At 38.2% G+C, this 72,089-nt stretch overlaps 1 pseudogene; it reads right to left on the reverse strand.

Moving 5' to 3' along the window:
- Positions 1–47,157: 47,157 nt before the first annotated feature.
- On the reverse strand, positions 47,158–50,326 carry LOC111897316 (pyruvate dehydrogenase E1 component subunit alpha-3, chloroplastic-like; annotated as a pseudogene).
- Between the last annotated feature and the right edge of the window lie 21,763 nt (positions 50,327–72,089).

Consider the following 72,089-nt stretch of genomic DNA (forward strand, 5'->3'; position numbering starts at 1 on the left):
CAAGTTGGAGATTCTCTTGTTGTCAAGTTGTGTGCTTTTTTGTGATACTTATTGTATGGTGAGTTTAGGTATTAGGACTATGTTCTTAGTAACGTGTTTTAAAATTATGAGATCAAAGTTGTTTTTTCTTTACTTAATTAGCTTAATGAGTTATGCAATTAAATTGGACAACTATAAATGATTGTTCCTTTTTTTACCTAACGTGGGCATGACTTGATGGATCGACTTGAATATTGTTAAAACTAATAAATATTGTGACTTTTTTTAGGAATGTAAGGGTAAAATGGTCATTAGTCACGTCAAAACAATTTGTTATCTAGAGGTAGAAATTTGTATTATTAGGTGTTGTTGATTGAATCTTTGTATGTTGGATATAGGATGGAGATTGAGGTTTATTACATAGGATTGTTCTTGATGGCTTCAGCTGGGTATGATCGGTGGGTCGCACCAAAGGTGTTTGAGAAGTTGGGTCAAGTTTCAGGTGATTCGTCATTGCGAGATTACCTTTCTACCCATCCATCTGGAAAGAGGAGAAAATTGCTATCTGAGGCAAGTGTAATGCACGAAGCAGTTGCCATATATCGAGAGGCCATGGCAGGTAGAGAGATTGATGGTTTTCCTATAACGTATAGATATTCTATTCAAACCATAAACCACTACTTATAAATTTGTAATAACAAATGTTGTAATTAATAGAAAAACTAATAGAAGCAAGAATAAATGGGAGGCTACTTTTTCCTGTTTATTGTTGGAGGAAAAAAACTCAATGAAATATGTAGTAGAGAAGAGAAAATGCTACTTGGCTAAATAACTTTACATAAATTATGTTATAACAGTTAAAACTTCGATTAAATTACATTTTTGGTAGCTTAGTTGATTTCTTTTGGGTTTTATTGCATAAGGGAATTAAGTTGTAGTTTTGGTCCCATGAAGTTTCATTATGATTTTGATTATTGTTCCATGTACATGATATGTACTAAATGTTTTGTGGACACTAAGCTTGCATTTTGGGGATTTCATGTTAAGTGAAACTCAACCTTGACCAGAGTATCAATATAATATCTTTACTATCATGTCTCAACAATGATAAACATGTAGCTTTGTTCCATAAAATACATGCTTCTAGTATGGTAGTATTGCAAAATTCATACATAGCAAACGCGAAGTCAAGACCAATTTATGGAATGGTGGAGTAGAGACATAGGTATGCGAAATGGAATGGTGGAGCAAATACAGAGGGGTGCGAAGGAATTCAATCGAAAAATGGAAAGGGAAAGGAGGAAATTAGTTGGATCATATGGATAGATTGAGTGATATTTGTTGGATAAATCGATGATTGGAACTGATCTAATGGGTCAATTGATTATATAAGATGGATGGATTAGACGAATCGTATGAGTTGGTAGGACAAACTGATGACTCATATTAATTTGTTAAGTCAAATAAATGGATCAAACAATGAGATGGTTGGGCGTATAGATAGATGAATAAATGGATGATGAGCTACATGGATAACTAGGTGGGTGGATCCATTAGATGGATATAATGAATGAATTAGAGGGATTTGATAACATAGAAAACTAGTATTGGGTCTTGACCATTGCCTTCATCCAAACTCTCAACTACTCTGGAATGACTTGTTGTCCGAAATGCAAAGAACATTCCAATCAGGAATGTGCATAACAGTTTGGAACAAACTCTAAAATGATGGCCTCACCATCCTTTATTTTTTAAATTAACTAACTTGGATGGCTCAATAGCCAACACGAAAGTCTGTTTGAGGCTTCTCTTACTATGTCGTGCAAACTTATGATTGGTGCTGATATTCTTGGTAAGCTACAACACCAACCTGTATGCGAGGTTTTTTTCGGGCATTGTTGCATTAGTTGGTGGCTTGATATTCCTGCTAGTGTGAAGGGGACCATTTTCTAATGCATTATATGTTTTTGCAAAGAAGTTGTTACAAACCCACAAATCGAAGCGATATCTTTTTTTATGAACTTAAATTTTGGATACTTATACAAGAATTTTGTTTTTCTCTTTATCAACCTATACATTTATTTTATACATTTTTTCTCACAAAGTTGCCAGAAGTCATAATGTATAATCTCGTAGTCATGATCGACTCTCTTTATCCAAAAATGCACGAATTTTTTCCATGTCTACTATCCATATTTTCTTGTCTTCAATGACTCATAGCTTATCATGCATTTGTTGCCCCAATACCTTAGATTTCACATCCAGTTTTTTGAACTAGTGTTTAGAATTAATTTTAACTAGTTGGAAGACATTTTCAATGAATGATGTACTGACTTTTGCTATGAAATACGTTGTAAATGATTGTACTGTGAATTATATTAGTATCCAAACTGGTTGAAATAAATTATAAATTATATTAGAAACAGATTAACTGTTTATCGCTGGGGTTTTATTAAGACGGGTAAAAGTAAGTGGTTTTTGGATGGATTAGTGATTTTTAGTAGTTTGACCTATGTTCTTAATTCTTATAGTTCTTAGTAAGGTTAGTTGTTTGTTATATCAAAGTAAGTTGTTTATGTACTAACCAGGGTTATAAATATCATTTTTATAGAATTGCTTTACCAACAAAAAAGATACTTTCAATTATGTAATGGTTTATTACAGTACAAACGACCACAAAGGCTGATCTTAAATTTATGCAAATAATATATATATATATATATATATATATATATATATATATATATATAAAAGATGAGTTCAATACAGAACAATCATTAACAATGAATCAAGGAACCTATCGTGAATGTTGAAATTTAAAATGATCAACGTCCAAAGGAATGGATGTACACTTGTACATTTGATGTACATACACCGGATTATACAATAAAACTCTCCTCTTTTACCAAAAAAAACGTACATCTTCTTTTTTGTTTAAATTTTTTTAAACCATGTTTTTTATCGAGAAAAAAAAGCCGATTACACCGTTGTTTACGGTTAAAAAAGATTTGATTCCTTGTCTCTATAGGAGAAAAAGGCATGGAATATTTGCTTGCCTCTGGGCAAGCATATAATTGTGTGCCTGCAGGAGATTTTATCAACAATACATTTTCCACAAAAACATAATCGTTGGATTGTATTAAGTATGCAGAAGGAAGAAAAAAAATTTCGAACCGGATGTTGGGGAAGAACGTTTGTGGAAGGGTTATATTTATTAGTAGAAAAATCGCAAAAATGGTCCCTTTTGGAAAAGGGATAATGATTTGAAAGAGTAATGAACTTTTGACTTTTGTCACATTTAGTCAGTAAACTTTTTTTTCGTTATCTATTTGCCATTGAACTATTGAAACTGTTCACATTTTACCCTTATGACCGGCTATTACCAGTCATAAGGGTAAAATGTGAACAGTTTCAATAGTTTAGTGGCAAATAGATAACGAAAAAAAGTTTAGTGACTAAATGTGAACAAAATCGAAAGTTTGTTTCCCTCTAAAAAGTTCAATGACTAAATGTGAACAAACTTCCTATTGTATTATGTTTTATCAAAATTATTTATTTTTGTTTAATTGTAGCAACATTTGTTGATGAAGAAATCTATGAAATAAAAAAACAAAATGTAACATCCGGATTTCTAGGTATCATAATTTAAGTATTTTTCTTTTGAGTTAAGAAGAGAGACTCGACGAGTTGACGCCTCAACTCATCGAGTAAGGTCACGACTGATTACTCGGATTAATGAATGGACTCGACGAGTCCGCGCTGTTGGCAGAAACCCTATATAGTTACTTTCATCTTACACATAGATATGAAGTATTTTATATAATTACGTGCTATGTGTGCATATTATTTGAATACTTGCTGTCTATGCTGGATGAACGATTTTATACATGCATTAAAAGATTTAAACGGTATATTTATTTTATATCTAAAAATATGTTGCAGATGAAACATGGGTAGATGAAATAGTTGGTGTGTGATCAAATAAAATGATGAGAGATAAGTGATGATAGAAAGGTGACGATAATTAGGTAAATAGATGATGATGAATATGTGATGTAAGATGAAAGGAGATACCATAACCTTAACCAGCAATGTGGCGATGTAGTCATCTACCAGAGTATAGATGGCGACCACGGACTATTCTAGACAACCTAGTGGAAACACCAGCAAGCCCATAACTTGTAGGTGATGAATTACGAGTTCAGGCGATGTTGTAACCACGTATTCATGCGATGATACTCTAACCCCTTACTATGAATTACGAGTTCAGATGTTGTAACTACATATTCATGGGATGTCACAAATTTCGCATGCCAAACCAATGGTCATAATTCATATCAGTAAGAATGATTCATTTTTTTGTAAAACCAAAATCAGATTGGAAATTTTGATTTTTTATTTTGGAAAATGTCAAACCATTGATTTTTTATTTCGATTTTGGTTTTTTGTTCTTTTTAAATTTTTTTTTTTTTTTTTTTTCTCCATAGATTTCTTCATCAACAAATGTTGCTACAATTAAACAAAACTAAATAATTTTGCTAAAACATAATACAATAGGAAGTTTGTTCACAATTAGTCATTGAACTTTTTAGAGGGAAACAAACTTTCGATTTTGTTCACATTTAGTCACTAAACTTTTTTTCGTTATCTATTTGCCATTAAACTATTGAAACTGTTCACATTTTACTCTTATGACCGGTAACAGCCGGTCATAAGGGTAAAATGTGAACAGTTCCAATAGTTCAATGGCAAATAGATAACGAAAAAAAGTTTAGTGACTAAATGTGACAAAAGTGGAAAGTTCGTTACTCTTTCAAGTCATTATCCCTTTGGAAAAAGACGTTTTTGGCCTCGTGTGTAAAACACGCGAGGGGTTTAACAGCCAGACCTATATGCAATACTAAAACTACTCAAGAAGACCAAACCCATAACATTCTAAAGGTTTCGATTATATATAATGTTACCATGTTCTTTTATGACATCAATATTTTTTATCAAAGATTTGAACATTCCTGTTATCAAAGATTTTTACTTTCTATCGGAACATGAGGGTATACGCCTAAGTTTGGTTATAAACTAAAAGGACTAGCTCTAAAAAAAACTTTATAATGAAGTGTTTTAGAATAAAATGATGTATATATTTTCTGTATTAGAAAATTCTAAGACATTTAATATATACAATTTCTATTTCCTGAGTGTGACTTGCGCAAGCAAATATTCCATGCCTTTTTCTCCTATAGAGACAAAGGAATCAAATCTTTTTTAAGTTTTAAAACAAAGTTTAAATATTGTTTTCACCAAAAGACATATAGGCATATATTATTATTGGTGTTAGCTTAATAATTCAAGATTATTATATAGATGATAAACGTCACAATATTTCCCCAATTGGACATTCGATTGAATTCAATTAGGATTCGACGGCCTTTTTAATTAAACTTTTCAATACCTGTTTTAATTTCTTCCAAACTGTAACTTAAAACCCTAAATATTTTTATACTAGGTGTGAGACCCATGTATTATATGGGTTTAATTAAAAAAAATAAATATAAAATTTTAACAATTTAAAAAATATTTGAATTTATAAGAAAATTTTAAATTATTAAAATTAATGAGACTTTAATGTATTGAATACATTACATATATAATCTTTTTCTAATAAATACTTTACATATATATTACCTTACATATTAAATGTGGAATTTTATTTTAATAAAATGAAAAATACAATAAAATTACAAGTAGAAAATAGAAAAATTAAAAACTTTAGAAAATGTCATGTGTCTAAATGAAGGAGAAGAAGACATATGATAAAAAAACATTCATTTATTATATAGATTAGTATTAGTATTAGACAATAATGGCATTATTTCCATAAATTACTTTTGGTGCAAAATTGCTATAATTTAGTGCCATTTCAATATAATAATCAATTTAGGGTACTATTAAACATATCTTTCGTATGACTTCTATAAAATATTTATAAGATGATTATATATATCATTCATTGCTAGTTATACCGTTTAATACGAATTCTATAATACCATTTTTTTTGCTTTGTTTTGTTCTTTTGTCTTTTCTATTTTCGTCTTTTGTGATCTATTATTATTATTATTATTATTATTATTATTATTATTACCAGCTTATAATTATTATTGTTATTATTTTTATTATTTAAAAGTTATTTATATAAAAAATGAAATACATAATATCATTAAAATATAAAGTTATATTTATTAATAACCATTTGAGAAAAGTAATGTAATAAGTCAATATTTAGTTCTCAAAAAATACCAATCAAAGTAATACAATAAAATAACGTAGTGGATAAAATAATATTCATAAATCAATGAACACTTTTGGGTCATGTTTGAATTTTATGCCAAACATACAACTATAACAAAAAGAAACTATTGCTCCTAAATGAAAATTTTCATCTCAACACATATCTTCGATGGGAATGATGCATAAATCGATTTGAATTATATAATAGTTGTAATAGTTTGAAGTATGAGTTATATAAAGCTTTATGAAAAAGTTGTCAATAGAGTCATGCGATATGAGTAAACTGAAATTTTATACATATAAAATCAACAACAACTAGCGACATTGTTCGTGAAAATATTCTTTCCTAACTATTTTACATAAATAGCTCCTAAATTTGCAAGTATTTTAAACAAATTGTTAATTTGTAAGTACCAGCGTTTTGAAAACAACCATCAAAATAAAAAATAGTTATAATGATCATTTTACAAACATTTGATCGATATAAATTTACATCAAAGACCACAAATGCAACTCTTTAAAATTATATGAACCAACAATTCAAAATATGAAAAGTTAAATGAAATATAGATAGATGTAAAAAATAATGATCAAATCTGTAATACATAATAATAATAATAATAATAATAATAATAATAATAATAACATTATTAATAATGTTATTATTATTATTATTATTATTATTATTATTATTATAGCAATAATAATCTAAAAATAATAATAATATCTTAATAATAAAATAGACAATAAAAGAAAAACTAAAAAAAAAGTTCAAAAAAAGTTGAAATAAATAATAGCGGCGCACAACATATAATTTTTTTAAGAAAATTTATATAATTGAATCGTAATTGATTAAATTTAAATTATGAATACAACTAAGAATGTGGATATGTATAGTAGCATAATTATACTTATAATTGTTGTTGATGTTGTTATTTTTGTTGCTGTTGTTGATTTAATGTTGATTTAATTTAAATTATGGGTACAACTAACAACGTGGATACTTAAAGTAGCATACTTATAATTATAATTGTTTTTGTTGTTGTTTGTCGTGTTGTTATGCAAAAGTGAAAAAATGGTCCATTTGGTTTGGATTTTTTGCCTCAATTTTGGTTAAAACCTTGAAAAAAAAAAGTAGAATAAATGAGCCATTTAAGCATCTTTCATTACGTATTCGCCCCTGAAAACTGAAAAAACTATTTTTACTTTTTTTATAATTATTATTCAAATTATTTATTTCATTTTAACTTATTATTATTATTTTTGGGAATGTAACCTAAAACCCCTACATCTCTCCCCTCTATCCTAACCTCATCCCCTTCTCTATTCTTCTTCTTCTTCTTGTCGATAGATTCAGGCTCTACCGTTACTCCGAATCTGACTAGAATTCAACACCCATCACAACTATTAGAAAATCTTGTCGTAAAACTAGTATCGTACCAAACTCGACACCATCATCACCTATCGATCAAACAACTAAAATGTTTGATCCAAACATTCTTGGTCGGTTCCTTAATCGGTCACGGTTATCGTCGTATGATGTTGCCCCTATCTCATTGGAGTTCACTTTCGGTCGACCACAAAGGAAACGAGATTGAGATAAAGGAAAGAATGGGGTGAGGCAATTAATACCTCGCTGCTACTGATGATGAATTTTGGTGGTATGCGGTGGCTATAGTGGGGCCAACGAAACCATGATCGGTATCACACCCGCAAACCAGAACGGCAGAAACGTTTGGGGGTGGATGACGTCATGTACAATATCACAACAATTGAATAATAGTAATCAAAGTATCATAGCCATCATATTGATAATGTATAGTTTTTACATCTGTGTTCAAATCATTGTATACTTGACACCAACAATATATAGCAAAAAGTAAAAGATGTGACTTTATGAAAATCCATTTTCTCAAAACCTGTGTGGATACCTGTCTACTAATTCCTTGAGAATACAAGTGGTTTTGAAAAGAGTATCAAAATTTAATTTGATGAGTTCATAAGCATTTTTGTATTAGAAATATGTCATTTGTTCCTTGAAAATGTAATTATTTTCCTCCAGAAAATCCTATATTTTCTGTTGTAAATGAATTGTAGTCTTAATACCCTAAGACCAAAATGTGTAAATGTAGTTGTACTATGAAAATAGTATAATGTAGTTTTAATTCATATAAAACCAATGAATGAATGTTTCCAGAAATGTAAGTTTCTCTGTGTTTAAAATAGTTTACTGTAATTGTACTTGTATAAAACACTGTGAATGTAAGTGCCTGGGTTCATCAACTGTAAAAATACTATATTGTAGTTTTATTATTAAATGAAACTCTTCGAAGTTATTTATGCATTCGTACACTAATCGTATTGTTAATACCAAATTGCGAGTTATTATAACATGTTTGATAACCTAAGATGGCCTGATACAACGTTCTTTAGGCGTCGGAATTCGCACAACATTTGTCACCCCAGGCCTACCGGCCTAACTGCAGCTAACAATTTAAGTGCGTGATTGTCAGTCCCGTATAGATCTATACACAAGTGTCACGCTCTCCCTCAAGGATACTCTGGTTATAAATTTAGGACTGTCGTTGGTACTTAGATAAGTACTTGAAGTGTGTCTCACAAAGCTATATTGTCGGTTACGTGTAGAATAATGAAAAGCCAATTTAAAATGAATAAAATGTATGTATGTCTCCTTTCTTAGTGTAAATAAATTTACCTTTATATAATTATTTTTGTATTGCATCTCGAATTTAGTAAAATGGTACGTATGTTCCAAAAACTATACCTATTATAGTTTAACGAGTATATTTTATTGAAATGATAACCTTTGTATTTTTGACAACTTTGAATGTGTATATTCGTAATTCTGAGATAAAGATATTTCGTGAAATTTAACATTTTGTACAAACCGTAATAAAATAAGTTGCGTAAATATTCTTTTTATTTAACGTGTTGAAATAATTTTTATATTTATATATGTAAGGCATATATAATTAAGATTGAAAAGACAGTCGAATGAATGATTCTACCCTAAGCCCACAACCAAACAAGGAATAGGAGTTAAGGCTAAATCATCAATTTTAAGCATGTAGAATCTTAATTATATATCATACATCATACATATTTATAAAGCTAGCATTTTTTCTTGAATCTCATGCATTTGAAACCCTATTTTTTAACTTCCTTTCACCACATTCATTTGAAACTCTCATGACTTTTCAATTTCTTTACAATAATATTATAAATAAGTTAAATAATGTTCTATAAACAAGAAAGGTGTTTTATTACAATGTCTTCATCCCACATTGATGGTGAGAGTAAACAAGAGAATGTATCATCTTCTATAAATAGGAAATGTTGTGAAATGCTTCAAAGGGACCAAACCATGAGAACTTCCTCATGCCTACCTTTGTAGGATTTTGAAGGTATTATTTGGTGAGATTGTGTATATTGGCAAGTGTCCGGTTAACTTTTAGAATTCCAAAATTGGTTTTGAATCGAATTTTTTAAGGTTTAAACCGTGTTTCAGTTAGAAAAAAATTATGTAGTTTGGTATATTGAGTTGAACCGGAGTTGGATTAATTTGGATCGATAAAGGAATCATTTTCCTTTCACAACAAACATTTGAAACTCCCATGATTTTTCAAATTATTTCTAATAGTATTATAAATAAGTTACATAATTTTATATCAATACAAAAAAGCATCTACCTAAACCTAAAATAATAACTGTTTGAAAAATCATTTTGATTCAAAAGCACGAAATATATACAAACTGGGTTTCACTAGATAAAAAAAAATATGTAGTTTGGTATATTTAGTTGAATCGGTCCGAGTTTGATCTACTTGGACCATAAAAGAAGCATTTTCCTTTCACTACATTCATTTGAAACTCCCATGATTTTTCAAATTGTTTCCAATGATATTTTAAAAAAGTTACATAATGTTATATAAATATAAAAAAACATCTACCTAAAAATAAAATTATAATTGTTTGAAAATTAAATTTGATCAAAAGCACGAAATATATACGCATATTATATTTTATAAATGAATTCTTTTTATAATGAACTTTTGAATCTTGAAAATACATATAAATAAGCTTTCTACATTAAGTACCTAACTGAATTTACGATTTTAGAATTGAACAAAAATTTAATCAATAAGAACTTACTTTTTTGGATAGTAACTTACGAGATTATAGAAAAATGGAACTATTGAACAATAAAGAAAGGGTAAACAAGAGAAAGAGTGTTTTACTAAATAAGTTGAATAATGTTTTATTAACAAGAAAGCGTGTTTTATTACAATGTCTACATCCCACATCGATGGTGAGAGTAAACAAGAGAACGTTTTGGGATGTTGAGGGTATTCTTTGGTGAGATTGTCATTATTGACAACTGTCCACTTTAGTTTTAGAATCTCGAAAATGGTTTTGAACAAGATTTTTTTAGGTTCAAACAGAGTTTCAGTTGAAAAACCGTTATGTAGTTTGGTATATTGAGTTGAATTGGTCTGAGTTTGATCAATTTGGACCGATAAATGAAGCATTTTCCTTTCAGCACATACATTTGAAACTCCCATGATTTTTCAAATTGTTTCTAATAATATTATAAATAAGTTACCTAAACATAAAATTATAATTGTTTGAAAAATAAATTTGATTCAAAAACACAAAATATATACAAACCGGGTTTCAATAGAAAAAATGTTATGTAGCTTGGTATATTAAGCTGAATCGGTCTGAGTTTGATCAATTTGGACCGATAAATGAAGCATTTTACTTTCACCACATACATTTGAAACTCCCATGATTATTCAAATTGTTTATAATAATATTATAAGTTACATAATGTTATATAAATATAAAAAAAATCTACCTAAACATAAAATTATAATTGTTTGAAAAATTACTTTGATTCAAAAGCACGAAATATATACTCGATTATATTTTATAAATGAATTCATTTTATAATGACATTTTGAATCATGAAAATACATATAAACACACTTTTTATATTAAGTACCTAACTGAATTTCTGATTTTAGGATTTAACAAAAAATTATTCAATAAAAACTTGATTTTTTATAGCAACTTACGAGATAACTGAAAAATGGAACTATTGAACAATAAATTTTCTGGATAACGTTTTATTTTTATTATTTAATATTTTATTTAACAAAATGAAATTATTGGCAAATAAAGAAATTAGTTTAATTAAAATGTCATCATTCCACATTGATCGTGAGAGTAAACACGAGAATGTATTCTCCTCTATAAATAGGAAAGATCGTGAAATATTTTAAAGGGACTAAGCCATGAGATCTTCCTTGCATCTAACTTTGTAGGACATTGAGTGTATTCATTGTTGAGATTGTCTTTGTCGATAAGTGACCAATTAAATTTTAGAATTTCAAAAATGATTTTGGACCGTATCTTTTAGATTTGGATCGAGTTTAATAAGGATCTGAGTGTCTTCAGGCTGAGTTAGGCAAACTCACTGCCATTGGAGGCAGAGTTTAAGTAACATGCCGAGTATTTGGTTGTGTTAGCCAAGTTTTACAACCCTGTATGTAATACAATTTAAAGTTTTAACCTTATAAAAGACGTTACTATTATCATATAATCTACATAATTATAATAATATTTATGATGTTAAACATTTTTTTTTTACTATTTAAGATAAAAAGTTGTCTCATTTATTATATGTTGTACACAATGATAAAATTTAAGATAGATAAAAAGATGTCTCTATTATCGTATTTTCTACATAGTGATAATATTTAATATAAACGTTTTATTTATTTTTAAAAATTAATTTTTTTTCTATTTAATTATATAACTTTGTATATGCAAAACAACTTCAAGTTTCAACCTTATCTCATATAATATAGTTCAACATAATAACAATACTAAAAATCATTTTTTATATTTTTTATGAAATTATTATTTAATTGTTAATAACAATGATTTAGTTATTTTTAATATAAAATATTTTTTTATATCTCACGCAACGCGCGGGCATTCGCCTAGTGTATATATATATATATATATATATATATATATATATATATATATATATATATATATATATATATATATATATATATATATATATATATATATATATATATATAGGGCTAGGTTATAATGCGGATGAAAAATTATTGTGCGGACGTGTGGACAATGTTATTGTACGAGAATTACTAAGAGAATAAGTTGTTTACAAATGCGAATATGTTCAACCTTACAAAAATATCGTCATTTTCATGCATTCTCACTAATTATTATTCATTGTTGTTCTCACACATCGTTTTTCAATCATTTTCATTCTAACAGAATACGAGTCAATAAATATTCTTACAATATTATAACATAATGAGAGTAATAATAAAAAGTCTATAATAACATTATAGACGATTTAATTAATGAGAATGTGTGATAATAACAATAGTTATGCAAGATTGAACGTATTCATATTATTAAACAACATATTTTATTTGTCATTCTCACAGAATAGCACTGTCCATACGTCCGTACAATAGACGTCAATCCACATTTGAACCTAGGTGTATATATATATATATATATATATATATATATATATATATATATATATATATATATATATATATATATATATTGGTAAAAACAACAGTTAAAGCAATTTTGAAATGGTTTAGATATTAACTCAAGATTCCTTGTGTTTTACTTTTATCCCCCCCCCCCCCCCCCCCCCCCAAACATGGAAAATAGTAAAAAGCGTAGGGGTATGAACTCACCTCGAGTGTGTGTTCTTGGTTGGGTACGATGTGGTAGTAACGTTCTTCGTGTTAGATTACACGAATTACTCGAAATCCTAATTGTATTTATACACGATATTGTATTTAAATTAGTGAAATAATTAATTTAAGTGTTAAATAACACTAGTTTACGTATAAATACTTACAAAAATTGTTGAGAGAAAAACTTTGAGACACACTTGAACAAACGTTAGAACAAGTATATATTGCGGAATAGTTAATCTCGAAGGATCTAAAAGCTCAACAATAATATTTAGAGTTAAATGGTTAGAGAGTTAGTTGCGGAAAAGTAAAGAAATGGAAATGAAAACAATTGTTATATCAAGTATACACATAAGTGAGATCAACCTTAGTGATTGTAATTGGTTAAGTGATATTAAACTTAGTGATTAAGTCACAAAATACTTGCTCCGAAGGAGAGATTGTAATTGGTTAAGTGAGAGTAAGCAGTATGAGTAAGAGAGATAGAAAGATAACTTTAGAAATGTATTCAGAATAATAGATGCATGGGTCATTTTTGAATACAAGGGAAAGAGCTCTATTTATAGAGACTCACAGAGTACACTAGATTACATCTCTAAGAGTAGCCATGCAAGGCATACTGGACAATACAGGGTATTACAATAAAAGATAAGTAAAGTAATCTAGTAAAGAGACTGCAGTGGGTAACGACTGTGGATGCGGTTTCTGATGAAAAAGCTTGACTGTGGGAGCTTGACTGTTGCGGTAGCTGAAGTTCAAGAGGGTCACTTTTTATGATTCAACAATTTCCCCCTCAGTGACCTCTTTAGCTTTTGTTCACCTATCAAGTTTAAGAAACTTGATCAGGATCCACCATAACTTCCTGATGTTTTCCAACCAGACGATTCTCCTTAATATTTCGAACTTGACTTCTGCAGTAGTGTGCTTCGATTTTTCAACTGCATTTCGGCAGATATGAATTTGCTTCCTGGTGAGGCGATGCATGGCAATCATAGGAATGAAGTATTTGACATTATCGATCTTCCTTTTGAAAATGACTCCAAGTTTAGGAAAGTTGGTTGCACCTAAGGATCTTTCTTCATAGCCTTCGGTAGGCATTGGTACAGGGTCGAATGGTGGCAAAGCGAATTTCTTGGCAATGGTGGGGTAGAGGTCTGCGTCTATTTTAGCAAAATTATAGATCGTTTCCTTCAAAAAGGTATTATCCCTTTCAAGTGAAATCTTCATCTTCGGGTGCTTCTATGACTTGTTCTGGAACACCTTTGCAATGACAAAGACTTCTTCCGGATTCATACAAGGGAAGTCTGCTTGGGTGCGGATATAGTCGTGTTCCCTTCTAGTGAGAGTATACTGGATGAAGTCAGCCTTCTTAAACTTCCGGATCTTGAAGTTCTTGACTGTGGATGGTCTATCGTTAGACCATATTTTCTCAATGGGAGAGGCATGCTTAGCATAGAAAAGACTAATTCTCTCAAATTCCATTGCCAGTCTTTTGGAGTCTGGAAGGCTGCGGTCGAATTGCTCAAATATTGTGAAGTATCTGGCATTTGGAGAGATTGGGACATCCCAGTAGCCATCCGAAGGGAGTTCCGCATATGTGAGGTGAGGAGTGTAATCATCATCAAGCAGTCTGCGGTGAGGATTGATCCAAGAATTTATCAAGACTCATCCATGATAGTATCAAAACCACATTCTCTCCATATGAGCTCAGCAAGTTTGGATGCCTTCCAATCTTTTTTCCTTTGGGTGGTGGCAGGTGAGTCATTTGAGCTCGGAGAAGACATGTGCTCCATAAGATTTTTGAAGTGAGGGGGAGTCTCTAGTTTTTCAGGAGTGATCTCCTCTTGCAGTGGAGTGTTATGAGGTGGAGTATGATGAGATGGTTGCGGTGAGGGAATTTTTTCTGTAATGATGAGGGGACTTTGTTATTGTGAGATGGAGTGATTGGAGTGATGGACTTCTTCTTCACTTCCCCCTCTTGAGGAATTCAACCCAGGAGCTTCCTCAAGCCATTGACGAAGGCCATCAACTTTGGCAAAAACTTCTTGAAATTGAGATTAGAGGGCATCTGCTAGTTGTTGATTGTTGGGGATGGTGGGTTTGAAGAGTAGCCGGTGAATTTCCTTGGTGAGTTGAAAGATTTCAGGGCCATGGAAATTTGTGGTCAATGATCGCTGCAGACGATTGATTGAAGCTTGAGGGACTGAGATTGTAGACTCATAGGCAACATGACTCTCATCAATCAGCTTTTGAGATTGGGAGGCTTGATCCGCAATGGCTGCTTGAAGGTCTTTCTTGATTACGGTCACCTCAGAGATGAGGCGTTCCATAGCAGCCATGAAGTCCTTGTGATCTGCTTGTCGACTATTGTCAAGGGACCGGATTCCCATTTCAACCTTGAGTGAGATACGCTCAGTAGCCAATATTTCACAAGTTTCTAGGCGTTCTATCCGTTCAATCAATGACTGTGGTCCGGGGGTGTCTTCTGGTTGCGGTTGAGTTGGCTTGACCACAACAAGGATTTGATCGACCTTTGCTTGTAAGCTTAAAAATTATTTCCGAGTGACTGCATTCTTCTTCTTTTTCTTCTTCTCTTTGGGCTTTGAAGTTGAATCGTGAGAGCCACTGGATTCTTTGTGTTCATCAAACATCATAAAATCATCATCAGAGGGAGAGGGTTTGTTTACCTCTTGTAGATCATCATCATCAAGATCGAAGCTGGGAGCAGAGCTCACTTCTATTTTGGGTCCTTTGTCTTGTGATTCTTGGACAGTGGGAGTGGGAGGAACTTTGGAAGCATTTTGATCAGCAGTTGCTTCCTGAGTCTTGTGGAGAATTTAAACCATTTCAGACATCCAGTCTTGAACTTTCATAATGGTGGCTACGATATTGGCATTATTAATTGTATCTGCCTAATACTTAGCCACAGTTTGGATTTCTTGTTCCTTCTGCTGATGTTACTTGATTTGTTGCACTTTGCGTGCATGGAATGCCCTACGGAAAGCGGCATATTTCTTGGCTTCAGCTTCGTTGGTGGGTTGATACTTACTCCATGAATCATTTGAGTCACTATCAGCAATTCCTTGAAAGCGCAATGAGATGTCCCTCGGGTTCACGGATCCTTGCATATTTATGCTCACCGTGCCTAAACCATCTATTACCGAGGTAAGAAGAGTAGGATTTCCTGAGCTTCCCCGGTCTCCTTGACCCGTAGTCAAGTTTGGCCTCGGCTCAGTTCTGGCATGGGCGGAAGAAGTGCCCTGCGGTTGGGAAGGTGTTTGAAGTGTTTGTGTTACATTCAAGAGGATCGAGTGCAACTCCTCAGTAGAAAACAAATACAGTCGGGAAGCCCTGGAGAGCTTAGGGCGAGAACCAGTATTATCCTCTTAGGATTGAACTGGGGGGGGGGGGGGAGTCTCCTCATTGCGGTGAATCAGACTCACTTTCTGAGTTTGAGTGGTAGAAGATGGTTGTTTCAAATAGATGTGCGGCCATCCCAAGGACTACCGGAGCCTGTTGAGAGGCTAAAGTATCAGTCCGGTCACGCATATGGCTAATGGGATCAGTTTCGCGTTTCTTGAGGATTGCAATGGGTTGATCATCCTCATCAGAGTCCCAGCTGGATACATGTCTGCTTGGTTCGACAATAGTGATTACTGGTGGAGTTTTCCTTTTCTTGGAGCGCTTGGAAGGCTTGGAAGCATCCTTTTTAGGAGTTCCTTGCTTCTTAGTGTTGCGGGGGCCATGAAGAGCAGATACTTTATGTTTGCGTCTTTGGGATTCAGAAATGTTGGAGAGAGTAGTGGAAGAAGGGATTGCGGTGCCTTCAGGGTTAATGATTGCGGATGTATTTTGAAGAGTCGGGGTAGGAACGTATGGGTAATTACCTTCCATAGCCTCAATGTGATCTGAGACATCAGCAGTCTCAAGACCGAGGGTAGAAAGAATGTGGATAGGAAGTCTTCGAATTGGGACAAAAATAGATTGATCAGATGAGTTGTAACGTCCCAAAAGTATGAGCCAAAAATTTCATTTTTAAAACATATACTTAGCAAAACATTAGAAATAAAACATTCACCGATCATATCATTTCATAAAAGATGTCGCGTGTCTGGAAACCATTTTATAAAACATAATAATGTCAGAGTACAAATCCCCAGGAAGATCTCATAATGCAGAATACAAAGCATGTATGTGATGTGCCGCTACCGCGCCAGCTCCTTCCCCTTCAAAGAAGAGGTACCTGAAATCAAAACTGGAAACTGTAAGCACGAAGCTTAGTGAGTTCCCCCACTGTACCACATACTATATGACCACATAACATACATATATTGTCAGACATATCTGGGTGCCCGACCTACCCCTTTAGTCCTCTCGACCGGATACTGACTAGCATATCTGGGTGCTGGCCTCCCCTTCGGTCCTCTCGACCAGATACTGACTAGCATATCTGGGTGCTGGTCTCCCCTTCGGTCCTCTCGACCGGGTGTTGGGGACTATTTCACCCCCTACTACTACCACACATATCACATAATCTATCTAGCATGGCTGGGCATGACCGCCCCTTCGGCCCTATCGACCGGTAATCTAGGGACTATCTCCCCCTACTGTCACGAGCACATAGCATCATATCATACTACCACTTAAACATATCACAAGTAGTAGCAACCCTAGATGAATATCACAGAGACAATCCTCTATCATACAACTCCTACTGGTGGGTCGGCATTGTGGCCTTAGACACACCGCTACTGGAAGGTAACTCACCTCAATGTAGCTGCTGATCTGCGTGGGAACTGACTGTCTTCTGCTGTTGCTACCCCGGAAATCCTCCGGCTATAATTCCTATAAAACACTTAGTCAAATACTGCTAACCGACCTCAGGGTAAAATGACCATTTAACCCTAACCAAGCCAAGATTCAAAGTCAAAGTCAACTTCCAGTTGACCCGACTCGCCGAGTTGGCTCGCCAACTCGTCGAGTCCCTATCCATTCAATTGGCCATAATCCCGTCTCTACTCCTCGAGTTAGGCATTGAATCGACGAGTTTTCCTTCTAAACTAATGTCCAATAGTCCATCATCCTACTCGCCGAGTTGTATGAACAACTCGTCGAGTTCATCTTCATCCGAAGAACATTCTATGCTAAGACTCGCCGAGTTGTATGAACAACTTGCCGAGTCTGTTCTTGAGGGAAGAAGATTGCCTTGGACTCGCCGAGTCAGGGCATTGACTCGCCGAGTTCCTCCATGAGTGATTCTGGCTTTCGACTCACTTAGTCACCCCCTATGACTCACGACTCCACCCAACAAACACGAAAAGGGGGAAAACTCAGGGACTCGCGACTCGACTCGCCGATTCCGATGAACGACTAGCCGAGTCTACCACATGCAAATACTATATACTCGATTTTGCTTGAATCCAGCTCATGCCATGCATAGATCTGGGTTCTTAGGGCTTGATTAACACGTAAATTTTCAAACTTTACGTGTAGATAAACACCAAAGAAGGTTTTAGGGCTCAAAATGCACTAAAAGAGTAGATCTAGGGCTTTCATGCAATATGGATTCATAAAGGCAATGGATCCGAGCTCCTGGAGCTCAATCATGCCTAGATCTAAAGGTTAATCAACTTATCACAAACCCTAATTCATACCCAAGCTTGGAAATGGCTCAAAAAGGACTTTAATGGAGCTCTACGGGACTATTTGCAAGAAAACAGAGGGAAATTGAGTTATACCTCAACGAAATCTCTGAAATAACACGAAGATGTCTGGCCTCCTTCTTCTCCTCTTGATCTACTCTCCTTTTTCTCTCAAAATCTTCAAGAAATCACACCAAAGCACTTCAATATCTCAAGGTTGGTTTAAATAGGGTGCAAACCCTAATTAGGGTTTCATCAGACAATGGGGACTCGGCGAGTCTAGAATATGGACTCGTCGAGTCGCCAGCTTAAACGTGCTCAATATCTCGTCTCTACTTGGCGAGTCGGGCCTACAACTCGCCGAGTCCAAGGCTAAAATGCAAAATACATAGATAAATTTTACTTACCAGCAACCAGGTGCTACAAATCTCCCCCACTTATTTTAGACTTCGTCCTTGAAGTCTGCTGTTCGATTCTGGAACAGCTCAGGGTAATGCTCCATCATTTCTTCCACCGGATCCCAAGTCCACTCCGAACCGTTTCGGTGCTGCCAATGCACCTTCATTAATTCCACCCTCTTGTTCCTCAGATCCTTTGACTTCCGGTCGAGGATTGCGACTGGGCGCTCAATGTAATTCAGGCTGTCATCAACCTGAATATCTTCTAACGGAACCACCGCGGAATCATCCACTAGGCACTTCCACAACTGGGAGACATGGAAGGTGCTATGGATCTGACTGAGTTCGGCTGGCAGGTCCAACCTGTATGCTACCTTGCCCACTCGGGCTACAACCCTGAACGGTCCAATGTATCTCGGGACCAACTTGCCTCGCTTCCTGAATCGAATGACGCCCTTCCAAGGCGACACCTTCAGGAGAACCATATCCCTAACCTGGAACTCCAGGTCTGATCGGCGCTTGTCGGCGTAACTATTCTGCTGACTCTGCGTAATTTGAAGCCTGCTTCGAACCTTCTGGATTCTCTCGGTCATCTTGAGCACCACCTCTGTGCTCCCCATGACTCTCTAGCCAACTTCACCCCAACATATCGGGGTCCTGCACCTCCATCCGTACAACATCTCGAATGGAGGGCGGTCAATACTTGCGTGGTAGTTGTTGTTGTACGAGAACTCAGCCAAGGGAAGATAGGTATCCCAGCTACCACAGAAGTCTAGCACGCATGCCCGCTACATATCCTCCAAAGTCTGGAGGGTCCGATCGCTCTGACCAGCCGTCTGCGAGTGAAAGGCGGTGCTAAAATGCAGACGAGTGCCCAACTCATCATGAAACTTCTTCCAAAACCTGGAAGTGAACTGCACATCTCGGTCTGATATCACTGACACTGGCACCCCGTGCCGCGCCACTATCTCCCTGATATAGATATCGGCCAACTTTTCGGCCGAGATACTCTCCTAGATCGGAATAAAATGGGCGCTCTTGGTCAATCGGTCCACGATGACCCAAATTGAATCTACTCCTCGTGCAGTCCTGGGAAGCTTTGTGATAAAATCCATCGTAATATCTTCCCATTTCCATAATGGGATATCTAATGGCTGCATCTTGCCGTGCAGTCTCTGATGCTCGGCCTTGACCTTCCTGTAGGTCAAACACCGCTCGATGTACCAAGCCACATCCCGCGTCATGCAGGGCCACCAATAGTCTAGACGAAGATCCCTATACATCTTTGTCGCCCCTGGATGAATAGAGAATCGGGACTTGTGCGCCTCCTCCATCAAGATCTGGAGCACGCCTCCGTGATACGGCACCCACACGCTAATCATAATCCTCGGCTATCATAATCGAAGGAGGTGACTTGACCCACTATTCACTCGCTCTTTCGATGTTCCTCCTTCATAGCCTCCTGTTGAGCTTCCCGAATTTGCTCTAACAGTGGAGTCACCACCGTCATCCTCATACACACATCCCTGAATTGTGCCGCCTTACGGCTAAGCGCATCGGCCACCACATTGGCCTTCCCAGGGTGATAAAGGATCTCGCAATCATAATCCTTCACCACGTCCAACCACCGACGCTACCTCATGTTCAGATTTGGCTGATCCATGAGTTACCTCAAACTCTTGTGGTCTGTGTAAATGGTACATCGAACCCCGTAGAGGTAATGTCGCCAAATCTTGAGGGTGAAGACCACCACCCCCAACTCTAAATCATGCGTTGGGTAGTTCGCCTCGTGAGGCTTCAGTTGCCTCGAGGAATAAGTAACGACATGCCTCCTCTGCATCAATACTGCGCCTAAGCCTGAGATAGACGCATCACAATATACCACAAAGTCCTCTATGCCCTCGGGCAGGGCTAAGATTGGCGCCTCGCACAATCTCCGCCTCAGAATCTCGAATGCTGCCTGCTGCTCAGGCCCCCATCGAAAGACCACGGCTTTCCTAGTCAACCGTGTCAGGGGTACGACTATCTTGGAGAAATCCTGAATGACTAGTAGCCTGCTAATCCTAGGAAACTCCGAATCTCGGATGGAGACTTCAGAACCACCCATCTCATCACGGCCTCCACCTTAGCCGGGTCTACTGAAATCTCGTTCTGGTTGACGAGGTGCTCAAGAAACTGCACCTCGCGCAACTAAAACTCACATTTGGAGAATTTGGCGTACAAGCTCTCCCTCCTCAAGGTCTCCGAAATCTCTCTCAGATGCTCCTCGTGCTCCTCGTGCATCTTGGAATAAACCAAGATGTCATCAATGAAAACTATCACAGACCGATCCAACATCAGTCTACACACATGGTTCATGAGGTCCATGAATGTGGCAGGAGCATTGGTGAGCCCAAACGGCATCACCACGAACTCATAATGGCCATAACGCATCCGAAACGTGGTCTTCTGCACATCCTCCTCTCTGACCCTCATCTGATGATAACCTGAACGCAAATCGATCTTGGAGAACCAAGATGCTCCCTGCAACTGATCAAAGAGGTCATCAATCCTTTGGAGTGGGTAACGGTTCTTCACCGTTACCTTATCTAGCTCCCGGTAATCTATACACATCCGATGCGACCCGTCCTTCTTCTTCACAAACAGGATCGGGGCTCCCCAGGGTGAATTGCTCGGTTGAATAAATCCCTTGTCCAGAAGCTCCTGCAGCTGCGTAGACAACTCCTGCATCTCGGGAGGAGCCAAATATAGGGTGCCTTGGCTATCGGAGCCGCACTAGGAACTAGGTCGATCCTAAACTCTACCTGACGCTCCGGAGGTATTCCAGGAAGCTCCTCCGAGAACACATTAGCGTAGTCTCACACCACTAGAACCTCGCTCACGGTCGCCTTACCCGCCTCCGGGGTATCCATAATGTACACGACATATCTCGCGCAACCCTGCTGAAGGTAGCGCCTAGCTCTTGCTGCTGAACATACTGTGGGTCCATGCTGTGGCCTCTCGCCGTAGATCACCAACTCTCCCCCACTTGGGGTCCTGATCCGCACTAGCTGTTGTGCGCAATCTATCACCGCCCCATTAGGGCTCAATCAATCCATGCTTATAATCACTTTGTTCCCACGCGACGGAATGGGAACCAAATCCACCAAGTAGCGCTCCTCAAATAACCTCAGGACACAATCTCTGAACACCGATGATGCCCGCACCGATCGATCATCGGCAATCTCGACTTCTAAAGGGCAATCCAACATGCTTGAGGACTCAGTAAACTTCTTGCTAAGCGCAAGAGAAACAAACGATCGGGTGGCACCCGAGTCAAACAACACCTGAACAGGGATACCGTTCACATGGAACGATCCTAACGCATATACACAGAGCACATATCAATATCATAACATCATTAAAATAAAATAAAAGGAAAGAATCATACTCGTCACCACATCGGGTGCGGCGCGTGCCTCCTCGGTAGTCAGGTGAAATGCCCGGCTCCTCACCACTGGAGCCTCTGCCTTGCCCTGCCAGCCATCAGTAATCCGCAGGGTAGCTGGAGTTGGCGCCTTTACTGGCGCTGATGCTGTCAACTGGGGGCAATTGGCCTTCTTGTGGCCCCTCTGGTTGCAGTGGAAACAAAGCAACCCGGACGTCTGTATCACAGCTGCAGGGGCGGTACAATCCCTGCTAAAGTTCCCTAACTTGCCGCACTTGTAGCAGCCTGACGATCCCAACTTGCACGCTCCCTCGTGCGTCTTGCCGCATTTCCTGCAGCGGCCCCGCCCCTGTTGGCCTTTCGGCCCCGCATCTGATCCCTTGGCCTTCTTCCCTGAAGCCCCCATAACATGCCCCTCTTTCGCCTTCCTCTTTCGGATGTGCTCCAGATCTATCTCCCTCTCCCTTGCCCTGGCAATCATAGAGTCTAGGGTAGGGCAAGCTGAAAAACTGACATGCTCCCGAATATCAGCTCGTAGCATGTCATGATAGTGGGTCCTCCTCATATCCTCATCACCCGCGTACTGGGGCACTAGCAACGCCCTCTCCCGGGACTTGGCGGTGATCTCCGCCACAGTCTCCGTCGTCTGTCTCATATCTAGGAACTCCCTGGCCAGCTGTTGAAGCTCGACAGCCGACACAAACTCTGCGCTGAACCTGGTCACGAAGTCCGACCAGGTCATAGCCTCGACATCCGAGGCACCCAACGAGTCACCAACGGACTCCCACCGATCCCTAGCTCGATCTCTCAAACATCCTGCTGCAAATCTCACCTTCGAACCCTCAGGGCAGAAGCTAGTCAACTATGCAGACTCAATGTCTACAATCCATCGCCTGGCGGCTATGGGGTCCTTCGCCCCGTGAAAATCCGGTGCACCACTACCCCTGAAGTCCTTGAAGGACAGTGTGCGAGATCCCGACAGGCCAAATGCCATGTCGCTCCTGAATGCCCTGAGGCGATCCTCCATCAACTCAACTATCCCTTCCTTGATCAACCCGAAGATAATGGGGGTCGACTCAAGGATGCCTCTGGTGATCTCTGACGCGATGAACTCGCGTAGCCCCACATCTACTGGCTCGGAACCTGATCCCGAACCCGATCCCTCTCCTGAACTGCCAATTGTTGGCCTCGAGTGTAGTACCACCATTCTAAAATACACAAATAATAATCATTAGCGATTCTGATACCTATGGAAGGATCACACCTACTACAAGTTCACTGGCCTTATCTCGGCCTTCCTCAGTTCGGGTACGGATCCTCTGCTTTCAGTAGTACGGGCCCATACTACCTTCCACATCTATCCGTACCTTCTTCAAGGACTGCCTTGACTCCACCAGATCCTTTCACTACTGCGAATCACTGCAATACTCATCCTACGCTTGCCCTAGGGAAATCTCTAACTCCACCCTACTCGGTCCTCAGCTGCTGAAGGCCTCCTTGTAATGCCAATTAGCCATTACCTGAATACCATCACATGTGGTGAGGCTCGGATAATACTTCGAGTAACAGACTCGGCTCTACAACGCTTAGACTCAGACAAGAGCTACGCAATAGGGCCAAATCCAGCACTCTAAGATTATTCAACCCTGATCACATGTGACGTGACGTATTCACCTAATGTCTAACTCCCATCACTCAGAGTCCCATGAAGCACAAAGCAAGCAACATTTAGACAACAGGAAACAATCTTAAGCAAATCCGTCCTCATAAAGAGAAACTGAACTAGCATACAATGCTAAACTCATACTATCAGTCATAACCTAAACAGGCTATCCTACTGCTGTCTACTCATTTCTAGCATGTAGTTTTTCATACACTGAAGCACATAAAGCAGGCACATAAGGCATCACTCCTAGATCCTTAGTCCTATTCTAGCATGATGTTCTACTGAAACTGAATAACATAACATAAGCTTGTATGGGTACTTTGGGGAATACTTACTTGAGCTCGGCCGGTCGCGCACATCACACACTTTGTGCCTTCTTAAAACTGTTTACTTAGCCTTTTAGAAAACATTTTTTTTTTTCAAAATCTTTTAATCGCTCGATTTGAGTTCAGACACCCCCGAAGGTGTGTCCGAATCCCTCAAACCAGGGCTCTGATACCAACTTGTAACGTCCCAAAAATACGAGCCAAAAATTTCATTTTGAAAACATATACTTAGCAAAACATTAGAAATAAAACATTCACCGATCATATCATTTCATAAAAGATGTCGCGTGTCTGGAAACCATTTTATAAAACATAATAATGTCAGAGTACAAATCCCCAGGGAGATCTCATAGTGCGGAATACAAAGCATGTATGTGATGTGCCGCTACCGCGCTAGCTCCTTCCCCTTCGAAGAAGAGGTACCTGAAATCAAAACCGGAAACTGTAAGCACGAAGCTTAGTGAGTTCCTCCACTGTACCACATACTATATAACCACATAACATACATATATTGTCAGACATATCTGGGTGCCCGACCTACCCCTTCGGTCCTATCGACCGGATACTGACTAGCATATCTGGGTGCTGGCCTCCCCTTCGGTCCTCTCGACCGGATACTGACTAGCATATCTGGGTGCTGGTCTCCCCTTCAGTCCTCTCGACCGGGTGTTGGGGACTATTTCACCCCTACTACTACCACACATATCAAATAATCTATCTAGCATGGCTGGGCATGACCGCCCCTTCGGCCCTATCGACCAGTAATCTGGGGACTATCTCCCCCTACTGTCACTAGCACATAGCATCATATCATACTAGCACATAAACATATCACAAGTAGTAGCAACCCTAGATGAATATCACAGAGACAATCATCTATCATACAAATCCTACTGGTGGTCCGGCATTGTGGCCTTAGACACACCGCTACTGGAAGGTAACTCACCTCAATGTAGCTGCTGATCTGCGTGGGAACTGACTATCTTCTGCTGCTGCTACCCCGGAAATCCTCCGGCTATAATTCCTACAAAACACTTAGTCAAATACTGCTAACCGACCTCAGGGTAAAATGACCATTTAACCCTAACCAAGCCAAGATTCAAAGTCAAAGTCAACTTCCAGTTGACCCGACTCGCCGAGTTGGCTCGCCAACTCGTCGAGTCCCTATCCATTCAATTGGCCATAATCCCGTCTCTACTCCTCGAGTTAGGCATTGAATCGACGAGTTTTCCTTCTAAACTAATGTCCAATAGTCCATCATCCTACTCGCCGAGTTGTATGAACAACTCGTCGAGTTCATCTTCATCCGAAGAACATTCTATGCTAAGACTCGCCGAGTTGTATGAACAACTTGCCGAGTCTGTTCTCTAGGGAAGAAGATTGCCTTGGACTCGCCGAGTCAGGGCATTGACTCGCCGAGTTCCTCCATGAGTGATTCTGGCTTCCGACTCACTTAGTCACCCCCCATGACTCACGACTCCACCCAACAAACACGAAAAGGGGGAAAACTCAGGGACTCACGACTCGACTCGCCGATTCTGATGAACGACTCGTCGAGTCTACCCCATGCAAATACTATATACTCGATTTTGCTTGAATCCAGCTCATGCCATGCATAGATCTGGGTTCTTAGGGCTTGATTAACACGTAAAGTTTCCAACTTTACGTGTAGATAAACACCAAAGAAGGTTTTAGGGCTCAAAATGCACTGAAAGAGTAGATCTAGGGCTTTCATGTAATATGGCTTCATAAAGGCAGTGGATCCGAGCTCCTGGAGCTCAATCATGCCTAGATCTAAAGGTTAATCAACTTATCACAAACCCTAATTCATACCCAAGCTTGGAAATGGCTCAAGAAGGACTTTAATGGAGCTCTATGGGACTATTTGCATGAAAACAGAGGGAAACTAAGTTATACCTCAAGGAAATCTCTGAAATAAGACCAAGATGTTTGGCCTCCTTCTTCTCCTCTTGATCTACTCTCCTTTTTCTCTCAAAATCTTCAAGAAATCACACCAAAGCACTTCAATATCTCAAGGAACAAGGTTAGAACGATATAGGGAGCTTTGAGGGTGAAGGGGGCGAGCTTGGGGTGCATAAGGTTGGTTTAAATAGGGTGCAACCCTTGAAATTAGGGTTTCATCAGACAGCGGGGACTCGCCGAGTCCAGAATATGGACTCGTCGAGTCGCCAGCTTAAACGTGCTCAATATCTCGGCTCTACTCGGCGAGTCGGGCCTACAACTCACCGAGTCCAAGGCTAAAATGCAAAACACTTAGATAAATTTTTTGTACCAGGAACCAGGTGCTACATGAGTGATTGTACCTTTTTAGATCTTTGGTGACGAAGAAGTTGATGTCACTGCCCATGTTGATCCTTGCGTCCGCATGAAGGTCTGAAATGCAGAGGGACCAAAACCTTGCGAAAGTGAGTTTGATTAGTTTCTCCCTTGGGCTCTCCTTGGGAATGTATTGAAGAAAGTCATCCCAAAGGATCTGTCCGTAGTTCACATCATGACCTGTGAAGATACTCCATATCAACTCTAAAAGTTTGAGTCCTATATTGTCCATGCCTCCGGTCTGCCGGATAGACTGCGGATGACGAAGTGGCACACGAATTTCCAGACCATGGGCAATTGGCTCTTCTTGAATTCACCAATTCCTTTGATCTTTTTCTGATATCCCATTTGGTAAAGTGCCGAAGTAATGTCTGCCATGGATAGGGTGAAAATCTTGATGGAAGGATGCACCAGAAGGTTAATGGCATTAAGAAACTTTTCTTTGGACAGAATGACCAAAGAATTGTTAATCAGGTTGAGATGAACTTCTTGTGGGTTTTCGAGTGGCGATAGGCGGAGAAGGCACATTTGAAAAGGGTTGTGATCGTGACAACATCTGTGAAAGCATCAAAGGGGCCAAGCAGGGGGGTAATTCTTCAGAAATTTGATCATTAGTTTCATGGGGGCATTGTAGAAGGAGAGTTCTTCAAACACGACTCTGAAGTTGCTTGAAGCAATTGTGGGAGAGTCTGAACCAGTAGGGTTCACTGATCCGAAAGCCTTGGATTGTTTCTTCGAAACACCGGATTTCACCATTGTTGAGGGTTTGAGGAAGCTTTGAGGAAGAAGGGCAGAATGTAAGAGAAGATTCAAAGTTTAGAAAGCGTAAACTTTTCTTTGTGGAGAAGAAATGGGTTTTATAGTGGCTTAAGGGAGCAGGAAACATTTTTGCCCTAAGTAAATTTGGGTTAAAACGTTTGGGTTTATCTTTTGAATTAGGGTCTTTCATCTCAACCACGAATTGATAAAAGAGGGATTTAAATCTGAATTTGGGGTTTACCAAAAAGTGTTTGCATTTAATGAAATGTCAGATTTGATCCCACGTCTGGTGAACGTGTGGTGAGGGTGAGATCAATCCGTTGGGTAAAGGGGAAGTTGTAACGGATGTGATGTTTTAGGGTAATAGGAAAAGACATATTAAAAGGATTTGATTTGGAAAATCTTTCTTTTTGTCATCATACCTAAAATAGGTCTGACACGAGGTTTGAGAGAAAAAGAGAATGAGACTGTTTCTCAAGGAATGTTTTTATTTAATGTTTTATTTATTGAAGGATCATTAAATATCACACCATGTTTTTTATTTTTTTCAAAAGAATGTAATAGTCTGAAAATCAATTAATGTGACTGCGGATGGACACATCATTGTGGATGGATCCTTGGCCATTGTGGATTAGTAGATATATGACTGCAGTGGAAGAAACAGAGAAGAGCACTTGTATAATAAGTTAGTAATAACAAACTAGAAGGACAAGTGAAGGATAAATATAATATATGGTTGTGGTACGTAGACTGCGGTACACAAGATATACCAAAACCATTTATTATAAGTAACTTTCAGTTAGGACCGCAATGCAGACCAAGGATGGTCTACGGTACCTATCAATTCAAGAAGAATTGAGGGTCCGGATTCATCATTCCTAACATTTGTAAGAACGCGTTGAGTTTCGTAGAGTCAAGTGCCTTTGTAAATACATCAGCAATCTCTTCATGAGTAGGAACAAAGATGAGTTCAATGTTACCTTTCAGAATGTGGTCTTTGATGAAGTGATACCGTAGTTCAATATGGTTCGTCTTGGAGTGCTGAATAGGATTATGAGAAATCGCTATGACACTTTCAAAGTCACTGTAGATTGGTATCCGCAGCATTCTGTATCCGTAGTCTAGCAGTTGTGTCTTCATCCATAAGACTTGAGAACAACAGCTGGCTGCAGCCACATATTCGGCTTCTACGGTAGACAGTGATACACAAATTTGTTTTCTTGAGGACCAGCTGACGAGTCTTCCACCAAAAAATTGACATCCACCTGAGGTGCTTTTGTGATCAAGTTTGCATCCAGCATGATCCGCATCGGTAAACGCTTGAAGACTAAAATCATTGCCTGCGGGGTACCATAGACCAAGAGATTTGCTTCCTTTCAGGTACCATAGAATTTGTTTGGCTGCGGTAATATGTGACACTTTTAGGTCAGCATGATACCTTGCACATACACCATTTGCAAAGACAATGTCTGGTCGGCTTGCGGTGAGGTACATTAGAGAGCCGATGATACCTCTATAAGTCTTGTGATCCACAGATTCGCCAGAGGGATCAGCTGAGATCTTATATCCGAAGGCCATGGGGACCTTAGCCGAAGAACAGTTGTCCATAGAATATTTCTTCAACAGTTCAGTGGTGTATTTCTCTTGATGAATGAATATCCCTTGCTGAATTTGTTTCACTTGAAGACCTAGAAATAAATTAATCTCTCTATTCATGCTCATTTGGAATTTGTTGGTCATGAGCTTAGCAAATTCATCCACCATTCCTTGATCAGTCGATCCAAAGATGATATCATCCACGTATATTTGTACAAGCATTAGATGGTCATCGTTTACTTTTCGAAATAAAGTGGGATCAATCACTCCTCTTTTGTAACCTGAAGAGACTAGAAATTCAGAAAGAGTCTCATACCAAGCTCTTGGGGCTTGCTTCAGACCGTAGACTGCCTTTTCAAGCTTGTAGCAGTGGTCAGGGAAGGCAATGCTTTCAAAGCCTGGAGGTTGCTGAAGATAAACCTCTTCTTTTAATTCCTCATTGAGAAAAGCACTCTTAACGTCCATTTGGTGTACCTTGATGTTTTTTGTGGGCTGCGTATGATAAGAAAATTCAGATGGCTTCCATTCGTGCCACCAGAGCATACGTTTCATCATAGTCAACACCTTCAAGTTGACTGTAGCCCTTTGCAACTAGCCTTGCCTTGTTTTTGGTGACCGCACCAAATTCATCTAACTTATTCTTGAACACCCATCTTATACCAACAATGGTGTGGCCTTGCGGTATTGGAACGAGTTGCCATACCTTGTTCCTTTTGAATTCTTCCAGTTCTTCTTGCATTGCGGAGATCCAATCAGGTTCCAATAATGCTTCTTTGATCGATCGTGGCTCAACTGAGGACGTAAATGTTGCGTAGTGACAATGATCAGATAAGTCCTTAGAAGATCGAGTCTGGATAACTGCGGATGGGTTACCAATAATTTGACCTGGTGGGTTGTCCTTCGTCCGTACATGTAGACGAGGTATCAGATGATCAACAGCTACGGTTGAGGGAATGTCTTCAATATCAGAAGACTCTGCAGTTGGAGAGGGCAGTTCCCCCTGGATTTGAGAACATCCTGTAGAATCATCTTGGTTTGTTGGAACGAGAATGGAATTTTCTTGAGCAGTTTGAAGAGGATCCCCCTGTATTGCTGATGGGAGTTCCTCTGGAACTTGAGAAGGTTCCCCATGGACTGCGGATGGGAGAGTGACGATCCTTGAATCGGTTCTTGTATCAATGTTATCTATGAATTCATCATCCGAATCCGAAGATACGTTTGATGGTAATGATTCTCTGCAGATTGGAACTTGAGCAACATAAAGTACTGGAACCTCGATAGTTGTTGCTTGATCTGGAGTAGAGCTTTCCCCCTCAACCGGAGAGGTGAAAGTATTGAGAGATGCTACTTCGGATAAAGATAGACCAGAAACATCAGCGTGTTGTTGTTGAGCGGCTGATGACACAAGAACCTTGGATAGTTACGCCGTTTCAATAGGATCGAAAAGATCATCATAATTGACTTCAACGGGATTTAAAGGACCGAAAGTGAGAATCATCAAATTTCACATCGAAGCTTTCAATGATTAGCCTTGTACGTATGATGAGAACCCGATAAGCAACCTTGTTCGTAGAGTAGCCAAGAAAGATGCCTTCATCAGACTTTGGTGCAAATTTTTTAAGCTGATCTCTATTGTTGATCACAAAACATCTACACCCAAAGATATGAAAGAAGCGAACATTTGATTTACGGTTGTTAAGGCCCTCATACGGTGTTTTATTGAGGCATTTGCACACAATACTTCGGTTTTGTACAAAGCATGCAGTTGCTACAGCTTTAGCCCAGAAGTAGAGAGGAAGGTTTGCGAAGTTGAGCATGGATCTGGCTGCTTCTACTATTGTACGATTCCTTCTCTCTAATACTCCATTTTGTTGTGGTGTATAAGGAGCTGAAAAATTGTGAGTGATACCTTTGGACATTAAGAAACTGTTGAGAGGATGATTAGTGAACTCGGTTCCATTATCACTGCGGATACGTCTTACGGGCATCTTGATCTAAAGTTCTATTTCTTTGATGAAGTTGATGAGAACTTGTGGTGTTTATGACTTGAGTCTGAGGAAGAAAACCCATGTGAAGCATGTGAAGTCATCTACTATAACCAGTATGTACTTTTTGTGATGGAGACTGGCTACGGTTGATGGACCGCATAGATCAATGTGCAGGAGCTCAAGTGGTTCAGAAATTGAAGAGTCAATCACCATGGGATGACTTGCTTTGGATTGCTTACCACATTCACATACAGGACAGAGAGTATCATTGCTGAACTTCAGAATAGGGAGTCCTCTAACTAGCTCTCCAGTGACCAAAGTGTTGATGTATCTGAAGTTGAGATGAGCTAGGTTGCGGTGTCATAGCCAGCTGACTTCGGATACAGCTTTGGAAAGGAAACACAACTGCAGTTTGCCAATGATCAGAAAGACATCCAGAGGATGCATAGTACCCTCAGATCGTGACTTGATGAAAGACCCTCACTTTCATATTTATGAAAGACCCAAACTTTCATACTTGACAATATAGTTACTCCAAAACATGCTACTTGCATGTTCATCAAAACAATATTTTACATTGATAAAGAGGTTACAAACTACTGGATACAAACCGACTATTTTAAAGTGTTATATATTACATAACTTCCCAGGATTCTATAGTTTTATACATATGGGAGTGCAAAATACAATAGTTTCAAACTATTCATAAGCTTCTATCGATACAATACTTTCAAACTATTCAAAAATCTTCTATCAGTATATAACTATACTGTATGCTTATCTCCTACAATTTGTTAAACATTGAGAGGGTAAGTGGTGATGCTTACTGAGTTCAATAATAGATATAATATAACGTTATGCCATATATATATACTTCAATATGGCAGAAGCAAAGAGGAACAAGGAACAACAAGGGCATATGTGAATCATGTGACAAACTTTCCATATCAATCAATGATTTGATTTAAAGATATACAATAAATGAGACATAACAATTTCCATACTTGATATACATCAATAAACTTTGGCCCAAATGGCACAGAAGACATACAACTTCGGATTAACATTTTGGTAGATTTCAGGCTTATAGCCCTGTCTAACCTTCTGCCAATACCATAGAATAGAAATCATTCTCGTAAGGAGACATGTTCTACATGGCCAAAGGCTACATACCAATACCAACGTGAATCTAAGTCCTTTCACTGACCACATGGTCAAAGGTGTTTCTTTGCTATTGAAAATAGCGAATAAAAATAACACGGGAAAATAACCCGGAATAATAACACTGAAAAGCACGTAGCACATATAACACATAACATACAATTATTTCTATATAATAAACTCACCGTGAAATAACCGGGGGCTAAAATATTAATTTGGGCAGCACTTCGGCTCTAAATATCACTTTCTTCTTTGAAAACCGGGAGTTTTCTTGATAACCGGGCTCTGCGAAGGTAGAGCTTCAAAACCGAAAAGATAAAATTTCGAGGCTTCTTGGGAGTCTCGAAGCGTGTTTCGGGCTTTGGAATTAGTATCGGGGCTTCGGGGGAAGTCGGAATGTAAGAAAATATGGAACAAGTGTGAAAAATCCCAAATTTCAAACATCTAACCGGGAGGTCTCGCACCCCTTATATAGGTGCGAGCCTCGGATCCGAAGTGAGGGGGAGAGGACAACTGTCTGCGAGGCTCGGAACAGGTGGCAACAGGGCGAGGCTCGGTTCGAACAGGTGTGCGCTTCGGATTGGGCCAAAACCTCGGTCGAAGCAGGAACCAGCATGCGGGTCGGATCACGAGGGAAACATGCAGGATCACGTGATGACTTCGGACTCCTATGCGACACGTGTCGCTTCTCGGACGCTCCATGTAGCAGCTTCGTACACATGGCCAGCTCAGAGCGAGGGTGACGTGGCTGGCACTATTCATGCGAACTTTCTCGAAAACTGTGCCCAATCTTGTAAAATCCATAACTTTCGCATACAGGCTCCGTTTTTTACGTTCTTTATATGCACGCGTAGGTGAAACGATGCTCTACAACTTTTGTTTAGACTTCCTTGGCTAATTTTGAATTTAATTTTTATATTATTATTTTTAACAGACTGGGACAGGTAAATCCATTTAAAATTCATAACTTTTTCATCCGACATCCGTTTTCGTCAGACTTTTTACCGTTGTACTGCTAATGACGAGACCTTCGATTCTCATTTAGGTTGTGTCGGCTAAAAATCACTCGATATAAAATTCAAGTTTTTAGCTGTCTACTGCTAAGTTGAAACTTCGAAAAATTATAACTTCCTCATACGAAGACAGATTTTGACGTTCTTTTTATCGAACTTCTCGGTTTAACGAATATTACAACTTTCATTTATATTACTAAGGCTAAAAAGTAGTTTATCAAAAAATCACTTTTTACATCATTCGATGTCGTGCCGTTTTTATCACGAATCTTCGATTGGTCATAATTTCTTCGTTATTGCTCACATTTCGATGAGGTTTTCGCCTAAATGTTTCTAACGAGATTATCTACAACTTTCAATAATAAAATTTTACTTATTCCAAATTTTATATTTTCGTTAAATTTCACTATTTGACATTTGATTGGAATCTCATAAGACTTCCAATACTTTCTGAATGATTTTAAGCATAGTTTTACTTCAATTCTAGTAAAGACTATATGTCAGAACTCAACATTCAAATTCACATAATATTTCATAATATTATTTACTTAAAACACGATTTCAAAATGTGTATGTTACAAATACCTCCTCATTTTGAGGATTTCGTCCCTGAAATTACATCGATTAAAATAAATGGGGATATTTTGCTCTTATCTCATTCTTATTTTCCCAAGTATAATTTGGGCCTCGATGGTGTTTCCTCTTGACAAGCACCAACTCTACTTCTTTATTACGTAGATTTGTTGTTCTTTCATTTACGATCTCTTCCGGCTCTTCTACATATCTTAACTTATTATCCAATTTCACCTCGGATAATGGAACTGTGTCATCATTGATGCTCAAGCATTTGTGCAGATAGCTCACTTGAAACACATCATGAATACCTGCCAAATCTTCAGGCAATTCTAAGCGATATGCTTGCTTTCCAATTCTCTGGATGATTTTGAAATGTCTAACAAATCTGGGACTCAACTTTCCTTTCTTCCCAAATCTCATAAGGCCTTTCCATGGGGATACCTTCAACATTACAAAATCACCCACTTGAAATTCTATGGGTCGCCTCCTCTTTTCTGTATAGGAATTCTGTCGATCCTGGAGCGCTTTCATTCTTTCTCGTACAATTTGAATCTTGTCAGTGGTGTCTTGAATCATTTTAAGGCCTCCAAGGATCTTCTGTCCTATGTCTCGCCAACATAATGGCGTACGACATTTGCGACCATATAATGCCTCATATGGTGGCATTGTGATTGAAGTGTGGTAACTGTTATTATACGAGAATTCGACAAGAGGTAAGTATTTATCCCAGTTACCACCAAACTCCAAGACACAGGCACGAAGCATATCTTCTACTGTTTGGATTGTTCTCTTCGTCTGACCATCTGTCTGGGGATGATAAGTTGTGCTGAGAGCAAATCGAGATCCTAATTCACGTTACATACTCACCCAAAAGTGAGAAGTGAAGCGAGTGTCACAATCGTAAATGATCTTTAATGGCACACCATGTATTGCAACAATTTCATCCAAGTATACTTGTGCGTATTTCTCCATTGGAGTCGTTTCACGCATGGTAAGAAAATGAGCGCTTTTAGTCAGGCGGTCGACGGTTACCCAAATGCTATGATGCTATCTAGCAGTCTTTGGCAATTTGGTAATGAAATCCATGGACAGTTTTTATCATTTCCATACAGGAACACTAAGACTTTATGGGGTTCCATAAGGCTTTTGGTGCTCTGCTTTGACTTGTAAGCATACTAAGCATCCATGTACATATCTTCCAATGTCTCTCTTTAATACATGCCACCAATAATCAGCTCTTACATCATAGTACATTTTACTTGTACCAGGATGGATTGACAGTTTAGATTTATAGGCTTCATCTAAAATCTTCTGTCTCAATCCACCAATCTTTGGAATCCACAACTGATTCTTGAATACTTTTAATCCTTGCAAATCATTAAGTAAAGCATCATTATAATGTATCATCCCTTCTTTCTTCACAGTTTCTGGCTTTAGGGCCTATTTTTTCCATTTCTCTAATTCATTTAAAATAGTGAATTTTACTGTAGTATGAGTAATAGCATAGCACATACTATTGCGATAAACCTTTTTGCTAAGTGCATCGACAACTATGTTGGCTTTTCCAGGATGATATAGGATTTCACAATCATAATCTTTGATCAGCTCCATGGCTCGTTGTTGTCTCATATTCAAAGTTTGTTGACTGAATATGTACTTGAGACTTTTGTGGTCGGTAAATAATTTGCATTTTGTACCAAAAAGATAACGCCTCCAAAGTTTTAGGGAAAATACCACTGCAGCGAGTTCGAGATCATGAGTGGGATAATTCTTTTCATAATCTTTCAGTTGTCTTGAGGCATAGGATATCACTTTGCCACGTTGCATCAACACACAACCGAGTCCCAATCTTGAAGCATCGCTATATACGGAGAAATCATCATCACCTTCTGGGAGTGATAAGATTGGAGCATGAGTCAAAAGATCTTTTAGAGTTGAGAAAGCTTTTTCTTGGGCTTCACCCCATTCGAACTTCACTTCCTTCCGTGTAAGACTCGTGAGAGGTACGACTATACGAGAAAAGTCTTTAATGAATCTTCGGTAGTATCCCGCAAGACCCAAGAAACTGCGAATTTCGGAAGCATTACAGGGCACTTCCTAATTTTGAATAGCTTCGATTTTAATAGGATCTACAGATACACCGTCACTAGAAATAACATGCCCGAGAAATTGAACTTGACGAAGCCAAAATTCACATTTCGAGAATTTAGCATATAGTTTCTCCTTTCGAAGAAGTTCTAATACCGCACGAATATGAATGGCATGATCATCTTCAGACTTGGAATAGATTAGAATATCGTCAATGAATACGATGACTGATTTATCGAGTATTGGGCGGCATACCCGATTCATCATATCCATGAATACAGCAGGAGCATTTGTTAAACCAAACGGCATAACAAGGAATTCATAATGCCCATATCGAGTACGAAAAGCAGTCTTTGATACATCCTGCTCGTGAACTTTCAACTGATAATAGCCAGGTCTCAAATCAATCTTCGAGAAATAGCTAACATCCTAAGGTTGATCAAATAAATCATCAATGTGAGGTAGTGGGTACTTGTTCTTGATAGTCACCTTATTCTGCTCACGATAGTCAATGCACGTCTGCATCGATCCGTCCTTCTTCTTGACAAACAATATCGGAGCTCCCCAGGGAGAGGTACTCAGTTAGATAAAGCCTTTGTCAAGTAATTCCTGCAGTTGGATCATCATTTCTTTCATCTCTACTGGCGCGAGACTATAAGTAGTCTTTGCAATCGGAGCAACACCAGGCACAAGGTCAATTCGGAATTCTACTTGCCTATCCGGAGGAAGGCCATGCAAGTCATCGAGGAAAACATCAGGATATTCGTTAACAACGGGAAAATCATTTTAGTTTTCTTCTCCTCTTTTAAGACATCAACTGTGTAGGCTAGATAGATAGAACACCCTTTCGATATGAATTTACAATCCTTGAGGAAAGAGATTATTTTTAAGATTCTTTGTTCACCGTAGACATAGATAGGATTCTACCCTTTAATAGGAATGCGTACTATCTTTTCATATCACAAGAGTTCTGCGTGGTTCTTTGATAACCAATCCATACCGAGAATAATATCAAAGTTGGGCAAGGAGATAAGGATCGGATTAGCAAGAAAATTATAGCCTTCAATTTCTATAACATAATCTCTATAGACTTTATCAGCATGTAATGATATACTTCCCGCAGTATCTACGTGAAATGGTTGTGCGAGTATAAAGCAAGCAATTTGAAAGGCATGCACAAATTCATAAGACACAAAAGAATCTGAGGCACCATAATCAAATAAGATGTGAGTAGGTCTAGAGTTGACAAGAAATGTACCCATCACAACATTCGGGTCCTCACGTGCCTCCTCTGAGGTAATCTGGAATGCATGACCCTTAGCTTTTGGCACCTCCTCCTTTTTAGTTGGAATACCCTTTGATTGTTGAACAGGGACTTGAATTCTCGCCGGTTGTTGAACAGAAGCTTGACTTCCCGTCATCTGACTAGTAAGAGTAGGGCAAAAACGCTTCTTGTGGCCAGTAATACCACATGCATAGCAAGTAACATCCTTTCTGTGGCAAGCTGACTTTCTATTACCCTTTTCTCCACATCCATAACATACAATGGATTCCTTGTCTATTTGGCATTGGCCCGGATGATTCCTTCCACAAATACGACATGAAGGCGATTGAATAGAAACAGATTGTGATCTACCGCGTCCACGAGAGGCATTTTGAGTTTGAACTTGATTACCAGGTTCAGTCTGAATGGATTGAGCTGGTAGAAAACGAGGAACAGGAACAGTTCTTTTAGTACGTGGATGCTTCAGAGCAGTAAAAGTGGCACTACGTATTTCTAATTCATGCTCACGTCTTCGAGCATACTCAACGGATTTATCGAATGACAGAACTTCTCTATTAGCAAAGAAATCTTGGATTTCGTGTCATAGTCCCTCCATGAATAACTAAATTTTCTCGTCTTCAGTTGGAATATACTTTGTAGCAAACCTTGCTCTTTGATTAAACTGAGTTTCATACTCATTCACAGTCATTCCTCCCTGGTTAAGCTCGAGGAATTCCTTCTCCAATCTCCTCCTCATGTCTAGAGGACAATACTTCTCTAGCAAACGAGTTTTAAACATTTCCCAGGCTAAATTCTCCTGGTCAAACCCGTTGAGAGCTTCATATGTTGCTTCCCACCAAACCAAGGCTTCTCCAATGAGCATTGCGGAACCATAATTAGCCTTGTCTTCATTATCCACATGAGAAATACGAAACACTTTCTCTGTGTTCTGGATCCAAGTAAGAACAATAATGGGATTGATAACACCGGAAAACTCTATCGCACCACTACTCTTGAAATCGTCGAACGAGGGACGCTTCACCTCTCCTTTTGAAGATTCTCTAGTGGCTTTCTCTTTTCCCTTATCACCATTCTTTTTGTGTTCTTCGAGAGTCTGTCGAATAACACCGGTAAGTTTACCCAAGAGTCACTCTTCACGAGGAGATACAAGAGTATTCACTTCCTCAGATTAAGGACCTCCACCAACCTCAGGGGTATGGCTACTAACCTGTTCAGCCATTGCTCTGCAATACGGAGTAACATTGTATTTTAGAATATTAGGGTTTAATAATACCTAATACTTTTACTTATATATTTCCTATGGTTTGTATCCGTATACTTACAATGATTAAGTTCATATATTGAACTTCCAATAGTTTAAGTCTAAATACCAATCCGTGGAATTTAGTTCACTCAAACTACTGCTCTGATACCATGATTGAAAGGCCCTCACTTTCGTATTTATGAAAGACCCAAACTTTCATACTTGACAATATAGTTACTCCAAAACATGCTACTTGAATATTCATAAAAACAATATTTTACATTGATAAAGAGGTTACAAACTACTACAAACTACTGGATACAAACCGACTATTTTAAAGTGTTATATATTACATAACTTCTCAGGATTCTATAGTTTTATACATATGGGAGTGTAAAATACAATAGTTTCAAACTAATCATAAGCTTCTATCGATACAATAGTTTCAAACTATTCAAAAATCTTCTACCAGTATATAACTATATTGGATGATTATCTCCTGCAATTTGTTAAACATTGAGAGGGTAAGCGGTGACGCTTAGTGAGTTCAATAAAAGATACAATATAACGTTATGCCATATATATATACTTCAATATGGCAGAAGCAAAGAGAAACAAGGAACAACAAGGGCATATGTGAATCATGTGACAAATTTTCCATATCAATCATTGATTTGATTTAAAGATATACAATCAATGAGACATAACAATTTCCATACTTGATATACATCAATAAGCTTTGGCCCAAAAGGCACAAAAGACATACAACTTCGGATTAAAATTTTGGTAGATTTCAGGCTTATAGCCCTGTCTAAACTTCTGCCAATACCATAGAATAGAAATCATTCTCTTACGGAGACATGTTCTACATGGCCAGATGCTACATACTAGTACCAACGTGAATCTAAGTCTTTTCACTGATCACATGGTCAAGGGTATTTCTTTGCTATTAAAAATAGCGAATAAAAATAACACGGGAAAATAGCCCAGAATAATAACACTGAAAAGCACATAGCACATATAACACATAACATACAGTTATTTCTATATATTAAACTCACCGTGAAATAACCCGGGGCTAAAATATTAATTTGGGCAGCACTTCGGCTCTAAATATCACATTCTTCGTTGAAAACCGGGAGTTTTCTTGATAACCAAGCTCTATGAAGGTAGAGCTTCAAAACTGAAAAGATAAATTTTCCGGGCTTCTCGGGAGTCTCGGGGCATGTTTCGGGCTTTGGAATTACTACCGGGGCTTCGGGGAAAGTCAGAATGTAAGAAAATATGGAACAAGCGTGAAAAATGCCAAATTTCAAACATCTAACCTGGATGTCTCGCACCCCTTATATAGGTGCGAGCCTCTGTCCGAAGCAAGGGGGAGAGGCCAGCTGTCTGCGAGGCTCGGAACAGGTGGCAACAGGGCGAGGCTCGGTTCTGACAGGTGTGTGCTTCGGATTGGGCCAACACCTCAGTCGAATCAGGAACCAACACGTGGGTCGGATCACAAAGGAAGCATGCGAGATCACGTGACGACTTCGGACTCCTATGCGACACACGACGCTTCACGAACACTCCATGCAGCAGCTTCGTACACGTGGCCAACTCAGAGCGAGGGTGACGTGGCTGGCACTATTCATGCGAATTTTCTCGAAAACTGTGCCCAATCTTGTAAAATCCATAACCTTCACATACGGGCTCCCTTTTTGACGTTCTTTATATGCACGTGTAGGTAAAACCACACTCTACAACTTTCGTTTAGACTTCGTCGCCTAATTGTTACTTTAATTATTATATTATTATTTTTAACAGACCAAGACACGTAAATCCATTAAAATTTCATAACTTCTTCATCTGACATCCGTTTTCATCAGACTTTTTACCATTGTACCGCTAATGACGAGATCTTCGATTCTCGTTTAGGTTGTGTCGGCTAAAAATCACTCGATCTAAAATTCGAGTTTTTAGTTGTCTACTGCTAAGCTGAAACTTCGAAAAATCATAACTTCCTCATACGAAGTGAGATTTTGACGTTCTTTTTATCGAACTTCTCGGTTTAACGAATATTACAACTCTCATTTAGATTACTAAGGCGAAAAACTAGTTTATCAAAAACTCACTTTTTACGTCATTCAGTGTCGTGCCGGTTTTGTCGTGAATCTTCGATTGGTCATAATTTCTTCGTTATAACTCGGATTTTGATGAGGTTTTCGCCTAAATGTTTCTAACGAGATTATCTACAACTTTCAATAATAAAATTTTACTTATTCCAAATTTTATATTTTCAATAAATTTCACTATTTGACATTTGATTGGAATCTCATAAGACTTCCAATACTTTCTGAATGAATTTAAGCATAGTTTTACTTCAATTCTAGTAAAAACTATCTTTTAGAACTCAACATTCAAATTCACATAATATTTCATAATATTATTTACTTAAAAAATGATTTCAAAACGTGTATGTTACACTTGATCAAACAGGTGCTCCTATCACTTGTCATTACATAACAAAATTGATCATCAAATTCAACTCGATGGCCTACCTTACATAGTTGGCCAACACTGATGAGATTGTGTTTAAGGCTTTCTACATAAGCAACCTTTTGAATTTAGAAGTTTCCCATAGTGAGTACACTGTAACCTCGAATAATTCTATTCGCTTTGTTGTCGAATGTAACATTTCCACAGTTGCAAATTGGCCTGAAATCCTGAAGATATTCTAACCTTCCGGTCATGTGCAAGGAGCAGGCACTCTCGATTAACCATTCAAATTCTTGTTCCTCCTTGCATGAAGCATTAGAATTACACAGTTAGTTTAGGCATCCAAACTTGTTTGGAGCCTGGAACAACATATGAGTTTTTGAATGATGCATGGACCGAGGTTGCAGGGACAGGTTTTGTAGCAACTTTTAATCCTAGTCCTGAATGTTTGTGTGGTTTTGTAGTGTTGTGTGTTTTTGAAAAGTTACAAGGTTTCTGATTCCAACTAGATTTGACATATGATGAATCTTTTTGGCAATTACACTGACATTCACAGGTTGAGATTTTGTCTTTTGTTCTGACACCATGTCTGGTCAGCGGTCTAAAGGATGAGTTGTTTGACTTGTGACTAGTCCGAGGTTGAAAAGATCTAACATGGGTGTTGTTTTGGTTTCTGAAAAGTTTGTTTTGAAAAAGATTTAGCACGTGTAGGTCTTTGTGTCCTTTTTGGTGGATTTGGTAGAATACCCTTCCACTTGTTAAAATTTTGATGTAACTTTAAAAGTGTTGGAGTGGGTAAGATACCTTTCCATTTCGGATCATCTGAGGAATAGATTTGAAAACCATTGTTTCGAAAAGACTTTACACTCTTTTGAGTTGTGTCAGATGAATTAGGAATGACTGCTGAAACTGCACCTTCTTTTTTGGATGTTTTCTTGATGGTAGGGTTTTTAGAAAAATAGTGAGAAAAAACAAATTTTTCTGGACTTTTGGATTTTTGAAATCTGACATGCTTCTTGTTTTTTGAAAAAATTTGTCTATTTGTGCCTCGGGAGTGAATTTCTTCTTTGTAAGCCCTTTTAGCTAAAGATTTTGGTGAACCGCAGTCTTTGTTGTTCAACTGCAGTTTCCTAGAACCCTTTGAAATTTTGTGAAAACGTGGGCTTGAAGCATCCGAACTTGAAGATTCATGGATTTGAGAACATTGACCCACTTCAAAGTTTTCTATGGGTAATTCATGATGAATTGTTTGAAGAGTGGCAGGACTTTTGTCCAAAGATTGTGGTAGGGATGACTTGACTACCGCAAAGTAAGTCTTAGTTGGGACTTCTGTGGCACTTTTGTGGGAGTTTTGACTACAGTATGAGACACTGCGGTCTGAGGACAGAGATAGGAAGTCTTTCAAGACTTCGGGGTCCTCAATGACAATTTCTTCATCAACTACGGATGAGATTTGAGAATTTGGATAAGTGGTGCCATAGATAGGAATTTGATCACATGTGTGACCCGAAACTTTAGGCACAATTTCCTCAATGACACAATTGTTGCTTAGATTATGCAGTCTACCGAAGTAAGTTTTGATATCTTCGGGAAAGGTCTTGTCATTGAATGGGAAATGAAATTCTCGGTCTGGAGGGATATACAGTCTATCTTTGTTGGACCGGGGTGAGGAATCCATTACGGTAGGATATCCATTTGACCAACCCCAATTGTATTTGTTGTCCACCGTTCCAACTTTTAATCCTAGTCCTGGATGTTTGTGTGGTTTTGGAGTGTTGTGTGTTTTTGAAAAGTTAAGAGGTTTTTGATTCTAACTAGATTTGACATATGATGAATCTTTTTGGCGACTACATTGACATTCACAGGTTGAGAATTTGTCTTTTGTTCTGACACCATGTTTGGTCAGCGGTCTAAAGGATGAGTTGTTTGACTTGTGACTAGTCCGAGGTTGAAAAGATCTACATGGGTGTTGTTTTCACTACTAGAAAAACAACCTTTTACTACGCTCATTGCGCATCGTAAAACACTCAGACGACGCGCAAATTCACGTCAAGAATGGCCCTTTCATAAAGAGAGACGACGCGCATTTACAACGCGCGGTTATGACACGCAATGCGTATCAAGGAAGGCCCTGTCATAAAGGAAGACGACACACATTTGCGTGTCGTAACCTTACGACGCGCGTGTTTATGACACACAATGCGTATCAAGGAAGCCCTTGTCAAGAAAGGCCATGTCATAAATGAAGATGACACACATTTTTGCGTATCATAATTTTAAATGTTCTAAAAAATATATTTATATATTTATTAATTTTTAAATTAAATTTGCATTTAATGTCTCATAATAGAAATAAAATATCATATACAAAAAATACAATCCATTGCATAAAATTTAATGTCATACAATTCTATTTCTTACAATATCTAAATTTGCATCTAATCTACTATGTGCATCAAATTCCAACTAAGTAAAGTTGCATCTTGCCTTTCATAAGTCTTTAAGACTAATGCTCCAAGCAGCTGATTATATGGATAAGCAACTGTACATTGGCCCAAATCTTCAATTGCATTGATACGAGCTTGGTTTAGGATATAAATATCTAGAAAACAATTAGACGAAAAAAAAGAATTATAGGAAAATACCATTTATTTTTTAATACTAAGTAGAATTTATACCCAGAGAGGAAAAAGGTTGTACTTTTATCTGCATTACATATCATTCCTATTACATCCTGAAGACTTACAGTTGTAAGCTCACCCAATTTATCTGCACCAATAGACTGTTAAGATGAAAAATTAGATTATTAATAATAGAAACACATGCAAGTTCGTTTCTAGTTCTTTATCACATCAGGTTTCTAGCCTATATAGTCTGTTTAAACTCTTTGTTCAGATCAATAAAGCAAGTATTCAACTTCACCAAAACTACAACATTCAACTTTGAAAAGCTCAAAATAGTTGGAAACAGATGTAACAGCAATACCTATGATAAAACCATCATATATGAATATTATTGAGGTTGTGGTTAAATATCTACCTTTCCCCGTGTTTGTTTCTACTAATCCCAACATATAGCTATCCTGCCCAAAATAAGCAGATAATGATTTAAAAGACTGATTTCATATATAATATCTTGGCTGGTTGTCCAAGTTTCATTCACAGGTTTTCCAAGTTTCAGGTTGGGAAGAAACACAAACAACAACACATAGTATGTATCAAAAAACAAGATAGGAGCCAATCATTCTATGACACAAAGAAAAATAGCCCTAGAGAACTATAAAAAAAATATGAAACAAATGAATGAAATTGCATTGCTATTTCTTTAATACTTACTGCATAGAGTAAGACATGCAAAAGATATCAGGAAAAGACCAAAATGCCCTTGTGTGAAAGTAGATGGATTACTCACGTCTTTCTTCTCTTGAGGCAAAAGAAAAGGATCCCTGACACTAAGTCCAACAACAATTGTAAGAATAGGATCAAAGCAACGAAAAAAGCACCCATTATCATCATTTTCCCTAATTTCGGATCTAATGGAAGTATTTTGGACCTAGAACAAATTAAAGTTCTATCATTTAGCAATTTTAATCATTCATTAAGATTCAAGTCATCAAGAACAGTTAACACTTACAGCTTATGGCTCTGGAGGCTGCAAAGCAGCTGATAAAAACTCTCCAATACTTCCAACTTCCCAACTTATTATTTGCAAACACATTGAGGGTAAATCAACATACATATTAGTCAACTTACAGCTAATGGCTCTAGAAACATTCCCCTGGTTGCACATGCCCTGCCTTACCCCTTCTCTAAACCAACAAAAAAAAGCAACACAGAAATTAGTCAGCTACCTTGACCAACAAAGTTAAAGGGTAAAAAGGTAATTTACTTGACGAGCAGATGCTTGTGATATGCATGAAGGCAACAAACAAGGAGTGTTTTTCAAGGCATCAAAGGGTAAAAAGGTAACTTACTTAGAGAATCACGAGCTTTTGAGCTATAATTCTCAAAGTTTGATTCAATGCATCCTAACATATTCACATCAAAATTTAAACTTGTTTTAGTCTTTAGAATCAAAAGTTAAATTAGGTTTGACTTAATTTTACTAGAATCCAGATAAAGATTACCTCAACAAGTGATGTACGAAGAGCCTCCCCTGTCACAGTCTTAATTTCATGATATACAAATGTTGGAAGAGCCTCCCCTGTCACAGCCTTAATATCAGACCTGAAGTACTTGACTGAATCCAGATAAGAAAGATAAACACGCCGATGATTTGGCTGCGGACACTCTGCTCCAAATTCTTGAACATACATAATAAATAGACACACTTCTACACCTTCAATTTACTGAAACAACAGAACTACCTAAAACAAGAAAAGCCTAGTTTAGGGATTCACATACATACCAGAACCACAAGATAACGGATTGCGTAATTTGAACTTTTTATTTTTTTTTCTTATTAAGTCACTAAACTTTGAAAAATCCATCCAATGATAGCTGTTTGGAATTTCAGTAGATTTTAGGAAGAGATGCTATAATAAACAAATCAACGAAAGTGGTACGTTGCTTGCAGTTGAAATACCTTAGACTTATACCCAAACTCCAAAGGGTAATTTTCCTCTTGAAAGATCTCAAGAAATCGTTTCTTGACTTCCAACTTCTTATCCACAGAAGAGACCACTCTGACAACAAGTGCTTCTGCTCCAGGAACCTGATAATAAAGAAAATGTAAGATATATACTTTGTTCATTCACAATGTATGGTATGGAGTTGTCTTAAATAATCTCTTGGTTTCTGTTTTTGGGATTATAACATCACCATTCACCTTATCATAAGTTTTCACATAGAACCTTGCGCGCTCTAGTATCTCCTGCTTCAGTTTTCCAAACAACCTGCTCTCTATGTGATCACTGAGTATGGTTTCTGTTTTTGGTAAATCTTTTGCTCTAAGCACAACACTCTATGCTAGAGGCATCCGCTCTCTATGTGATCACCTTATCATAAGTTGTAATTTCTCATAAAACAAACTCAATGGCATAATAAATATATTACATATACAAAAGTTAGATAGAGATACCTCAAATATCAAGTCCTTTCTAGTGATCATGCCAATCACACGAGAAGCACGTGGAACTACAAATATATGCCTCAATCCTAATTGACGGAATAGATTGTGACTTTTAGTCCTTAGAATAACAGCTACATCAGCAACTTTCACCACACAAGTGAAGTAACAAACCTATCAAGTGTACAACCAATCATTACATGCAAATATCAAACACAAACGTAATGTTTGGTTATCATGGAATAGGGATGGAATGAAATTTTTTTAATAAAGGACTTTTATTTACAGATACAAAAAGTTAAACATAATACAACTCATTAGAACCCAAATAAGATTTTAATATAAAAGATAACTTTCTAGTTATTTTTAGGAATAAAATTATGAATTTCTTTTCTTAATAAAAGAGATTTGTATCAGTAAAGGCTACAGGGATGCAGACTTTCTTTTTATGGTTTCATCCAAGATAGTTGATGCACAAACAATAATCTTTTCCATTAGTAGTTCCCAACTGCTCAATATGTTTCCAGCCATATAATGAATGATGCGAGAATATAAATAAATGGACAAATTGCAGGAGATGTACTTAATGTCCATCCAATTACAACATTGTACTTTCTTTTGTTTCATATCAAGACATTATAGTTTGAAAATTACAAACCAACTACTGTTCCAGACAGTATGAAAGCAAATGACCATTTTACCCTTTCTCCCAACAAATACCCATCAAGCTTTTCCATCATTCTTTTCCAAAATGTGATTTATTTATTTATTTATTATTATTTTTTTGTGTATCTAATAAAAAACATCTAAATGGAACTTAACAAATCTATTCTGGAACAAGAAAAAGCAGCTCAAACATCGATTTCTTTTTAACTGATTAATTTTAGATAAACAAGACACTTACAATAAAAGCGAGATAATCAAAAGGAATCCATTAAAACAACAAAAACAGAATCATATATAACTCTATGTAACCGATATGATTAACAATTCATAATAATAATAATAATAATAATAATAATAATAATAATAATAATAATAATAATAATAATAAGATAGACAACATGAGAAGAAAAGAAACAAAAGCTTAGCAATAGACTAGACCTGAGTAGTGCCTTCAATAAACTTAGGATCTTCACACCTGTAACTTCCATCAGGTCCAATTGCAAACCCTCTTGGATCTGCAAACACATTTTCCAGCAGTTGGCTTCTTGAAGGAGCCGGGCTTTCATCTACAAACTCCACAGCTTCCTCAACCACCTCATCTATCTTCTTCTCTATCGCCTTTAAATCTGCTTCACTTGCCAATTTGTTTTCAGTCAGGTATTTCTTCAATCCTGTTATTGGATCCCTTGTTGCATAATGATCCTTCTCAGCTGCAATTCACAATACAAATATACAAACACAACAAATTTCAATGTTACGTATATACAAGAGTAAAAGACTAAAAGCAACTCACCTGGGTCACGAAGCTCATCAGGATCAGCCAAAGAGTGTCCTCTGAATCTGTAAGTCTCACATTCAACCAAAGTTGGGCCTTCTCCTCTCCTAGCTCTCCCAATAGCCTCCTTTGCTACCTCCTTCACCTTCAACACATCCATGCCATCAACATGGACACCTGGCATCCCAAAAGTTTGACCCTTCTTCCAGATTTCTGGATCTGAAGTTGAACGCAGATGGGACATCCCAATTGCCCACAAATTGTTCTCCACCACAAATATGATAGGCAATTTCTATAGAGCTGCCATGTTCAAACACTCAAAGAACTGCCCATCATTGCAGGTCCCATCTCCAAAGAATGCCAATGTCACATGATCACAATCTGCTTCTTTCAACACTTCTCTCCTGTACTTGCTACTGAATACTGCACCTGTGGCAACAGGGATGCCTTCTCCTATAAAGGCAAACCCTCCAAGAACATTGTGTTCAGCAGAGAACATGTGCATGGATCCACCCTGACCACAACAACACCCTGTTTTCTTCCCAAACAACTCACTCATCACAACACAAGCAGGCACCCCCTTGCTTAGAGCGTGAACATGATCACGGTAGGTGCTCACAACACTATCCTCTTTCTTTCAACAGCTTGATGAACCCTGAGAAACAGCTTCTTGCCCATTGTATAAATGGACAAAACCAAACATTTCCCCACTGTAATACATCTGAGCACACATGTCCTCGAAAGCTTTCCCCAATATCATGTCCTCGTATACTTCTAAACCTTCTTCTTTGGTGAGTAGCTACAGAGTAAAATACAAAAATCAATTTGTTGGATCCCATATCAAACAGTGTTTTTGATCAATTAGACGTCATGCTGGTGACGACGGGTTTATGGAATCCGGGCCTGAAGCGAAATAAACAAAAAAAAAATGCAAAATAGAAGCAAAATCGAATACCTAATATCTGATGTCTATTTCCTTTAGTTTGGTAATCTTGTCAAACATAGATCGAGGGTAAGTAGTTTGACAAAATAATTGTTTAAGCTCCAGGTCTGAAGCCAGACAAGGTGTCAATTTCTCAAGAATGATAAAAGGATACAGAGAAAAGGGAGATGGGTAACAGATTAATAGTAGAAGACGGTTAAAGGCTTACACGATATGGAGGTAACCAAGAGAACAATCACCTTTAAGCTGCAATACAACTGTTGCCTCCTTTCCAACATGGTACACCTGTAAAATTTCCAATTATATGACACAACATATTATCTAATTTCATAAATCCTGAATGAATAAGAACAAATCTTGAAAATTAGGAGTTCTAAGATACCTTAAAAGTGATAGGAAAGATGCTCTGTTTCTTGTGCTTTTGCTTGAAACTGTTAAATAGAAATGTAGAGATAAAGCCCAAAATTGAACTGGAAGCCCTAACCTGAACACATCAATAAGAACACAATTATGAAAAACTGAAAAATAAAAAATCGAATCGGTCACCAATCAACTGCAGGTGGGTACACTATTGGAAAGCAATAAGATGCCTTACACTTTATAGTAGCCAAGGCTTCATACTCATTCTCCATGCGTTCCAAATGCTCATAAGGCTCAACTCCAAAAGCAACCACCTCTGAGAGAGCCAAGGGATCTATATCCATGTAAGTTAGCAAGGGCATTTTAGTCATTATGGGTCTTCAAATCCTCCTCTTAATTTTTGGTCCCTTTGTTTAGCTATTTTTGAAAGTACTCAACCACCAAAAACCTCCTGCTTGATTTCCAGAACAAAATAAAAAAAAATATATGTTGAAAATTCATTATTAAAATTAGAAATTCAACAAGGGAATTCTTAAACTGTAAAAATAGACGTGTTGAAGTAAAAAACAACATGAATCTCTATTAATTTATGATTATCTCTTCAGATGGAGGAGGTGGTGGCAGGCCTTTAAATCCCAACCAAAAATCAGTTTCCTGCTTTGACCGAGTTCTCATCTTCGATGTCTAGTTTAAAAGTCGTGTCTCTGAAAGATTAATAAAACATAGAAGAAGGCAAGAGGTGTAGGTATAGTTGGGTCGTGGCAGAACATGGTAGGAGGAAGAGTTGAATACAGGTACCACTTGTGGCCATACAAACTGAAATAAAGCTATCAATCATCGGTCTTAGAGACCTTTGTTTCACTTGTTGCATATACATGCTCTGAGTTATTCCATGAGTACCTACTTGTGAAATAACTTGTGTCCAGTGCACTCTCTGATGAAGGCACAAATGTAACCTGGCACAAAACATAACTATTTCTATTTTCTACTTTCTTTTAAATGATTAGATCAAACAAAGTTTAATAATTAATGTATTTCATGCACCTTTTGCCTAGCAAGGGTATCCTACTTAATATCCCTAAAATACGGATGTTGTTTCACCTGCATTTATCAAATTATTCAGCTTCCTGTTCACAATGATTAATGTTGATCAAGAAAAAGAATAAAGCAAACCTCGGTTGCTCCCCTAGCTCCAAGTCTCTGGTTAGGATCTTCTGTCAGTAAAATATCATGTAAAAAATAGTGAAGAAAAGGTAAGATTACAGCAACTAACAAAGAAGTGAAAGTAGGACCCCAACCCCACCTGAGGGTGCTCTGCAATGAAAGGAGGAATGCCAACAATCAGATCAAATAGTATTACACCAACAGACCACCAATCCGCTGATGTACCTGAAAGATATTTGAATAAAACATTTTAATGCATGAGATTTTATAAGCAATTCATGTCATTATTATATCAAGTTAGTTGTGAACAAACCATGTCCAGTTCCCAAAAGAATCTCGGATGTAAAATAGTATGGAGTTCCAACAGCAAAGCAGTTTTTGCGTCTTTTTTGCTGAGTCTCAGTGGCAGATAGAGATGGAGATGGAGATGGAGATGAGAGAGATAACTGAGTCTCATTATCACCCAATAGTGATATGCCACTCACTGTTGGACCAAATAAATCGTCTGTACTGTTAATTAGACCAACCTTTGACAGCCCAAAATCTGTTAACTGCTCACAAAACACAAAACAATTATTACCGAATAGTTATTTGTATGTTTATAACCAAAACCAAAACCCAGAAGCAACTTATAATAGATATATAGATAAACTACCTTAATATGACCATCATGTGCAATCAATAAATTATCCGGTTTTAGATCACGGTGAACCACACGCAGAGAATGTAGATACTCCAAATCAAGCACCTACAGTGCACAATATATCAAAACTCAACAAACTTCCATTCATTCATTTGTCTGTCTATTACTCTATTATAATTTATAGCATCCTACTTTCAAAATCTTTTCTACCCAATTATATTTATAGCAATATCCTTCACAAAAGAAAAAAATTGGAAGTAATGATACAATTTGCATTATGGGAGAGGTTTGTTATTTAAAATAATCAAAGGGTGTTAGATTGTAGGGGGCTTAATGTTATTTTTATTGTTTAGTGTCTACCTTTCGTAACAACGTATTGACCAAGTTGAATAATAGTGTGTGTGTGTGTGTGTGTGCGTGTGTATATATATATATATATATATATATATATATATATATATATATATATATATATATATATATATATATATGTGTGTGTGTGTCTGTGTGTGTATGCCTCATCAATTTTCTTCACCAGAGGAGCAAGACATTTAACAACCAATCCAGACACGTCACGAGCTGCACCATCAAGCTGTTGTAGAACAGAATTGTAGAACAGTATTGGACAATCTCAACTCAAGGTCATTGTCAAGTTTAAACCCCTCTTTGTTTAATTCATTTAATAGTTCTGAAGTTTCCATATATCTGTAGTCTTTGTCCTTCCTAGTCATCTGAAAATTCAACCATGAACACCTCAATACATGCTAAATACGGTATACATATAACCCAAAGAAAAATCTCCACAAATAAAGGATAGAACTCCATAGCTTCTTATCTTCTCTAGGATACCAGGTATGGATGAATTTTCCATCTTTACACAAGTCTATAACAATCTTATATTACCTGTGCAAATACATCTACATGAAACAAATAGAAAGTTAGAAGCCACATGGATAATGTTTTTTTTGCATGTATCAGACAAATAGAAATTCAAAAGCCACGTAGATAATGTTTCTTGCCCTTTAGAATTCACGCACATTCTAGTTTTCTATTATGGTACTCCATCATTCCAAACAAAATTACAATTTTTTTTTTATAGGAAAAAGAATCTTTTGGACTATAGATTTGTCAATTTGTCTTGATAATTTTATGATAAGCCATAAGTAACCCTAAATTTCCAATTTGTCTGTGTTTTGAACCAATTTGTCAAAATTAAGTACTATTCAGAGAATAAAAGTCAACATGAGGGGGAGAATCTCCAAATCAAGGGCAAAATCGACATAACCAAGAAAAAATTCGAACAGTAGAAAAGATAATTTAACACCGTATATGTTTATATAGTGAATAATGCCGATTTGAGAGAAACGTGGTTTGAAGTTTCATAAAATCTCATGTTTGAAAGCCCTATGTCGACTCTTTTTGGAATGTGGTCTCGATTATTGTAGTTAGAATCACATATTTGGGGGTGCGATCGAGCCCACTAAGTTTTAGATGATATTAGAATACCTTCAACACAAGGAAAATGACGTTATTGAGAGGGAGGCTTGTAGTGCGAGACAGATCACAAAGAAGATCTGATGGTCGTTAAACCAGACCTAGGGCTTGTAAACTTGAGAATCTGTGGCGATCTCCGTCGAGGTAAGGTTAGCCCAAGCTCGCCGGCTAAAAGAGATGAGTCGAGATCGCTGGTGGATGAGGTGAGCCAAGGCAGCGAACGTTACAAAGAGCACTCCCATCTTGAAAAGAACCCTAGAATGATCCCTTCGATTTTTTGATAAAATAAATAGTCCGGAGGCACGTTCAAGAATTATAAAGCGACATACTTACACGACACGCCCTTTATGATGGGTGCCCTCCGTGTTTTTATTTTTATTTTTTTCTGACACAAATTTTTGGGCACGCAAAAATGCGCGTCCAAAATCCTTCAAAATTTTGGAGAGATGACATTATTTTTACATCACAAACATTTGCGTATCGTAAATTCGTGAGCGTCATAAATTGCACGTCATTAAAGGCCTTTTTTCTAGTAGTGTTTGGTTTCTGAATAGTTTGTTTTGAAAAAGATTTTGCACGTGTAGGTCTTTGTGTCCTTTTTGGTGGATTTGGTAGAATACCCTTCCACTTGTTAAATTTTGATGTAACTTTAAAAGTGTTGGAGTGGGTAAGATACCTTTCCATTTCGGATCATCTGAGGAATAGATTTGAAAACCATTGTTTCGAAAAGACTTTACACTCTTTTGAGTTGTGTCAGATGAATTAGGAATGACTGTTGAAACTGCACATTCTTTTTTGGATGTTTTCTTGATGGTAGGGTTTTTAGAAAAATAGTGAGAAAAAACAAATTTTTCTGGACTTTTGGATTTTTGAAATCTGACATGCTTCTTGTTTTTTGAAAAAATTTGTCTATTTGTGCCTCGGGAGAGAATTTCTTCTTTGTAAGCCCTTTTAGCTAAAGATTTTGGTGAACCGCAGTCTTTGTTGTTCAATTGCAGTTTCCTAGAACCCTTTGAAATTTTGTGAAAACGTGGGCTTGAAGCATCCGAACTTGAAGATTCATGGATTTGAGAACATTGACCCACTTCAAAGTTTTCTATGGGTAATTCATGATGAATTGTTTGAAGAGTGGCAGGACTTTTGTCCAAAGAGTGTGGTAGGGATGACTTGACTACCACAAAGTAAGTCTTAGTTGGGACTTCTGTGGCACTTTTGTGGGAGTTTTGACTACAGTATGAAACATTGCGGTCTGAGGACAGAGATAGGAAGTCTTTCAAGACTTCGGGGTCCTCAATGACAATTTCTTCATCAACTACGGATTAGATTTGAGAATTTGGATAAGTGGTGCCATAGATAGGAATTTGATCACATGTGTGACCCGAAACCTTAGGCACAATTTCCTTAATGACACAATTGTTGCTTAGATTATGCAGTCTACCGAAGTAAGTTTTGATATCTTTGGGAAAGGTCTTGTCATTGAATGGGAAATGAAATTCTCGGTCTGGAGGGACATACATTCTATCTTTGTTGAACCAGGGTGAGGAATCCATTACGGTAGGATATCCATTTGACCAACCCCAATTGTATGTGTTGTCCACCGTTCCATTATTTACCAAATTTTCAATAGCTTCACTTTCAGTGAACAATTTTTTGATTAAAAGATTTAAGCGTATAATTTCACTCTGAGCTAAATCTCTTTGGTTCAAAGCTATCTCTAATTATTTTTCACTCAACATTCTTGCCTCTTTTTCTAACTCTAATCCTTCTCTAACATATCCATTTTGAGTCTTTTGTTATCTAGTCGTCCTCTCACATGGAACATCTCCTGGGACACAATGCTCTTCTCATCTAAGGCTTTGTTATAGTCTGTAAGGAAGAAAGCACATGTGTCATTAAGATCATCTATGTAAGGTTGATAGTCATGCATGCTATAGTTAAGAGTTTGGATCATGAGTTTTACATGTTTGACGATGCTTAGAGTTCCATCCTTTGCCATGTAGCAGTAGTTCTTGTCCAGCTTTATAGACCCATCATCATCCGTAGTTTCCAACATGCAGATCTTCCCTTTTCCTTTTACATTGCTGATGGCATCATCTTCATCTCCGGATGACCAAATTTGATGGTCTCTTTTGACATGGGCTACGTATGCCCTTTCCTTTTCCTTTTCTTCCAACTCTTGAGCCATTCTAAAGTAGAATGATCTTTCTTTTACTACATTGGCCTTACAATCTCTTGCAAAGTGATTCTCTTTGTTGCATTTGTGGCGAACTACAACATCAGTCTTGTCTTCTGAGGGAGTACTAGAGTTAGTGGTTTGAGTAGATTGCGGTGCTTCCTTTGGTTAAGTATTGTGAGATTGTGGTAATGGATGAGAACTTTTAGGATAATGAGAGTGATTCTTTTGTGGGTTGAAGTTACGATTGAAAGGTGGTTTGTTGAATTGTTGATTTTTACGGAAATAGTGAGCTGGTAGTCGGTTGAATTGTTTGCTAACTAGAGCAATTGCCTTTTGAAATTCTTCTTCATCATCATACTTTGAATCAACTTCGTATGATTGTGGTGTAGTGTCATACGAGGGAGAGTAAGATTTATTATATGGAGCTTGTGCTATGAGAGCAAGTGGTCCTCCGAAGTCAGCACAATCTTTGAGTACGGTGGATTCTTATGCTTGCAGTTCTCCATAGAGTTTGTAGAGTGACAAGGAATGAATCTTTCTATCGCCTTGAACCATCATCTTAGAAGTCATTCAATGTCTTCCCAAACCATTAAGAAACTGAAGATTTGTTTCATGGTTACTGCGGATGGTGCCTGCATTGGATAACTTGGTGACAATCAGGTTGAACCTTTTGAAGGAGTCTTCCAAACTTTCGCTCGTATGAGCTTTGAAGTTGTTGAACTCTTTGAGTGAAGTTGTAAGTTTCTTGTCTTGTGCTTGTTCTGAGCCTTCGTACAGATTTTTGAGAACATCCCAGATCTCTTTTGTTGATTTGCAATTTATGATAATACCGAAGTTTTCAGGAGCAACTCCACGGGAGATTTCATAAAAAGCAACAACATCATTTTCTATTTTATCGAGATCATCCTTGGTGGGACGGTTCATAGCTGGTTGACCTCCTCGTAGTCTGGTTGTAGCTCCGTCAGTTTGGACTGGTGTAAGGACAGGGACATGTGGTCCTTCTTCTACGGATCTCCATACGTCTCTACAAAGTCTTCTTAAGTATCTTTCCATTCTTTGTGACCATTGATGATAATCATTTGCAACCAGTATTGGGCCTAGTTAGAACCACCAACACTGTTGGAAACATTCAGAGATAACGATTGTGCCATAGTTTTGAAGTTTTTTTATTTTTTAAAGAAATGAGCTTCAGTGGTATAGAAGGCCCTTTGAAAAAAATCAGAGTTCCAATTTTCAAAAAGCAACCACTATGGCTCTGATACCAATTGTTGAGAGAAAAACTTTGAGACACACTTGAACAAACGTTAGAACAAGTATATTACGGAATAGTTAATCTCGATGGATCTAAAAGCTCAACAATAATATTTAGAGTTAGATGGTTAGAGAGTTAGTTGCGGAAAAGTAAAGAAATGGAAATGACAATAATTGTTATATCAAGTATACACATAAGCTGATTGATAACGAGGAATGCATTCAAGCCAAGTTACTAAGTGAGATCAAACTTAATGATTAAGTCACAAAAGACTTGCTCCGAAGGAGAGATTGTAATTGGTTAAGAGAGAGTAAGAAGTATGAGTAAGAGAGATAGAAAGATAACTTCAAAAATGTATTCGGAATAATAGATGCGTAGGTCATTTTTGAATACAAGGGAAAGAGCTCTATTTATAGAGACTTACGGAGTACGCTAGATTACATCTCTAAGAGTAGCCATGCAAGGCATACTGTTCAATAGAGAGTATTACAATAAAAGATAAGTAAAGTAATCTAGTAAAGAGACTACAGTGGGTAACGGCTGCGGATGCGGTTGCTGATGAAAAAGCTTGACTGCGGGGGCTTGACTGTTGGGGTAGCTGAAGTTCAAGAGGGTCACTTTTTATGATTCAAAAAAATCCTTAGAGATGTTTGAAGTTGTTCCTAAGTATCTTTTGAAGATGTGAAGGTAATATGAATGTTCTTGGGGAGTTGGATGATGTTCTTGAGACAAACTATGAAGATTTGAAGGTTAATGGGTAAATGTATGATGATGTGAAGGATTCTTTTATGAGTTTTGAGAGCAATCTTGAAGGATTTCGAAGTGGAAATGTAAGAAATGAGGAGTGATTTTGGTTAAGGCATATTAATATTGGGTAAAAGTGACGGGATGTTTATGTTGGGATGTGTATTTTATCTCTTTGGAAGGTGTGCTACCTATTAAAGTAAGTGTTTTCGGCCTATCTTCCTAACCGAAATCATGGATTTTGGTTTAAAATATCCCACCGAGAAGTGTTTTTGGCCAAGATTCAACGAAAATCAACTAGATTTCGGTCATAAGGGGGTTCTCGATCTAACAGTTTGTGGTCCGAAGGTCGGGTCCTCACAGTGAGTTTTCGGTTCTCAAATGAAATCACCAAAAGGTGATTTCTTTCCATAGTGTGGGATTTGATTCCAATGCCGAAAATTGATAAAATGGGTTATAATTTACTATATTTTGGAGTTAAATATTTAATCGTTTATTTCTTTAACTTATTTTTGACTCATTTAACATTGGTTTGATTTGTTTGACTTTTATCGACTTTCTTTGATTTTCATTGACTTGAAAGAACTGGTTATTACATTATCCCCTCATTAGAGGGAATTTCCTCCCGAAATTATTTCTAAAGTGGTACTCATGAGCTAGTAAAAAGATGTGGGTACTTTTGTTTCATCTGATCTCCCGTTCCTAAGTGAATTTAAGTTCCCGCTTGGCATTGCAGTGAACCTTCACTATTGGTATACGACTTTGTTTCGTTATCTTGATTTCCTTGTCCATGATTTCCACAGGTTCTTCTACGAAGTGAGGACTCTCGTTTATCTCGATTTCATCGAGTGGTATCACAAGAGTTTTGTCAGACATACACTTCTTTAGATTTGATACGTGAAAAGTGGGATGTATGTTACTGAGTTCATGCGGTAGTTTGAGTTTGTAAGCCACCGGGCCGATTCTAGCAAGAATCTCAAATTGTCTGATGTACCTTCGATTTAGTTTTTCACGTTTTTCTAAAACATATCATTCCTTTCCAGGGTGAGACCTTTAACAGGACGCGGTCACCAACCTGCAACTCCAAGGGTTTTCCAGGGTGAGACCGAATTTGGATGATCTTCCCTGTTGTGTCTCGTATGATCTCCAGACCGGTGAGAGTGTTGTCAGGAACTTGTTTATTTGCTAGTTGCGTATCACCGACTTCAGCCCATCACAGAGGGGATCTACACTTACGGCCATAGAGGGCATCAAATGGGTCAACTTTGATGCTAGTGTGATAGCTGCTATTGTACGAGAATTCGACGAGTGGTAAATGGGTATCCCAAGGTTTACTAAAATCTATCACACAGGCTGTCAATATATCTTCCAACACCTGTATTGTTCTCTCGCTTTGCCCATCAGTCAGGGGATGGTACATTGTACTCATGTCGAGTTTGGTTCCCAAGGACTTTTGTAGTGTTTGCCAAAACCAAGAGGTAAATCTACTATCTCTGTCAGTGATAATGGATATTGGCACACCATGCAAACCTCTTATCTCTTTAATGTACTTCTTTGGTAACTTTTCCATCTTGTCAGTTTCTTTTATTGAAAGGAACTGCACGGATTTGGTTAATTTGTCGACGATTACCCAAATGGTGTCATGACCACTCGTTGTCTTCGGTAACTTGGTTATGAAATCCATAGTTATCTGCCCCCACTTCCATTCGGGTATTTGTAGTTTTTTGTAGCAAACTTGAAGGCTTTTGGTATTCTACCTTGACTTTAGCGCAAGTCAGGCACTTGCCCACATAGGTAGCATTTTCTTCTTTCATGTTTGGCCACAAATAAAGTTTCTTGAGGTCCAGGTACCTCTTATCTGAACTTAGATGAACGGAGTATCGAGTCTTATCTGCTTCGTTCATGACAACGTCCCTGTAACACCGAACTTCGGTGTCCAGATCCGATTCATGAGATAACGAAAATCGTTACCCTTACGTTTTAGTTTTTTATTCATTCCTCTTAAGGCTTCACCTACCACATTCTCGAGTTTCAAGGCTTCCGACTGAGCCTCTTTGATCTGCGTGGATAGGTGTGAATGAATGGTCATACTTAAAGATTTCACCCGACAGCCCGAGTACTCTTTTCAACTAAGGGCATCTGCTACTACATTGGCTTTGTCGGGATGATAGCGAATCTCAAATTCGTAATCATTTAGTAGCTACCCATCGTCGTTGCCTCATGTTCAGTTCTTTTTAATTGAAGATGTGCTGGAGGCTTTTGTGGTCTGTGAAGACTGTGTACTTCATACCATACAGGTAATGTCTCCAGATCTCAGAGCAAAAACTACAGCTCCCAGTTTGAGGTCGTGCATGGTATAGTTGACCTCGTGGTTCTTAAGCTATCTCGCGCCATATGATACGACCTTTCGTCGCTGCATAAGAACGCAGCCTCGCCCTTGCTTGGACACATCATAGTAACCTAAAAATATTCCATCTCTTATGGGAGGGACAAGATCGGGGCGCTTCATAGGGCTCACATTCGTGTTTGGAAAGCAGATTCTTGTTTCTTCTCCCATATGAAGGCTATACCATTCTGAGTCCAGGTGGTGAGTGGTATTGTGATCTTAGAGAAGTTTTGAATGAACTTTCTGTAGTAGCCAATGAGGCCTAGAAATTCATAAATCTCTGTTGGGGTTCTAGGGGTCGCCCAGTTTTCGATAGCTTTGATTTTGGAGGGATCCACATGTATCCCTTCCTCGCTGACCATGTGACCTAGGAAATCCACCTTTCAAATCCAGAATTTGCACTTCGAGAACATCACATATAACTTCTCTGCCCTTAATGTTTCCAAGACTTGTCATAAGTATTGGCTATGTTCTTCCATACCGCGGGAATAGACTAGAATGTCATCTATGAAAGCTATTACGAACTTGTATATGTAAGGTCGACACACACGGTTCATCAGGTCCATGAACACTACGGGTGCATTTGTTAATCCGAAGGGAATTACTACGAATTCATAGTGACCGTAGCGAGTTCTGAATGTGGTCTTAGGAATATCTTCCTCCTGGACTCGTAGCTGATGGTATCCTAATCTTAAGTCGATCTTTGAAAAGAAACTTGCTCCTTGAAGTTGATCGAATATATTGTCAATTCGAGGTAAATGGTGTCGGTTTTTAATAGTGAGTTTTTTTAATTCCCGGTAGTCTATGAACATGCGGAACGATCCATCACTACAAGAAAAAGACCCTTTTACGACATGCAAACCACGACACTCATTGATTTATGTTACGCAAAAGACAGTGACATTAAAAAAGTGTTATAACCTCAACAAATTTAAGGATTTAGGTCACGCATTATTGCGTGCCCTTAAATTAGTGTCTCATGTAAAAAAGTTAAAAACACAGATGGCACTTTATCTAAAATCTGTGTCCTCTATGAATGTCGTTTTGTATTTTTTTCTTAGAGGGAAAATGAAATCCCCAAAAATTTTAAACCCTGCTTTTTTCTCCTACCATTGTCTCGATCTGTTCTCTAATATCTCCTCTCCTTCGTCGCCGCACCTCACCCACCTCCACTACCTCCAACCCACATCGACTTTTCAGGCCTCACACGACGGTGATGTACCGGCCCTCTCGACCAACACTTCATCGACCATCACCATTCCATTTATGTAAGCCCTAAGAATTAACAGAGATAGAGAAGATTATGGAACAATTAATGTACATCAAGTTTAAGGTTACAGGTCTAAGATTTCTCTGAGAGTTGTACTCTCTCACTCTCTCTCTCTCTCTCTCTTGCTCTCTCTCTCTCTCTCTCTCTCTGTGTGTTTTTGTTGCAATTGATTTTTGAAAAAAAAATTGATAATCACCGTCTTCATGTAAGTCAAGAAATTTATGGATGTTTGATTCATTGGCCATTTACAAATTCGGGAGATGTAAAAGAAGTGGCGCAATATTTAGTTATTGAAAGAAGAGGCCCCGAACAATTGTGCACGTCATGCTTTTAGTGAGGTCTAAATGGCCGAATCCTTATCATCCACCTTCATATCTTCTTTCTCAATCGGTCTATTAAAATCCAGTTGGTGTGCCTCATCCTTCAGCTTCTGTTGGCCCTATTGGTTTTGATCCACCGAATAATGTCGGTACATAATTTGGTCATGACTCATAATTGCTGATATGGTCATGACTCCTCCTACCAACAATCCAACTGTAGACTATCAACTTGTTGTTCATAAAAGTTAACATATCTTTGATCTTACTACAGGTTAATCATAAACGTGGAAGTATCTTACCCATTGGTTATAATGGTCAAACTCATGTTTAAAGCTCAAGCTCCTATTCATTTGATGATCTACCTAATTTTGTGGTGATGAACTTAAATCATGGATCAATGGTCATGAGTATGGATTTTCATCTCGTGCAGCAAATCCAACTTCTTTCTTAGTTTTATATACTCAAGAAATCTAACCTATATTGTTGGTGGTTTCTATCATGTTGACTTTTTTGTTCTATGTTGACCAAATACGTAGTTGGAACAATCTCTAGAGAAATTATGATATTGGACTCAGGTAGCATGGAGAAGCTTGTTTAGAAGGATTACAAGGTTTGGGATCTTGGTGTTTGTCCAATGCCCCTGCAGGTAAATAATTTTGTAAACTATTTTTGTTTGAATATTGATTGTTGGCTCTAGTTTACACTTTGCATATGTATTAGGCATCTTTGAACAAAGAGAATACTGCATTAGTCAACCGTGTAACATGGAGCCCTAATGGAACCCTTTTTGGTAAACTAAGAGTTATTACTAGTTTTGCAAAACACATAATACCATACACTCCCTCCTTTCCACTTAGGTATCCCTTTTCAACATTCGATATTTAAATTAACAACCCTTTTTAATTTCATAATTTCTAAGCGAGACTCACCTTGTTCCATATTTCTAAGTGGGACAAAAAGTTGCAACTTTTGTTTAATTGACATCAATCTCAACTCGAGTCCAACAATCAAAATAATACCAATTATCATTTTAAAGCATTTATAAACACAAACAGTGAAGAACAACAAATTAAGAAAAAAAAAATAGGAAGTGTGCGACTCACCAGCAAAAGATGTTTCATATTGTATGCCAAACAACATATCACATGTTCAAACAAAAAATGTTGTTTACATATGAAAAAAAAAAATTTGTTGCTTATCAGTTTTTTTTCCACTCAAATTCATAGTACACTTCAACAACATAATTTTAAATATATTAAGGTTGGTTTTGCAGTATTATAAGTTTGTATATTTCGTTCCTTTTATCGTGGCATCCAGATGCTTCTTGGGGTAATTTTTTCTATCAGAAGCAAGTCTTCTAATTATTACACGGGATTTTACTAATTTATTTGCATAAAGTTAAAATATTCAAAAGCAAAAAATCATTTCCCATTCCTTTTGAGGATGCTTAAAACTGTGAAACAAATCAACAAAATCAATACTATACATTGCATCATTGCTATTTTAAGTAGTAACATTCTTCGATTTTAAGAGTTGGTACCTTGAAAGGCGCTCAGTTAGTTCCCCATGGCTTTCGAGGACTCTTGAAAATGTGAAACAAATCAACTGTAATTCTTGAATTATACGAATAAGAGTAACCTGGTATAATTATAAACATAAAAAGTATTAAGATTTACATCTGGTCCTTGTAACCTCTATATGAATATCATCCTCTAGCATAAAGGTTTGTTATACAAAACATAATATAACCACAAGTTAGAACCACCCAAATAATAAGTAAGAGTGAGTTTCAAAAAACATATCTATTAGCAGATATGACTACAATATTAGAAGAAACAAAACATTTATAAAAATATGCCAATCATTTTCTCCAAGTAGAACACATCAAATCACTTTAGGTATCACTTTGAATGTAGATTGATGTCAATTGAACAAGTTCGTTTATTCATTTTCATGACAATATTGGTTCAAGAGTGGACTATGACATTCCATTCCATTGTGTGTTTAGTTTTGATTCCATCAGATTCTTTCAAACAAACAACGGATTACAATTCCTTTAAATTCAAATTCCTTAATTTATTAACAATAATGACTCATAACTTTTACCTACAGGCTTCTCCCTTTATACGGTTTAACAACGAAGGAATTCTACTAGCTAGTTCAACAAGTGAGAATGGAATCAAAATTCTAGGAAATGATGATGGGTATAGGTTACTAAGAACAATTGATAATCGTTCTATTGGTGATTCCAGAGTCGCATCTACATCTGCCACGAAGGTAAAAAGATTATAATCTTTTCCTTTTTGCCCTTGGTCATATAAATAATGCCATATATACTAAACACTGTTACAGGGATCGACTGCAATGATGCCAACATTTGGAGCTTCTAATGCACCCAGTAGATGAAGCATTATGGAAAGTTTATAGAGCTCTATTGCATCCCTTCTATCTTATGCCTCGCGACAGAACTAAGGTATTGACCAAAATACCCCTTTAGTGACTTAATGTCTATTTATGTGAAGTTATGCTTTATGGTTGTGACTTAATGTCTACTTAAGTTATTAAATATCATATACATCATGACCAAACCAACGTATTGACCAAAATATCCAGTATGTTATTTTTTTTTTTATGTTTTACCAATAAATGCTAAGTTTTTTTTGTAATAACATTGGCACATGATTTAAAGTGTTTGTATGGAAATTATCTTAGCGTGCATACAATATTTTTTTTACCATTCATGTTTTGACATGTTTATTCAGAATAAGACTGAGAAAGAGTTAGAGAAAGTAAAATTAGAAGCTGCATAATCGTCACATCTTCTAGATTTGAGTGAATCTAAAATCCAATCATCACGATCGATCCAAGTCGACTCTAATCCAGATCAGGGTCACCAACGGTTGTTGGTTTTATAGGGATGTATAACCCATAGTAGCAATGTATTATTTTATTTTATCATTTGAATGATTATTTGTATGACATATTATAATTTGTGCAATTTATTTTATTTTTTGTGGATGAAATTTTATTTTATATTATGAGACATTAAATGTGTGATGTAATTTGAAAATTAGTAATTCTATCAAATATATATATATATATATATATATATATATATATATATATATATATATATATATATATATATATTTTAAAATATTTAAAATTATGACACGCAAATGTATGTCATCTTCATTTATGACAGGGGCTTTAATGACACGCAATGCGTGTCCTAAACACATGTCGTAAGGTTATGAAACGCAAATGCATGTCATTTTCCTTTATGACAGGGCCTTCCCTGATACGCATCACGTTTCGTAAATGAGCGTCGTAAATGCATGTTGTAACTGTGTCACAACTGGAAATTTTGTGTCATGTAATCTATACATTCAAGCTACTGTGAATCAAAAACTTCAATCAAATACATCATACAAGTACTACAAATAGTCATCAAACAATTGGGAACACTAGAAGTTCTTACTTAGGTCCATTTTGGACTAGAACTTCCTTATTGGACCTAATGGACCAATAAACTTCCAATTTGACTATCTTGGGTTTAGAACCCTAAATGGGCTCTAATTGGACCCACATCTATTTTATTTCAACATTTTGGGCCATATTGGGCCTAGAATGAAATGAATTGAAAGCTTTGATCCATGAATACCCTAAACTAGTTCAACAAAAATGGAAAAAAATCATACTACATTCTTTTAGGTATAAAACACACCCTAACTAACTCTAATTTTGGGCTTAGGGGAAAAAGCCCAAATTTTTCTTTTCCCTTTCAAATTCTCGGCCCAAGGCCCAAGCCCAAGGAGAAATGGAAGAGTTGACTATTTGCTTGCCACCTCATTATTACCCAACATGTTTCCATGCACCTTAGTCCATATCTCCATGCATATCACTTCAAAAGTCATTTCTTCTTCTCTTCTCTCTCACTCTCGGCCACAAGCACACACACACCACAAAAATCTCTCAAAACCCTCTCAAGAACACTCAAGAACATCCCTCCCTCTCCACTCAAAAATCTCGAGTTTTAGGAAGCATTCAAGAGGAAATTTCCACAAAATTCTTCATCTAAGGTAAGATTATGCTTGGATCTATGACTTAGATTCTTTTTGTTATCAAAATCCTTTCCTAATCCATGCAAAAATCGTGATCTTACCTCTTAGAAGCATACCAAACTCGAGATCTACCAAGGAAAGGTGCTAAGGCCAAAAATCATCAAGTTTTCCTCCATCTTTTCTTCCAAAAACCGAAACCACACCCAAGGTGAGCTTCATACCCCTTATTTTCTGTTTTTATGAGTTTTGTGGGGGGGGGGGGGGGAATACAAGTGAAAGTGTAGATCTATATGTGTTTTGTATGCCTTGTATGATTTCCATGCTTATATGTATGCATTTGTGTGTTATAATGTTGGATCTAGCCATAAAACCCCTCAAAACCGAGATATATCTTGTGTTAAATGATTTTAGCTTCAAATATATTTCTAAATACAAAGTGTTTCAAGAAAAATGGTTAAGTGGTTTAGTAACAATTTTCTTTGGGTTAAAAACACAAATTTTGGGCCTAAAATGTGAAAAATACAAAATTAAGGGCCCAAAATGACATATCACGAATTCTGATGGATGGGGTGTGTCAAAACAGTTTCAATAAAACAATTTCTGGAAATATACTCATTTAGAGGATTAAAAACATAAATTTCAAGCTTAATGGGCTAAGAATGACATTTTCGGCCCAATGAGGCCCATTATGCGAGATTTTCTGTTTTGGAGGGCCAAAACTGTGTTTTTCTGTAAAACAGTGGACTATAAGTGTTCCAAGTCCTTTTTAAAGGTTTAAAATGCTTTTTAAATTTAAAAAGGACCAAAGTTGCAAAAATTTTACAATTTGGGCCAAAATTGTCAAAATTGCGAAAAAGAAGGGTTATAACCGAGAAAACTGAAATTTCAGGGACTTAAACTGTTTTCTATGAAAAATATGCTGAAAAATATCAATTTCAATAATTTTTGGTGTTAAAATGTCAAGAAAATTGATTTAAGGACCAAACCGGAAAGTATTTAACTAAAGGGTTGAAAAAGTAAATTTTACGAACAATGAGGGGCTGAAACAGAAAACTTCCAAGGCTATTTCAATACATGTAATTGATGAAACCATGGTACCGCGACTATCGACGAAATACAATACACTACAATACCAACATCGTTGTGAAACGAATTGGTTCGGTCTCGAACCAATGAAAATCCGAAACTACTAACACGACGACACTACGATTCATACAAATAACGTTTGGGAACTCAATTTACATGCGAGTGTGCACAGACGTCTACGCACCATCTTTGGGCCCCAAAAGTGTAAAATCTTGTTTGTTGGGCCTAGCTAGCCCAATGACCTGATCTTAAGGCCCGAAGACATTTTTTTTCTACGAAGTGTTGGGTTTCACCGACTTGGCACAACGTAGAGGGACTTTCAATGGCTTGTATACTACTGGTCCCTAAGGGTCCTTTGGTATTGCTAGTAAAGTCTACATTTTGCGAGGCGGGTCGGGGACCCCTCGTACACATTTTATCCCCAACCGGCTATTAGAGTCATCGAGGTCTTCATGCCCTCTTTCTCTTCGGATGTGGGACGACACGTAGTCAGGGCGGCATGGATAACGTGATTAGTACGGACGACGCCTTCGGGATCGTTAGTATAGCTATAAACTGGGCGTTTGTGTAATGCGGGTTTGTAGTAATTAATCATGCTCAAAAATAATCCAACGTCGCCTGGGACTGACACTATACGCTATGCAATGGTTTCAATGTAACTTCATGTAATTCAAGGAATTAGGAAAACATCGGGTTTTCCTAGGGTTTTCAATACATACAGATTTGAAATGCATACAACTTCATTGAACAATTTTTTTTACAAGTATAGAAACAAACAAGCATACATATGGATCTTCACAAACGTTTTCAAAAGCTTTTTCTTTTCAGAAAATATCGGATTTTCTGGTGGTTTTCAAACAATACAAACATTGGATTTCAAACACTACTTATGAACTCACCAACATTTCATATGTTGACGTTTTTCAAAATACTTGTATTCTCAGGGAACCAGTGAACCAAAGGAAATCATATTCAGTGATGGCTTGCAGTGTATTGGTGTACGAATCGAACAATTTATTTTTGGGAATGTAATGTTTAAACAATATACTTCATGTAAATTCTACTGGTTGTACTATATTAATGCATGGGGACGAATGTTGTTATGTTTCATATATTCAATGTTATGGTATTCAATTGAGTCACGACAGCCCCCGGACGTTTCCGCCGTCTGGTTCGGGGGTGTGACAGGTTGGTATCAGAGCTTTGTTTATAGTGAACTAGCATGTCGAGTCACACATTGATATGCAACTATAAACTAAAAAGAGGGACTAACATAACTCTGAACAAAACAAGTAAATAAAACACACTTGCTTGCATTAGGGATAAGGACCTAACGCTGAATCAAACACAATAACACTGGTATCTCGGTTAATTCGGGACTGTTCTTAGTGATACCAAGGAGTGAATGTAGCCTGATCAACTACATTCTCTCCAAGGTAAAACTAACACACGTGTTGATGAGATCGGGATAGCTAGGGAACCTAAAACTATACCCTTTATCACCCAAAAAGAGAATGTTTGCTTAGTCTGTACAATAGTCATAGCATCCTAGGAATAATGTTAGCATATTTACGTACTCGCGCAGACAGCATGGCTGGTTTTCATCACCCTGGAGACCCCTACTTCCCTAATCAGGGAAACAACGGGTGGCTAGAGGAGGAGGAGCCTGAGGAAGAGTCTGAAGAGGAACCTGAGGAGGAGCAGCAGGGTATCCAGTTTCATCAGGTACTAGTAGCTCACGGGATGCTTGTGGATGAGCCGGGAGAGAATCCAGGGGAAGCACACGACGTCGGACCCGACGAATACATAGACACTGACTACGAATTTGGAGAGCTCGACGATGATGACAAAGACGGCCAGGTCGGGGACCAGGACCCCGTCCTGCCATGCGAGAACGAGGCACAACCAGATCACCCCGCTCCACCAGCGAACCCCCCAAGAGAGAACCGTTCCCTCGAAGCTGAGATCGCCGCACTGCGACAACAGCTGTATGCTATGGAGGCTCGGGCAGTGCAAGCAGAGCATGAGAGGGATGAGGTTATTGGAGACATGGCAGAGATGGCGCAACTACTGGCGCAACATTTCGGCATATGACCTCGGCACCACCTCCTGACGCAGCTCATCGCGGTTAGGGATAGACTTATCATAGTAGGTCATTAGGAACTATGTTATGTACTCCGGCTCTATGTTTAAGTGACTACACTACTCATGGAGCCGTTATGCTGTCGGATTAGTGTCACATATGTATGCTCCTACGAGCAAATTTCCTTGTATTAAATGCGGATAATATTAATGAACTTTTGTGTGTTTTGCTATGATATTACCAGTTGTTATGTGTTGAGACGTTATGATTGTATGCTCGATGGTAGTAATGTTTAGGTTCATATCATACACCTAGTTAGTAGGATCACAACCTCACAGAAACCACGTACACTCAACATCTTTCCGTTTCATGACAGAAAGATGCCTCGCCCAGCTACTCGCGGAAATCCCGAACCAACCCCGCCCGAAGTTGACACCACTGCTTTCCAGGCAGCCGTGTCTGCTGCGGTCACAACAGCTATGGCGCAACTTCACCGAGGGAACAACGGAGGAGGTAACAGGCAAGGATCCGGAAGTTCGAACAACGGGACGAATCAAGGACCCACTAAAACGTGCACCTACAAGGATTTTGTGAACGCCAAACCCCGAACTTTCAACGGCACTGGAGGAGTGATTACCCTAAAGCGATGGATCGAGAAGGTAGAGTCGGTATTCGAGATATGCGAGTGCCCCGAGCAGATGAAGGTGAAGTTCGCGGCCTGCACTTTTGTGGACCAAGCACTCACTTGGTGGAATGGACACGTAGAAGCTATGACGCTCCCTGTCGCCAACTCTATTCCCTGGGCAGAAATGAAAGAAATGTTAATGGCGGAGTACTGCCCCCGAGGCGAAATACAAAAGATGGAACAGGAACTATGGAATCTCACTGTGCAGAATGGGAACATCGATGCCTACATAACGAGATTTAGCGAACTATCTCTGTTGTGCCCGGGTATGATTACATCAGAAGGAAAGAAGATTGAACGATTCATCTGGGGACTGACATCCCCCATTCAAGGGAATGTGATAGCTGCGAACCCTGAAATGTTTGACAGTGCAAAGAGATTGGCAAAGAGGCTATATGATCATAACCACAAAAAGGGCGAGAAGCCAGTGGAGACAGAGAAGAAAAAGGAGGATGATGGCAAGAAAGGGCGGAACAACAAGAGAAAGGGGCATCAAGGCCCCGAGACCTCTAAAAAGCAGCAAACAGTGGCAGTCAACGCTGTCACTGCGCCGGTTCCAGCCACACCACATGCTCCAGCCTCAGCTGCTTCAAATGCTTCAAGACCCTATTCCGGTAATCTTCCCAAATGCAACAAGTGCGGTTTCCATCACCAAGGAGAATGTAGGGAGTTCCATTGCACCAGTTGCAACCGAAGGGGACACACTGCAAGGTTCTGCAGGACTTATCCTTCTCAGAACCAGAGTCAGGGAAACAACCAGAACAACAACAACCACCGCAATAACAACAACACCAATGCCGGCAGCAACAATACAGGGCCTAGCCACACCTGTTTCGGGTGCGGAAGGACGGGAAACTTCCGTCGGGATTGCCCTAACAACAACAACTCAGGAAACAGAGTAGCAGGAAGAATGCTGACTATGGGTCAGAGTGATGCAGTTCAGGACCCCGCAGTTGTGACCGGTACGTTTCTCCTAAACCACACTTATGCATGCATCTTATTTGATACCGGAGCGGAGCGAAGTTTCGTAAGAGAGAAGTTTAAACATTTATTAAAACAACAACCCCAGAAGCTAAATGAAACCTATACGGTGGAAATGGCCAATGGGAAAACTGAATCCACTAGGGAGATCTACATCGGATGTACCCTAACCCTCAACCAACACGTCTTACGAATAGATCTGATGCCAGTATCAATTAGGAGTTTCGATGTGATTATCGGCATGGATTGGTTAAGCCCCCACCATGCTGAGATTATGTGCCATGAGAAGGCCATTCGCCTTCGTCTCCCAAATCACGAAACCCTAGTAATTTACGGAGACAAACCCACTACAAATCTTCGTCTCATCTCGTGCATCAAAGCACAAAAACACTTGCGAAAGAACAATTTGGCGTTCTTGGCTCACATAGTGGACAAGACCAAAGAAGAAACTAATATCCAAGACATTCCAGTAGCATGTGAATTTCCGGACGTGTTTCCCGAAGATCTTCCAGGAGTACCCCCAGAGAGACAGGTTGAGTTCCGAATCGACCTCGTTCCAGGAGCAACTCCTCTTGCTAAATCACCATATCGATTGGCTCCTGCTGAAATGCAGGAATTGTCCAGCCAACTCAGTGAGCTTCTGGACAAGGGATTTATCCGACCTAGCTACTCGCCATGGGGAGCTCCGGTACTCTTTGTCAAAAAGAAGGACGGATCTTTCAGAATGTGCATCGATTACAGAGAGTTAAATAAACTCACTGTTAAAAACCGCTACCCACTCCCACGGATCGACGATCTATTTGACCAGCTCCAAGGAGCTAGTTACTTTTCTAAAATAGATTTACGGTCCGGATACCACAAACTCAAAGTCCGAGAAGAGGATATTCCTAAGACCGCTTTCCGAACCCGCTACGGACATTATGAGTTCGTCGTAATGCCCTTCAGTCTAACAAATGCACTCGCCGCATTTATGGACCTAATGAATCGAATCTGTCGACCGTTCCTGGACAACTTCGTCATTGTGTTTAAAGATGACATCCTCGTCTATTCTCAAAACAAAGAGGAGCGTGGCCAACATCTCCGACAGATCCTAGAAACTCTGCGAACGGAAAAGCTGTACGCCAAACTCTCCAAGTGCGAGTTCTGGCTCCGGAGTGTGAATTTCCTAGGCCACGTAGTTAGCCAAGACGGAATTCATGTGGATCCCTCTAAGGTCAAAGCTGTGGAAGGATGGGCAACTCCGACTACGCCCACCGAAATTCGTCAGTTCTTAGGCCTAGCAGGCTACTATAGGAGATTCATCCAAAACTTCTCTAAGATCGCCAAGCCGCTTACCTTGCTTACGCAAAAGGGCGTGCCATTCAAATGGACGGACCGACAAGAGATTGCGTTTCGAACCTTGAAGCAAGCTCTTTGTAGCGCACCTGTACTATCTCTACCCGAAGGAACGGAAGATTTTGTAGTTTACTGTGACGCGTCAAATCAGGGCTTAGGGTGCGTTCTCATGCAACGTGGAAGAGTGATAGCATATGCGTCCCGCCAACTAAAGACGCACGAAGTAAATTACACGACCCATGACCTAGAACTGGGAGTCGTGGTCTTCGCCCTAAAAATTTGGAGGCACTACCTGTACGGTACAAAGTGCACCATCTTCACGGACCACAAGAGCCTCCAGCACATCTTGAATCAGAAGGAGCTGAACATGAGACAACGAAGATGGGTGGAATTGCTAAACGACTACGAATGCGAGATCAAGTACCATCCAGGCAAGGCCAACGTGGTAGCCGATGCATTAAGTCGGAAGGAGTACTCTAATCGCCGTACGAAAACGCACTCGATAACTATTCAGTCTCATCTGGCCACTCAAATTGCATCAGTCCAGGCAGAGGCTATGAAAGCGGAAAATAGAACTAGCGAGGCATTACACGGGATGGAGAAGAACCTAGAAGTCAAGGAGAATGGGGTATACTACTTTATGAACCGTATTTGGGTCCCAAAAATCGGAGGATTTAGGGAGACCGTTATGAAGGAAGCCCACAAGACACGATACTCCATTCATCCCGGTTCGGACAAGATGTACTTGGACATTAAACAACACTATTGGTGGCCTAACATGAAGGCGGAAATCGCGACCTATGTTAGTAAGTGCCTTACGTGCGCCAAAGTGAAAGTGGAGTACCAGAAACCTTCCGGATTGTTACAGCAACCGGCAATCCTTGAGTGGAAATGGGAGGGGATTTCTATGGACTTCGTGACCAAGCTGCCCAAGACGTCGGACGGATTGGACACCATATGGGTAATAATCAACCGACTGACGAAATCTGTCCATTTCCTGCCAATCAAAGAATCCTACAAGATGGAGAGACTGACGCGTTTGTACCTACGAGAAATCGTAAGACTCCATGGAGTGCCAAAATCTATCATCTCGGATAGGGACAGTAGGTTCACATCGCGCTTTTGGCAATCACTCCACAAGGCAATGGGAACTCATCTTAATATGAGCACCGCGTATCACCCACAAACGGACGGTCAAAGTGAACGAACCATTCAAACGCTTGAAGACATGCTTCATGCTTGTGTGATAGACTTTGGAAAGTCTTGGGATACCCACCTACCGTTGATCGAATTCTCATATAACAATAGTTACCATTCGAGCATCAAGGTGGCCCCTTTCGAAGCACTGTACGGGCGTAAATGTAGATCACCGTTATGATTGGGCGGAAGTAGGTGACACCCAGCTAGCAAAAACGCATACGTCCAACAGGGCACTAACGGGACCGGAAATCATTCGCGAAACCACAGAAAAGATTGTCCAGATCAAAGCTCGATTACAAGTATCGCGCGACCGACAAAAGAGCTACGCTGACAAACGGCGAAAACCCTTAGAATTCCAGG

Source organism: Lactuca sativa, chromosome 6 (assembly GCF_002870075.4).
Source record: "Lactuca sativa cultivar Salinas chromosome 6, Lsat_Salinas_v11, whole genome shotgun sequence".
In the NCBI taxonomy this organism is placed as follows: Eukaryota; Viridiplantae; Streptophyta; class Magnoliopsida; order Asterales; family Asteraceae; genus Lactuca; species Lactuca sativa.